Source organism: Mytilus californianus, unplaced genomic scaffold, assembly GCF_021869535.1.
Source record: "Mytilus californianus isolate M0D057914Y unplaced genomic scaffold, xbMytCali1.0.p SCAF_9, whole genome shotgun sequence".
Lineage (NCBI taxonomy): Eukaryota > Metazoa > Mollusca > Bivalvia > Mytilida > Mytilidae > Mytilus > Mytilus californianus.
The window spans coordinates 15,045,709-15,113,035 of record NW_026262745.1 but is presented as its reverse complement, the minus strand read 5'-3'; the positions used below and the strand labels follow the sequence as shown (position 1 = coordinate 15,113,035).

At 32.6% G+C, this 67,327-nt stretch overlaps 1 protein-coding gene across 2 annotated transcripts; it reads right to left on the bottom strand.

Annotated features, from left to right (window-relative positions):
- Positions 1 to 8,394: 8,394 nt before the first annotated feature.
- LOC127714855 (uncharacterized) lies at positions 8,395 to 58,128 on the bottom strand. Of its 2 annotated transcripts, none has more exons than XM_052220887.1 (14): positions 58,005 to 58,128; positions 49,181 to 49,358; positions 47,533 to 47,642; positions 43,715 to 43,852; positions 42,476 to 42,733; positions 36,465 to 36,642; positions 34,907 to 35,016; positions 31,067 to 31,204; positions 29,827 to 30,084; positions 23,257 to 23,434; positions 21,694 to 21,803; positions 18,055 to 18,192; positions 16,640 to 17,245; positions 8,395 to 9,015 (listed from the first exon to the last, which is right to left on the bottom strand). In XM_052220887.1, exons 1-14 carry the CDS (start codon positions 58,081 to 58,083, stop codon positions 8,807 to 8,809), a joined length of 2,688 nt encoding a protein of 895 aa, XP_052076847.1. In that variant the 5' UTR covers positions 58,084 to 58,128; the 3' UTR covers positions 8,395 to 8,806. The 2 variants fall into 2 exon arrangements, with proteins under 2 accessions (XP_052076847.1, XP_052076848.1); XM_052220888.1 differs by lacking the exon at positions 58,005 to 58,128 and adding an exon at positions 56,861 to 57,033.
- Positions 58,129 to 67,327: the final 9,199 nt, after the last annotated feature.

The window sequence follows — 67,327 nt, the reverse complement described above, 5'->3', positions numbered from 1 at the left end:
GATGCACACTTTCTATACATTTTCGTTCTCGTTAACCTTTTCATAATATCCAATAATGAATTAGGGCATCAAATCGCTGACAATGTTAGTTTCTATTTCTAAGGGACATTACTCCTGTACAAATAGTTTATCGGTGATGATTTTAAAACTCTATCAAGATCTTGCAGGTATAAATTATTGATGTGCATGTTATAAAAATCAAAAAAGGAAAATAGGTGCGAAAGTGCTTACTATGCAAAGGTCAATATGAATTACATATGAAACGGACATAGTGTAACAGTAAATTTGGTCCGGTAGTAAAATTTGTCCGCTGGACTTTTTTTCCTAGGTAATCAAGTCCGTGACCATAATTTTACTAGGAAATTAAGTTCCTAGTAAAATATGTCTGGCACCTTTTATATTTTTATATTTCTGTATTCTCCTCTTTTGTATGAAAAAAAGTCCCTTTAGAAGTTTATTTCTTAAGACATTATTTAAATTAATCAATATCAAAATCAAGAAAGGAACATTTGTGATTATGTACATCATAAAAGTCTATGATATTAATTTTCCTAGGAAAAAAAGTCCGTTTAATTATTAAAAAACACCCATATTTTGATAAAATAGTGAAATATCAATGCACAACTGTTAAACAATTTAAAAACATATAAGTTACAAATTCCATTGTTTACATGTAAATTATTTGTTTCATTACAAAATTTCCTATAAAAATAAAGGACATGGACGTTTTTAGGAATATTAATGGCCTGGGCATGAATTCCTAGGAAAATTAGTCTGGGCAGATAAATTTTATTAAAAGATTAATGCACAACTGTTCAACAGCATTGAAACATAATTAAAAATTCCATTGTTCACATGTAAATGATTTCTCTCATTACAAATTGTCTTATCAAAATAATGAACATGATTGTATTTACTTAGCAATATTAATGGCCTGGACAGGATTTCCTAGGAAATTTAGTCTGGGCACATAAATTTTATTAAAAGATTGATGCACAACTGTTAAACAACATTAAAACATAAGAATTAAAAATTCCATTGTTTACCATTAAATGATTTCTTTTATTACACATTTTCCTATTAGAATAAAGGACATGGACGTTTTTACCTAGGAATATTGATGACATGGACATAAATTCCTAGGAAAATGAGTCTGGGGACGTAAATTACTGACATCGGACTAAATATACTAGTAAATTCTGTAACCATGGACTTTTTATACTAGTAATATTTGTCCGCCCGGACACATTTTACCAGGACTAATTTATCACTTACAATAGTTCCTGTAAAATAGTAGGCACTGATTTGGAACTCGTTTTAGACATTACTGAAATAAAACTGAATATATTTAAAAAAAAAACCTGACAAAGGTTACAAGAGTAAAGGGATTCTTGTACACAGGGTAGCATGACTTTTTCTTTTAGATGCATTCAATATGTGTACTTGCTGGTTAAAAAACAAATCAAATGAAACATAAACTTCTTTTGCTTTATTTGTTTCACCAATTAATCATATAAAATGCTTTGATATTTCTTCAAAATTTGAAAAGATAAAAAAACAAAAATAACAAAAATAACAATTTCAAAGTATTTCAAAGCGTGTATGTAATTATTGAGGGTAGATTACAATTCTCAGAGGAACAGATAAAATCGTTTGAACGCTTTTTAATCTATTGTATCGTCAATATCCATGAAATGAGACCATACAATATTTTGTAGACATTGGCAAGCTACTGTTGTTTTCTGTCAATCATTATTATCAAGAATTAGCCTAAAGATATGTTCCTTCTAAGTACTTGAATTTGTCCACATTTGTACACGTTCTAACTTATAGATTTATCAAAAAACTTGTTTCAGGGAAGTCATTGCTAGAACTGCATGCAGTAATCCCCTTTCTATTCAGTACAGCATTGTCAAATACAAGAGTACACGAGGAACGGATGTCGATTTGTTTTAATAAAATTTCAATATGTTTTGCATTGAAACAACAAAAGTGTACATAATCATTAATATAACACTAGATTTTTCATGGAAATCAAAATTAATGCTTAATTAAAAAAAAAACACAAACCAAGTGAGCATAGACTGCAGTCCTTTGATATTCTAAATTTTCAGTATCAAAGACTTTCAAATCAAGTTTCAATTATTTACTATCTTTTTCAAATATACGAAAGAATGAATGTTCGCTAGGCTTTATAATTTGTTTAATTAACTAAAGTTTGTTTTGTATCATATTTTGAGTATCTGTTAAGCATGTGCAAATCCTAAACTGAGATAGTAAAAAATATTCTGCAACAAATGTGTATAGAGTTTGAGGTAATTCGGAACTGGTTACTTGTCAAAAGCAAAATAACAAAAATACCGAATACCGAATACGATACGGAAAGTCCCTTATCAAATGACAAAAGCAAAAGCTCAAACACATCATACGAATGGAAAACAACTGTCATATTCCTGACTTGGTACCGGGCTCTTTTACAACCATTTATAAATTTATGATTTGAACATTGACTTTAAAGTGAATTATTTTCACTGATACGTTTCTGAATTAATTGAAATCACCAAATTAACTCGACGAATGTACAATAGTTTTCCTCTAGCAAAAAACAGTTTTGCTCTGGCGTAATTGTAGTATAGAGTAGTTAAGGTTTTACAAGTTTACGTAGCGTCCCCAAGGGGATCACCAAGCCAGGTAGTCAGCACTTTGAATTATTCGAAACATTTAGGATGTTTCTACCCGAGGCATAGATAGCCTCAACCGTTTTTGGCACAATGTTTCGGAAATTTTGTGTTCTAAAGGATTTCACCATCGTATTAGATTTGGCCTCGCAATGGTTTTGGTTTTAGCCTCACAGATGTTTTAATCTCGTTTTGAATATAGGTTATTATGCTTTGCGTCACAATAAACAGCTTGTCTTTGCAGCTTATTCTGCAATTAATATCAAACAGTTTTATACTTTTAGAGACTGAGAAGCAAACAACTTACTTACTAAACCAAAATATGTGCTCAAATAATGGAAGATTATTTGTCATACTTTTCAAGTTTAAGCTCTTCATCGTTCCACTTCTGTCATACTTTGCATTAAAATTAAACCTCGATAGCCTAAGATCACTTTATAAAAAAGATAGACTTTATTATAGTATATTCATGTACATACTAAGACAACCAACAATAGGGATTTGCCTTTCCAAAAAGAAGCACTTTAATATGAGAGTTTATAGTTCGTATTGCTTATAACTTTTAATTTTAAGTGTTCACTATTTTGAGGCGTATTGCCTGTTGAACTAAAATTAAGAAGATGTGATATGATAAAGTGAATGTAGGCAATTATAGACAACCGCACGGCCTTCAACAATGAGAAAAACCCATACCATATAGTCGGCTATAAAAGTCCCCGACATGAAAAATATGAAAGAATTCAATTAAGAAATATAACGGCCTAATTTATAAAAAACAGTTAACGAGAAACAATATCAGAGACATGAAAAAACGACAACCATTGAACCACAGGCTCCTGACTTAGGACAGGCACATAAAGAATGTGGCGGGGTTTAACATTTTCGTGAGCACTCAACCCTCCCCTAACCTGGGACAGTGGTGTTACAGCACAACATAAGAACAAACTAGAAAAACCAGATCGATGCGAAGCAGAAAAAACATCTACACAGACCGGACGTGGCAGGGTATCTATACATCCCTAGCAACAAAAAAGACACAAAGTACAGATATGAGAGTACTCGCAGTTACTGACAGCTAATTAAAAAAAAATATGTATCTTAGACTAAAATTTCAATCAATACACATCCAACATCCAATGGATTTAGTGTTAAGATGTCATTAAAAGTCAGAGAAAAAACATGACATTGTGCAATGCCAAAATATAGGTATCGACAGCTTGTAGTACCGTGAAAGTGCATATGTGTATAACAATTATATTTATTGTGATTTTAATTACTGTTAACAAAATCAATATTTATACCAATAAAACAAAAGTTTTAACACCAAGTGTTAATCGACTGTCATCATAAACACGTTGATGTTAAAGTGTACAAGTTTATTGACTAAGTAGTGACTTCTTAACTCTGTCATAGGTGTTTCTTGTCTACTAGTGTTTACGTGAAATTTTTACCGATGATTTAAATCCTGGCTTTGACACTTACTACATCATTTGATAGGTGAAACAAGTGTACATTATCAGGTGATGCTTGCTTATTCGACGAATGTAGTTTCATGCGATTCAGAATAGTTTCACTACAATTCTTGTCTTTTTTTACCATGGCAATTGAAATTGAAATTAAACTTTTATCTACTAAAGTCTATGACCAACCCATATAAAATTATATACAACCCATACCACACACAAATATGTCAGTACATCTCAAACGTGAATAAATGAGAAACAGAAGACTCAAACGGAATAATCACATTCAAAAGTCATAGAAATAATGCCATGTCAAAACCAACGACGGAAATAATGCCATGTCAAAACCAACGACGGAAATAATGCCATGTCAAAACCAACGACGGAAAGGCAATCAGAAGGCAACAAAACACTACAAAGAAAATTAAATTGAGCAAGATGAAACGTACTAAAACAGGGATGATCACTCAGGATCTCATGAAAGGTATGCAAATCCTGTTCGTTCGTTGCACCTGTCTAATTGCTCATCGCAGGTTCACATTTTGTGATAAGTCCCATACGGGGATGGCACAATCCAGAATAGAGGAAGGATTTGTGGCTACCGCAATAATTTCAACATACCGTGGTCATATGTGACACAGATGTTCAATAACGACCAACCAAACATGATGGCGTCCGTAAAACTTTCTGAAGGAAGACGTCATCTGTACCCTTAGGAACCCTCGGTTGATACATGACATAAAAGTCGTCTCATTTCTTCATTTGCATCATTCAGTGTTAGCTTACTCCCCAAAATACACATTTGCACACGTTGAGAATAGTTACAGTTACAAAGATATGAACTCGGACGTTATATGAACAAAATTCAATGAAGTAGGACATGATATTCATAGTGACCTGATATTGCCTGCATGCTGGCATACTTCTCCAAATGCACTTTTAGACGCACCGTACTAGCTCCTTCTGGAGTTGATGCGATCACATCAGTAATTTTTGCTACCTTGATTTGTTTCTTTCCAATCCATTGAAAAAAGATCTGAACGTCGATTAAATACTATCGCATTAATTTACTTGTACGACTTTGCCCCCAGCAGAGCTATAGAAAAACAGTACATTAACGGGTGTTACACGGACACTTTTTAGATGATACACGGACACTTTTTAGTTGTTACACGGACACTTTTTATGAATAGAATCACTCGTGCATGGGCACTTTAAATTTCAATTAGATTTGAACTTTTTGTTTCACCGACATATTTCCTGTCTTTTTTATTAAAATATTTACGTTGGCATCAATAACTATATTTTTTTCAAACAATTGCAGTATATTACTATTCATGTCAGTACACTAAGGGATTGACCATTTAACTTCAAAAGGGGGGTTATGGTTTTTTTCTAAAAAATATTCTGATCCCCAATTTTAGGATAAAAATAATATTGTGGTCAAGCAGATGACAAAATAATATTCTGATTCCTGATTTTCTGATTTTTTTTCAATATATGGACATGAATAGTATTCTGGACAATGCTAAAAGTAAAGAAATGCTGTTACCGACGTTTATATTTCAATAAAAAGGACAGGAAATATATATACAAAAATCAAATCTAATCGAAAGATAAAATCCCTATCAACTCACCAATGCACGATTGATCCTATAGATAAAAAGTATCCGTGTAATACATGTTCAAATAGGCAGCAAATCTTGAAGAAAATCATTCAACTTATGTCACTAATTTTGGACGGTAAGCTGCGATTGGATCATATTGTGACACGTGTTTAATCCTGACCAACACTATTAGAGACATAAATAAAAACCAGCAAGCATGACATTTTTAAAACAAATCCAAAATATATGCCTATATATATCTAATAACAAGACAAAATCCATTTTTTCATAACATTTCATTCACTAATGAAATAGGAAATTCATTCTTTTTATACATTTATATTGTTATTGAATTCATATATATTGAATTCATGTATTTGGAAGCAAATGTACGATTTTTATTTATTTTAAGGGGGAATGGAATAGCACATCCTGCATTTTTTTCGACAAAAAAAGGATCAAGCCTGTTTATTTTATATTTATTTACCCTCCCCCTTTCCGTTTCCCCCCAAATAAAAATTAAATGTTAGCTTGCTTACATCTGAAATCTTTTTCATGCATAACTTACTTGCAAATTTGCATTTTAAAAAGTCTCAAATGTTTACGATATTTGTCTTTTTGGTCCTTTTTATAAAATTATTAGATTCTTGAATTTCTTGAGAAAAAAACTCTCGGCTGGGAAATGAAAAAAAAAGTTTATTTTAACTATAACTTACATTAACTGGTATATGGCCAACTACGTTTCTAATCTGTTTAATTTTACTACCTCTTCAAAATGCTAAATGTACTACTTCTTTCTTGAAACGTCGTACAAGTCAGATACAAAACAAAGGTAACAAAAAAAAAAACAGGCGGCAAACAAACTGACGTATAGTTTTTCTGCACTTGTAGTCAGATCAAAGTCCTCGGCTATCGCCTCGGACCTTGACCTGACTACTCGTGCAGAAAAACTATCCGGCAACGGTTGTTACCGGCCTGTTTCTTTGTTACCTTTATATTGTATCTAATACATAATTACATAATTTGATGATTATAAAAGGTTTTTGCGCACTTAAATTTGGTTTAAATCCATCTCATTTTGTGCTTAGATCAAGTAAGGGTTTTGAACCGTGTGTTTTTCTTTGTTCAACATGTACAGAGTTTGAATGCCTGTTATTTTTTCGGAGGAGTCATGTGTCGGTCGTTAAATTAGGTAAATGTACTGTCCTGTATTTTTTGTGCTATCTATAACTACTAGTACTTTTTTTTTATAGATGAAACATCGTCGAAATCAACATTGTCGTGAACTAAACTAATTGAGGACTGAAATACAGGCCACATGATTTCCTTCTTGGATTAAATTTTCGTACATTGAAAGTTACATGTTATTTATTATTGGTTACTAAAATCTGACTAAGAACGAATAAAAACACTTGCATATTGACACCAAAACCTTTCTCGTTGAGATTGAATACATATCTTTATCTAAAACAACGGAAGACACCAATAGATTTAGAGCAATGATAAATTGCACATCTAAATGATTCAACCGTTTGTGTTTTTGATATATACAATGTTTCAAAACTTTAAATAATTCTTAAAATATTCGTTTGATCAGATATAAAAGGAGACAACATGCATTGACGTGCACAAACAAAATGCGAGCACCACCACTTTAATGAAAGGAAATAACTAGAAAAAATATTATGCTAGCACCATATACCACAAACTTGAATGATAAAAATGTTTTCACAGTGGCAAACATTGGAAAAAGAACAAAAAATTATAAACTGAGCAAACTTTTGTTATATCTAGTAAAAAATTCAAAAATATTTCCGTTCCGATAACAACATATAAACACTATATTCATGTGAATGTGGATATGCTTGTTAGAAAAAAACAGTTTTAACATAATTTTTTTTTAATCCAATAAAAACAACAAAGGGCTCATAAGATCGTGATTCGCTCAACTCTCAAAAGGTATCTACAAATGTAAGTTTACGAAATAACAAACAAAGAAGATTTAACTCCTAAAAGGGTCAATGTTGACTTTCTGTAGATTTAATTTTGCTAAATATTTCTACTATTTACAATTTTTCTCTACTTTTAGTTTCTACAAAATAACATAATAAAGGATTAAAGTCGTCTTCCGAAGGTAATAGCTGCTATATGTGGTCAATTGAGATTTCGGCTATGTTGACTTATTGGTACATTTTTTGTACTTCTTATTTTACAAATAATTTTTACCACTGAAAGATTCTCTCTATCTTCTATAGTTTCGGAAAAAGGTAATCCTTAAAAGGCAGTAACTCCAACATGTATAAAAGTAGTGGTTCCCAATAAACTGACCTAATCACAAACTAATGCATTGTTGACACCGCCAACGCTGCTGCCGACGGGAACTGAACGCCTAAGTCTCGGAGCGCGACAAAAACTGCAATTTTTATCACTTTGTTCTATTTTCAGCAATAGCATCCATGTTTGTTGATTTTTTATCACATCCCCGAATACAATTTTAAACTACAATTTCTTATTAACATTAAGTTAATTTTGGTAATATTTTGCGCCGTATCGTAAGAGATCTAAAAAAAATGTTTACGACGATGGACAGACGACAATAACGGAAACCAAGTGATGGCAATCGCTCACGTGACTTTTTAGGCTAGATGATCTAAAATGTATATTGATAACAAAGAATAACAATTATAATTAAACATATTTGGCACAAGTGAAATTCTGATATATCGTTGTATATAAATATTAAATATTTTCGACTCATGTCGTACTCATTTATCATTTCTGTTATTCCTATCATCATATTTTATTGTTTGACCAATTCAAACAATTGAAATAATTGTTGATTAAATCAAGGTGATAACATTTACATTCAAAACGCCATTTTAGAATTATTTTCCTCGTTACAAGTTTATTTGTACACAGGCACTGCTGCGCATTTGATTTGTCATTCTATTCATGACGTCTTTTTTTAAAGCTTACAATCCTCTTCTTTTTCAAAAAAAAAGTCTTCAATCAAGATTGTCAATGCAATTGGTCTGTAAATTCTTCACGATGTTCGTACTCAAAGTGGATTGAAATAATCTCTGTCTCTTTGATGATGCAGACGTCGTTGAGCCGTATGGCCTTTAACTATGTTCGTTTTATGGCGAATTAAACATAAACATAGTGTTATTATAGCCAGACCTAACAAAACACCAGATATACTGCTTGCTGTAATTAGTAAAATGCTGGATTCGGTTAGTCCTTCAGTATTGTTGTCAACTATAGATCCTGCAATACAAATATGATGGGACTGCATTTATTTGGTGAATTTGATTTTGTGTCTAAGAACATGTACATTGTAACGAAGTTTATTGCTGTTCCCTCTGAAGTCATATGCATCATGAATATCTGTGAGAAAACGAATCATTAGGGTCCGTATAACACTTAACAATCTAAAATTCAAAAAGTGTTACATGGACCAATTATCCGCAATTATGTCACGTTTTGTCACTGGAAACAAGAACAAATCAAAGAGTAAAGAAATTGTTCCCTATTTTCAAAACTTGCAGTTACAGGTAAATGTTAACAGGAAAAATGTTGTATCTAATGGGAACATTTAACAATTCAAAATTTTAAAAAGTTTTCAAATTTTATTTTTTTGGATTTTTGATCAAAAGTTTTAAATTATTAACATTCCAAATTTTTGAATTTTTTTGGAATTTTGAAAATTTCACCAAATAATTAAAATTCTAAAATTCTTTTTAATATTCAATAGTTTAGATATGTATCCAAACTTTAAAAATACTAAACTTTAATCATTTCACTTTTTGAAAGTTTGATTTTGATTATGAAAACGGACGAAAAGAGAACATCTGTATCATTATCGCGTTTGGGGTACCTGTAAAGTGTGAAACGGTGCGAAACAAAACAAAACCAAACGAAATTTGTCAAAACTAAACGAAACAAAACAAAACGAAATACATGTATGACGAAACGAAACGAAATGAACATTTTTAATTAAAAATCAATTTAGAAAATAAAACAAGTCAGACGGGGATCAAACCGGAGAAAAATTGAATAAAAAGATATATATTTCTCAAAAGCAGAGAAGTAAGTTAAAAAAATTCGTAAGGGTTCCGCGGAACCCAGTGTCTCGCCTACTTTTTCTGTTGATCGCAGGCTCAACAAAAATGAGGAAGTAAATCAATAAAAATATTCCTCTTGATACTATCTTTTGATTGTAAGAAGCTTCTGTCCAAGTTTGGTAAAAATCCAGGATAGTTTATGAATCTAATAAATATTTAAAAACTTTAACTGCAGACTGAATTTAATGTTAACTGGCAGAAAACAAAATTTCCTTCTAGATACTAGCATTTGATCATAAACAAGCTTCTGTCCAAGTTTGGTACAAATCCAAAATAGTATAAGAAAGTTATTAAAATTTTAAAAACTTTAACCACAGAGTGAATGTGTTGTTTCCTTGCAGAAAATCTAAGTCCATTTAAAAGTAAAATACGGAAAAAATGGATTTATTTTTTTACAAAATTTCCTTCTAGATACTAGCTTTTGATCATAAACAAGCTTCTGTCCAAGTTTGGTACAAATCCAAAATAGTATAAGAAAGTTATTAAAATTTTAAAAACTTTAACCACAGAGTGAATGTGTTGTTTCCTGGCAGAAAATCTAAGTCCATTTAAAAGTAAAATACGGAAAAAATGGATTTATTTTTTTACAAAATTTCCTTCTAGATACTAGCTTTTGATCATAAACAAGCTTCTGTCCAAGTTTGGTACAAATCCAAAATAGTATAAGAAAGTTATTAAAATTTTAAAAACTTTAACCACAGAGTGAATGTGTTGTTTCCTTGCAGAAAATCTAAGTCCATTTAAAAGTAAAATAAGGAAAAAATGGATTTTTTTTTACAAAATTTACTTCTGGGTACTATCTTATGATCATAAACAAGCTTCTGTCCAAGTTTGGTAGAAATCCAGGATAGTTTAAGAAAGTTATTAAAATTTCAAAAACTTTAACCACAGAGTGAATATTTGTGGACGCCGCCGCCGACAACGACGACGACGACGACGCCGACGGAATGTAGGATCGCTATGTCTCGCTTTTTCGACTAAAGTCGAAGGCTCGACAAAAATGAAGCACTTTGACTATGATCATTCTTAAGTAGGAATAAGAAGAAAAAACGAATTGAATAATTTTGATGTGCAAACAAAAATATTTAAAGAAGAGGCTGTATTTCTATGAACAAATCGGACATCACATGAGATATATTTGGGCCAGGTGATATAAAAAAACACACAATTTCCGAACATATTTAAAGCTGCATTAAACAGATTAATTTTACTTACAATAAAAAATCTCAAACAGAAGATAAGCGTTTCAGATAATTTATTCAGAACTATTTGGGTTTCATAATTAATCATAAGATAACAACGAATTTCGAATTTGTTGGTCGTAATGGACAAAAGGAATTCTTTGCTGGATAGTCTACTCCCATTTTACAATTGTGTTTGTTCTACACTTTTGCCCAAACGTCACTGGCTTGATAAAGCGCCCATCATTTAGGAGAACAGTAACAACTGACCAACTTGCAGTAAGCCGAATAATGTGATAAGATTGAGTATGCAAATATTTGCTTTTATTATACATCAGTTATCATTTTCTATATAAAATAAGTACACAATATTTTCACTATTTTTTAAATTGTAAGCGTTGAACTATTTGCCCTGAATGAAACTATTTAACCGCAAGAGTCATTATATTTCGCGGAATTTCAACTGCAGCTACGGGATTGGAGGATGTTGAGAATACCGTAGGAGTTACGACGTCGCGTTTTACCTATTGTATCTAGGGTTGGCGTCAGTGCGGGACGTAGCCTAAGCATTCAGCATATCACATAAACATTTTTTCAGCCTGAATATCCATGTAATAGTTGCCACTGTACATTAAGCGCCCTTCTATCCATGTGTAGCTGTGGTGATTTTGATTAATGCGTGCCATCAGTTTTAATTAACTGAGCAATACCATGTCAATTATTTTAACGATTCAGTTGTAAGGTAGTTTTGATAATGAAATATTTGTTTGTGTGTTTTTTTTTCTCTCTTGGAGAGGCTTGCAGATGCTTAGCCTGCTGCCCATTCTAATTTAATATATTTTGAAGAAGAAAAACACAGTGTTAAACAAAACCGTAATTTAATTGATATAAGGTTTTAAAAGTTCACATTATCGCTATACATTTTAGCAAATTGAAGTGACCAATCTTAATGGTAAACTATATTGGCTGCTTTTTTTCATATTTATTTCTGGTTTACTAGTATTGTTTTAGCATAATTTAGGTCCTTTGTTGTCTCATATTATCATGTCATGTAACACGGTAGGTACAGTGTCCGGCTTAGATTTTTTCGATTGATATTAAATTAATATTTTCTGTACTGAAAACATTTCACAATAATCTTGTATTACGATCTTTAAGAATTCGCTTGGTGTATTTTAAAACAGACTGTATGGGCTTTGCTCATTGTTGAAGGCCGTACGGTGACCTATAGTTGTTAATTTCTGTGTCATTTGGACTCTTGTGGAGAGTTGTCTCATTGGCAATCATGCCACATCTACTTATTTTTATACTGAGATGGATGTTGCTATTTTTTATGTCCTTTTTGGTCATATAGCTCAGTCAGCTATAAAATGCCCCGAAATGACAAAATGTAATTTTTTTTTTAACAATTCAAACGATAAAACTAACGGCCTAATTTATGTACAAAATAATGAATAAAAAAAAACAAATATGTTACAAAGCAACAAACGACAACCACTGAATCACAGGCTCCTGACTTGGGACAGGCACATACAGAATGTGGCAGGGCTAAACATGTTTGAAGGCGCCAACCCTCTCTTTAACCTAGGACAGTGGTGTAACAGTACAACAAACTATGAAAATCAGTTGAAAAAGGCTTAACTCATCAGATGCATACAAATAGAAGCACATCTAACAAAAACACAGAGTGGACGTGGCAGGGTACTTATACATCCCCACAACGTAAAGGCACTAACTACAGATCTGAGAGTACTCGCAGTTACAAACAGCTTGTTCAAAGTCAATAACAACCAATAAAAAAAAAATCATGAATCTAAGACTAAAATATCAATCAGTACACATCCAACATCCAATGGGTTTAGTGTAAATGTAAATGCTCTTTTGTTCCGACGTTGGAAAGTTCCGGGCGGAAAAAACTAACTAGCCGAAAAGTTCCGGAGGAACTTATTAACTAGTTACTTTGTTCCTCCTATGGTTGAAAAGTTCCACCGGAACAAAGTGACTAGTTGAAAAGTTCCAACGGAACATATCAACTAGTTAGAAAGTTCCTTTTTGCCAACTTACTCAAAACCGGAACTAACAAACTAGCCCAAAAGTTCCAACGGAACTTATCAACCAGTCACAAAGTTCCATTTGGAGAATTGATGCAAAGTAAATGCGCAACATATTATCTTTGAACCTTTTCAAAGGGGAACATAGATACAAGCCACAAAAGTCAAACGGAACTTATCAACTAGTCACAAAGTTCCTCTTTGTCAAATAAATCTATAACGGAACTAACAAACAAGTCAAAATTACCAACGGAAAATATCAAATAGTCAGACATCTACATTCAGAGAATTATCTAAAAAAGGGAAGAACATATCATCATTGAACTTTTAAAAAACGGAACCAAGTGACTACAAGACACTAGCCACAAATGCCAAACGGAACTTATCAAATAGCTACATAGTTCCTCCTTCATCGGCGAATTATCCCAAACTGGAAATAGCAAACTAGCTTAAAAGTTCAAACGGAACTTATCAACTAGCTACTTTTTTCCGGAACTTTTCAACTGCACTCGGAATAAAACAACTAGTTGGAAAGTTCCGTCGGAACAAAATAACTAGTTGAAAAGTTCCGCCGGAACAAAGTAACTGCCGGAACATAGTGGCTGTTACATAAAGACGTCATAAACAGTCAGAGAAAAACATGACATTGTGCAATGGTCCAAGATACAAGTATCGACAGATTGTAGAGCCATGAATGTTCATATGTATATAAAAGTAATATTTAGTTTAATTTTAATTTACTGATAACAAAATCAATATAAATGCCAATAAAAACAATATTTAAAGATCTAATTACAGTGTTGAATTGGTAACCTTCTATAGGATCGATAAGTTTACCCGGATCGTTTTTGAATTTCCGGGCTCGGTAAACATCAAACTTCAAAACCAAATCTTTATATCTATGGAAGAATTTAGTAAAGGTTTTAAATAATTTGTGGTAACGAAACTCCCGACTTAATAATTTACCAGTAATACATAGATTACGTTCATTGAAATCCAAAACGTCACAACAGATACGGGCATAGCGAACAGGATGTGATATATAAACACCGTAAGATGTTGCCAAAGGAACATCACCGTCCAACAAAAGAAAATTAACAATAGGGAACGACAAATCGTCCCTTTTGTCGTAAATTTTTGTGTAGAGATTCCCGTGTAAAACTGAAATATCTAAATCTAGGAAAGGATAGTTATTACTGTTAATATTTGATTTATTTAAAGTTATTTCCTTTGGGTAAATTTCGGCAGTATATTTAGGAAATTCTTGATTATTTAACGAAAAATATCATCAAGATATGGTAAATGTTTTGAATTCATCAATTAAATGCAATTTAGACGGGTCTTTACTGAGTTTGGTCATACACTGTGACTCATAACAGTACATTAACAAGTCTGCTATTAAAGGTGCGCAATTGGTGCCCATAGGAATACCTACAATCTGTCGATAAACTTTATTACCGAAACGTACATAAATATTATCAAGGAGAAAATTGAACAGCTTCAATCATCTCATCACACCTCCAGTAAGTATATCTAGCATATTTACCTTTCTCATTAGAGAAGAAGGCTTTAAATGAGTTGCATCAAATATATTTGCATCCAGATTTAACAAACGACCATTTAATTAAATAGGAAAACTTTTGTTTGATTAGATTGTGTGGAAGTGTAGTGTAAGGAGTTTGAAAGTCAAAACTGTCAACAGAATCAAAAGGACAATCAAAAGTATGTAATTTATCTAAAACATCTAAAGACTTTTTTACACTCTAAAAATGATTAATTCCACTATTTTCATATATTTTATAACAAAAGTTAATGATGAGTTCTTTGATAGTAGTTAAGGAACTAGTTAAAAGCACTGAAAGATTAGTTGTAGAACACTTACTAGAGACCGAGATGAAACGATATTTTTTTTTTTTTTTGTGTAGTTTAGGTAACCAATACAGGGACCTTCAAATGTTCAGAAGAGGCCTTAAGCTGTGATGTGGTTATGATATGATTGTTTATTATATGACGTTCTGTGCAGCGCACAGACTTGAATGTAGAAGAATTAAAAATTTCATTCTTAAGAACGTCCGTGTAGTATTTACGCCATACCACCACCACATTGTTGGCTGCTTTGTCGGCCGGTACAAACACAAACCGCTTTGAAAGTACTTGAAGTTTGTTTCGTATTCTAGAAATATGCGTATTATGTACTCTTTTATTTATTTCTGAATTATTTCAAAATGTGATATTCGAATATCCACAACATTCATACATTTATTTAAATAAGAATCAAGAGATTTTTTATCAGATTTTCCCCGTCTACACCAATTTTTACAATACGATGAAAAAGCGTCTTTTGTGACCTGACGACACTGTGTCCAATCTATTATAGATGGAGGACGATATTTTGTCATTTTTTCAAAATGTTTTTAACATCTCGGTCTTGAACGATATTGAGGTTCCCCGTAATAACATGGCCATAGAGATCATATCTAAAATTCGACGATTCACAGTCTCAAGTTAGAGGAGTATCATTTTCTACATTGAAGTTTGATGTTACTGAGGGTCAACTTTGCCTGAGGGAGTGGGAACCTTAGTTTCTTCATAACTTTTATATTTATAAACGGCCATTTTTAGATGATTGAGTGTTGGTTGCTTTACGTCCAGTGGCAAATATTTCATGCATGTCCAGGACGAGAACAAATTAACAATAAATACAATATGAAGGTCCTGTAATAGAGGTCGTTCGGGATGCAGGTTCGGAAATTTAGACTGCCACTGGAAAATGAGGGTATATTGGCAACCAACGAACCCTTAATTAGTTGTTGCACGGGTTCTTAACGTGCAGAGAGTGTGGCACTTTCTCTAAACGCCCCATTCTGACCGGACGTGACCGCGTACTTGTACTTTGCTCAAAGTTTATTGTCGTATGATAACTTACAAAAGTGCAAATAACAAATACTGAACTATCCCTGAATACAAAAAGTGAATATCCCGTTTATTTTTAGTCGCTATTATATTCGCTATTAAATATTGTACCATTATTGAAGCCCCCCGTGGAGGTATCTAAGTCAAATATACATATATATATATACTATTAATAACCACATTTAGAACAGTAAACACAAAGACGACAAGTAATTTCTGCATATGGTTCATTTATTTCGAGAATCAAAGTGTCGATTTAAAGAAACATATTTCTCATTTTCACCCTGTAGATCAAAAAAGTTAGCCTCTTGTTTTATATTATATTTTATTTTTTTGTTTTAAATATTCTTTCCGTTTTGTTTCTTTTTGGTAAATTTCGTTTCGTTTCATTGGATTGTCACTTTGACATATATTAACAGTTCCTTTTTGCATGGTAAATTTACGAAAAAAAGTTTATACCTTCTTTAATTTTGACCCAGTATGTTTCCAAATACATATAGTAGAATTCGTTCTCAGACTATTCCATATTTTTTATTCATTTCAGCATTCTTGGTATATTTCTTACAAAAACGAATAAAAAACAAGAATTACAAACTATTAATAATCTCCGAATTATTCCTACCTGTTCCCGACGGTCTGGCCGTAGTTTTAAATATTTCTTGTTGTGTTGTCAATATAGATCCATCAGTTGTTGTTAAGGCGTCTTTTGATGTAGTTACAACTTTATCTGGTGTTGTTACAAGTTCCGATGTAGTTACAGTTGTAAAGTATGTTGACATGGTTTCTGTTGTTGTAGCGTCTGATCTATCAATGTTTGTTGTGGATTTTGAGCTTTCTTGTGATGTTTTCTCCTTTGTAACTGATGCTTTTGGTGTTGATTTAATTGTTGTCGAAGCCTCTGTCGTTCTGACCTTTGTCGTCGTACCTGTTTGTAATTTTGAATCCATTGTTGCCGGTTGTGAAGGATTTTTTTCAATTGTTAATGATGACGCTTTTTCTGTTGTAGACTCTGTTGTTATGTCTGATGTGAAAGACAGTGATGTTGTAGGAGTTGATAGTTCCGATGTTGTTTGTAGTAGTGACGAAGGCTTTGTCGTGACTTCTTCTGTCGTTGTGATAGGCGAGGAAGATGGTATCATTGTTGTTTTTTGTGAAGTGGTAGTCTTTTCGCACGTCGCTTCACATGGCAAACAAAAGACTGGGGTAGAAGTTAATGTTTCAGTTGTACCTTGAAAAAAGTATATAAAAGGTAATACTATGCAGAAATGAATAAAACCTGGAATAAATAAATAAATTAATTCTTACCTTGGTTCTATAGTATATTTGTAATTTGAAAGTAAGGTTCTAGTACTATCACGTGTTTCTCCTTTCCGTTTTCCACACTTTTTCGTCATAAGTTGGAAAAAAAAGTAAAATCACAAAAATACTGAACTCGATACACCTCTGACTATCTCTTATATCTCTGATGTTTCACAACTTTTCTAGACTAGGGGATTTTGAGATTGACATCCTTCCTTTATGCATAATTGTCTTTTTTTCGACACGGTAGTCTTTGTTTCATTCTACTGATTAATAAGAAAGTTGTAGATACACGTGTTTTTTTAAAGAATATATTTCGTGAATTCGATATTGATTATATATGTAAAATGTCCAACCTTTCGCAGATCATCCTGATTTTTTTTCCGTTCCTTATAGATCTCAATTTTTAATAAGTAACTTCAAAAACTATTTTAATTGAATAGGAATTCCACTAGAAATCAAGCTTATCTGCAACTCATTTTATAAAAAATCTTATTATTAAGTTAAGAAATATTCGTAAGTCATGACTATTTCAGTATAACTATTTTGTGAAAAGAGCCACTGGAACGCAATATGCGTTCTCTATATAAATACTGTCTGTTTAAAAAAATGTGACATTCAAAATGATGAATCATGATTATGAAAACAATGCGATTTCAAGTCATCTTTTCTCTCAACATTACTAATTTGTAAGTTCAGCATCAATTTCTTATATATCATTTAAATGGTAGGCAATACCAGTTTTTCTAAGTTCCCGGAAATCGTTGTCAGGTATTGTCTGGGTAAACTGACAATAATTGCATGTCGGAGTAGTGCTGACATCTGGTGCTGGGTGTGGTGTGTAAATTCTTTCTCTATCTGCCTCAGAATTTTTATCTAAAAATCAAAATTATAACAAATGAAATAGTAATTTCGTGGAATAGTTGTTATGCTTCTAGAACTCACATACTGATTAATCGTATTACTATTATTATCGAAATGGTTTGTCTAATGTGTGTGACTAAGAAGCTTACATTTCATTGAATAATTGGATCCTACCTCACTCTACTGGATACTAGATGCTAGGTCAATCAAAATTCTTAAATCAACTTCTTTCCATATTACTTGCACGTATTCTATCAAAGCCGGGCCTCAGGTTAACTGTGAAAGTGCCTATTCCGAGATCGACATGTATCAAGTTTGGATACAAAAAGTTGAAGAGATATATCTACCTACAGAAATATATGCATTAATTACATTCAAGACCAAATATTTGGAAATCCAAGCACATAAAATGTTCCTATCATTAAACCAAAAAGGGACTAGAATATAAAAATAAGAAGATATGGTATGTTGCCAATGAGACAAGTCTCCACTAGAGAACAAATGACATAGAAGTTAACAACTAAAATTAAAACAATTCAAACGAGAAATCTATCGGCCTGAATTTTTAGTGCATAAAGAATTTAGGTGAGAAGGAGAGATCGATTACGGCGAGATTTAACTTTTGATTTAAATACAGAATAACATGATTTGTGCTACTTCCGGATTCAAGATGCCTTTTTCAGTTTCATATGATAAGTAAATTCCAACTGATTTAAATAAAAATGTATGGTTCTAGGTACTTTTATATGTTATTAGTGCAAACAGTGCTACTTCTGATTTAATCAAAGGCTGTTCCGGTTCACCTTTTTCAAAATCATTTAAATTCCATTCTAAAACAAAGACCTCATCGCTTTATTATTCACGTACGTACCAATATGACGTTATAGCAAAGATAAAAATTTAGAACGTGAAATTGACATTTGACCTTGATTTCAAAGACATATGTCTTTATTATGCATGGTTTATGAATGCTATCATCATACAAATAATTTGAAACACATTGGGAGAGAAAATCTCCTATAACATTTTTATCGTTCTATTTTTGATAAATTAAAGTATTTTCCATGTAACAGTTTTTCAAAATTTAGAACATGTGAACTTGACATATGACCTTGACCTTAAATTCCTTTGATAGACCAAGGATTTAAATTACCGAAGGTCTCTATCACTTGGGCTTGATGTGTTACACTTATAAATCATTTTTTCAAATACTGAAAACGAAATAATTCTCATAAGGAGACATCGGATCGCTTCGGTTAAAATTATAAGGGAAAAACAATGTTCTGTAGGGAAATGATATTTACAAAGAGAAGTGTTCAGTGAAACAGTGTGTTTTTCAAAAGAGCAACAACTGTTGTAATAATATATATCATACATCTTATCGACATAATGTGAAACCAAAATACTACACAAGTAAGTAATAAAAATGGCAGAAGGAAAAAAGTAATCGGAACGATTTCTAAAGGTTTTTCCACAGAAGGATGGAAAGACCGAATAAAACTCCCATATTACCCATTGCTCTGTTTACACGGTTTACATTTATCACCATAATACGTTAAAACAATTACCGTAAAAGAGTCAACAAAGGAAACAATATCATGCATGAAAGGAATTATTTCCTCTGTATCAAAAGGTTGAAATTCTTAGAAAAGACAATGCAGGGAAATAATCATAGGAAAGGCAAGCTCTGGAATATGGTATCAACTTAAAGATATATTCTACAAAAATGTTTTATTTAGATCATCATGTACACGTGGTTTGCTTCTGTGTAGACCAAAAGTCGTATGAATCCCCAATTTTTTTTTATACTTGTAACAAAATAGCTTTGTTTGTAACAAAACGTCAACTAGCAACTAGAGCATGAAGATGGTTGATTTTTTATTGACAAAATATTGTTTATGCATTATTGGGAGTGATTTCAAACATGGATTGGGCTTCTCTTAGCAGCTTATTATTTATATATCGTTCCTTTATTTGTAAAAGGCGAAATTCTAACAGTAGCCTCTCACGACAAAATAAAAAGAAACTAGTATTATTCTTTGACTTCAAGATCCTCCATATAGAGTTAATGTCCTCAAAACATAATAATGCGTCGTTTGATGATTATGTTGATAACGTCTCATTTGGTGCTTTAAATACGGATTCAATAAATACAGTTAGGACTGCTTCATATCTAGACGTACACTTAGAAATTGATACTCATATGATAACTAAACATTTGTACAAAAAGACTACCATTATAATTTATCTTTTCTATGAAGCTGCATTCAAGCGCACGCCAATGAATCTATATAGTAAACTTGACCTCTTTGGTCTGCTAGAGATGACCACGGATATTTTTCATTTGTCTTTGTTGCCCTTTTTATCTGTCCTTGAATGTCTGAAGGCTGCGTCTAATAAGTTTAAACAAAGAACGTACAGGATGTATGGATTGAGTAGACTTGCTTAACTTACTAAACAAGTATGCGTTCAACAGGTTTTGGCGGATTCAAATTACATGTTGTTTTTTTCTTTGCCTTATTTATAATGGTGCTTAGCGTTCATCTTGTCCGACTTTCTTCGACTTACGATTTTTGATAATCTAATTCGTTTGGTCTTACTTTTTTTTTAGTAATTTGAAGTTGATTTATTCGTCGACCGATTTCAACATCTGTTCAGATTTTGTTTTTTATGAAAACCTATATTTCTCGTGTTTTTAAATTTTTATTCTCTATTTCAAAAATATGTTGTCAGGAACGAGGTAAAATGTGATAAGTATTTGTTTACTCATAAAAAGCATTAATAACTTTTTTTGTTTTGTTTCAAAGTGTGAATGATTAAACTAAACAGAATATTGAAATATGCCGTTGGCAAAGTTACTCACATAGATGCTCATTTTAGCATTGTATACTTACCTTAACGTACTTTGGATTTATTATCTTGGTTCGATTTTGAGTATATATATATGATATATATGATATATGATATAGACACTAAAAGATCGAATGTGGACCTTTAGAGTGCTATGGTGTTGCATGGTTATTTGTGTATGTTATTTTTCATAATTATGTAATACATAGAGAATATCTTATGGCTTTTTCAATATCACATCCGTATCAACCCGAGACACCAATATAATCCCAAGAGCTCTGCTCGAGGGATTATATTGGTTGAGGGTTGATACGGTGTGTGATATTAAAAAAGTAATATCATATACACTTTATTATATACATATACCTCACGAAGATGTTTTTTATGTGACATGACGTCATACAGGTAGGGAGGTTTGAAATGATGTCATACAGATTATAGGTTTGGCATGACGTCATACAGATTAGGGGTTTGATAAAACCTTTGCAACAGTGACTGCAATCGATGACGTGACGTCATACAGATTAAAGGTGTGATAAAGCCTTTGCAACCGTGCTGATTTCGATATCATCACGGGTAGTTGATACAGCACGCTTGCCAATGATTGTATTACACATACAGTTTACCTGTATTTACTACTAAGCATATAATAAATAGTCTTACCTGCCAGGAGGTAATAATATAGAACATCATTAGATATCTTTGTAATCTTCATACACATATAGTACTTTCTGATTCCGTTAACAAATGGGTCGAAAAAGGTATCGTCTCCTCTAGAAATTTAAACAATGCAATATAATATACACATATATTTTAAGTAGAATAAACGAAAGGATAATCGGTTTTCTACTTATAAATTTTATGGAAACGGAGTATCATTATTGAGTCTGTAATAGTCTGAATTATTGTTGTTGATTGGATGGCGATATGCAGGCAGAAATCAATAGCATTAAAAGTTCTAAATATTATGATATATTGATTTCTTTGCCACAAATAAATTATAATTTGTAGATTTTAACACACAGCTGTCTTGTTCAAGTAATAATGTAGCATGGAAAACTTCTAGCAAAGAAATGTGCTGTCTAGAACTTACAATGAAGTGAGAGGTTTTGTTTCTTGGTAAATTAGCAATATAAGCGCTGTTCTTTTTCTTTTGTTATTTGGCAAGTAGTAGTAGTTAGTGTTTTTGTGTCATGAGTTGAAACACAATATACACAATAAAACTTTAGGACATATAGTCTCACGGTAGCAGCATCAAAAAGGTGTCAAAATGCACAATCGACTAAAAACTTTAAACGTCCCATAACACCATCAAAAGTAGCCACACAAATCTTGCAGTGTAGTAACTACATTTATTGACATACAATTCTACATATTGAAGACGATTTCAGGCAAACAGTCAATAATGAAAAGTGTTCACAAAGCTTCATGATCATGAACCGACGGACGATACGGCCTGGAGAAAAAAATAAATACCTAATATAGTGTGTAATTCCCCCCTCCCCCCCCAAAAAAAAAAAAGAACTGTGTGTGTGCCTAGTCGTAAAAAGTGTTGTTTAAACTCTTCCTTATAAACGGAATTGTCTTTTAGTGAAGGAGTTTTTTTTTATAAGACAGAGTTTAGTTTTATACCGTTAAGGACTTTAGAGTAAAAAATAGTGCGAGTCGAAGTCGCAAAACCTGCAATTGTTATGCCTATCAGGTTCATTAGAATTAAGTGGATTCATACAAAGAACAGAATTCTCTTATGCACAAATCTTTTTTTCTCCAAAATATTAAAGGTTAATAACATTGATCAGATAAAAAATTGGGGAAATGTCATGAACATCTGAAAACTAAACGTGTTTGTCACTTTCAGATCGTGACAAAGAGAGCAAAACTGTAAAAATGCGCCTTTAAGTTAATAACATTAAACTGATTTGAAATGTATCAACGTTGTATTGCAATTATCATTCATTGATGCAATTAAGCATTATACAGCCAGTTCTTTAATACTTGGCAAGGAACACAAACAGGTAAGCCTCGATCAGTCGAACATTTCATGCCTTGGTCTTTGATGGATAGTGTTTGTCTCATTGGTAATCATACCATATCGTCTTGTTTTTATAAAGCAGCTTTTAAAAAGTATTTCCAGATTTCAGTTCAAGAACTACATTAATAAAAACTGTAAAGTAAAATCTACTTTTTTCAGAAATGTATTGAGAAATGGTTGATAGATATGCTTACTCAAAAACATAGACATTGCCAGTGTTGTGGATACATGTTTGACCGTCATAGTTTACACCCGTAACTTTAACTTTCCAATCTGTTAACTTTGAAGGTGTTGTCTGGAATGTTATGTTTCCACCTTTGGTCACATCAGTCCATTGACCAATTAAATATGATGGAAACGTACATGCATTTTCTAAAAAATATAATATTAGTAACAGGTGATTCAGTAATAAAGATATATAGTAGAAAGGCAAATAGTTTTAAATCATATTTTAATGAAGAAGTTTGTTTTTATGTTCTGGAATGAAAATAACAAACACTTCATGCTAGAAAAAAAAAACCGTTAACTGTAAATTTGTCAACTCATAAATCTAAAAAAAGAAAAAAAAGAAACATAACGAAGGAGAAAAAATAACAAAAATGACAACGCATGATAAGTTCGACAAGTGTTTTTGGTTTCACCTGTCATCTTTAGTTAATTTTTGTAATTCTCAACAAAACATTCAATTAACAAAAAATCTTTTCAAAAGAATTGACTAAACACAAAAATAAAACGTTGGTAATATGCCTAGTGTTAAATTAGATTAAGCAGGACAATTGAAATACTATGAAAACAAAAGTATGTTGAATATTCGCCTTGTAACAGGCTACTAACGAACCCCTACAAAGAATCATTATATAAATAACACATAGCTGAGAGGGTGATAGAGCAGATTGTTACCCCGAGAAAACATTGTCAACTGAGGCGAAGCCAAGGTTGACAAAGTCTTTTCGAGGGGTAACAATCTTCTCTATCACCCTCTCAGATATGTGTTATTTAATTTATTATACTGAATGTTCTGTCTTTAAATTTCAAATGCAAAGTAATAAACTGTGTCGTATTATACATAACAATCATCCATTTTTATTAAAGCGCACACTTGAGCAAGCGTCTCCGTGAAGGGTAATAGAGTATTTGCCATGGGATAGAGTAAATTGTCTCCCTCGTATTAACAAATCAAAATCTGGCATTTTGACATGAATTATAATAATACAAGATATCTTTAACTTCCAATAATTCCGTTGGATCATTTTTGTGTAAGGAGCACACCCCTGATAATGAAGTTCGTATAGTGTAAACATGCATGTTAGTAACGTGTGAATTGAGATTTGTAAAAACCATACGAGGGTACAAATGTATGTTACTGCTAAGAAATGGGAAGTTGAAAATTGGAAAGTTGAAATCACCACTTTTGTAATAGATTCTAGTTTGAAGTTGTCCATCTGTGTCTATAGATATTATACGAACTACATTTAATGTTACTTGTACGAACTTTAATGACATATACTTTTATTGATTCGTATCTGAAAGTAAATTCTTAAGATATAAAATTTCAAATAATTTAAAAATCCACACATTGGAAAAATTATAATCATATCTTGTTTGATCAAAAGGATGCAAGTCGTAAAAAATGTAATATGATATATTTGGAATTCATTGAAATACACTTCAGATTATTCTTTATAGAGCAATCGATGTGATTTATCTCAAATTGAAATAATGTACTTAAAAAAATTGCAATGAATAAATATATATTTTCTTTTTAAACATGTCATGCCAATAAATTATACAAGATAAAGAGAAATTCAAATTTTTACTATAATAATTACGATACGGTTAAATTTTTCGTTAACGAAATTTATCCATTTGCCAAAATGATTGATGTGTTTCTTGTGCTGATAGTATATACGAAATTTACATGGTTTTATCCCAACAAAGAATACAAATAGTCAGTAAGGCTCATCGACTATACTAATGATTGGTAAATGATTTTCATTTAAAATGAAATGACACCAAGAGTTGACTATGTCAGTCCTGGACTTCTGCCGACCGGCAGTAAAACCCTTAATTGTAGAGTGTCTACTTGGTTCTACAGAGTGTATAATTGCCCAATCACGTCCGGTAGTAATTATAAGTGTATCGTAAAATCCAATGCCCCTCGACCAGTACTCTACCAACTATTCCATAAGCGGTCCGTAAGTGGCCTTGTAATACAAAATTACTGTCCCTTCACAATCTGGTCATTTTCCAGTGGCAGCCTTAATTGTCAGTCCCTTATCTAGACCGACAAACTTTAGTCTTAGATACATGATTTTTTATTAGTTGTTTTTGGCTTTGAATTGGCTGTCAGTTACTGCGAGTACACTCAGAACTGTACTTTGTGTCTTTCTTGTTGTGAAGAACGTATAAGTTTCCTGTCACGTCCGGTCTGTGTGTTTTTTTAAAAATGTTTTTCTGCTTTGTATCGATCTGATGAGCTAAGCTCTTTTCGCCCTTTTCAGATGTTTTCAATAGTTTGTTATCATGTTGTACTGTAACAGCACTGTCCCAGGTTAGGGGGAGGGTTTGGCGCCAGCAAACATGTTTTAGTCCGCCACATTCGTTAAATGCCTGTCCCAAGTCAGGAGCCTGTAGTTCAGTGGTTGTCGTTGGTTCATCCTGACAAAATTGTTTTTCGTATATTGTTTTGTTATGAATTATGCCGTTAGTTTTCTCCATTGAATTGTTTCATATTTTTCACATTGGGGCCGTTTATAGCCGACTATACAGTACGGGGTTTTTCATTGTTGAAGGCCGTACGGTTGCCTCTAACTGCTGACATCCACTTCATTTGAATTTTGATTGATAGTTGTCTCATAGTCAATCATACCACATTTCCTTATTTCTACATATCTGTAAGAACCAACCTAGTGTATGAAATTGTTAATTTATTCTAATCTTGAACATGCTTGACATAATTACCGCTGATAAACAAGCAATAATCAATCAAATTGGAATTTCAATTTTGATTGAAGTAAAGAGAAAAATATAAACAACAAATGTAATGTTACAGTAGACAAACGCATGAAATAGAAATTGGGATTCAAGGCAATGAAGCAGCAATCCAACAACAATAATAAAAAAAAAGTATCTAGAGGTCGACATACAGTCATGCACGACGGAAACGCCCTTGTATTATTTCCCAAGCACATGTCAAGATTATCCATTGCAGACAATAGAGACAAGGACAAACAATTATAAACAATATACAGCAAACTTTACATATGCAAATAAACAGAAAGCGACAATAACCGTTAATGAATTAGTTTATTTATAAAATTAAAAAGAGATAAAATAATCACTGACCGCTTATCCAGTGGCACATCTATCAGTAATTATTGTTAAGAAGCGTAAGATTAAGCATTTCTACCTATACATGTAACGAATAATGATATAGAAATACAGAAACGAAATATTGTGCTAGCCATTGAATGTTGTTAGTATCTGTTAATGTTTTGGTATGAAATGGTATATTGTCAATTTAAATTAATTCAAAATACAATGTTACAAAAGATAATACTAGATAAACCACGAACTAAGTAAAATTCACCGGTAAATATAAGTTAACAAAATATCAAATTCAATTTAAATGCCACCTTAACTAAAACGATACTTGTTTTTGACACTTTTCTATTGTTTTACAATTAAAAGCCCAAGAACTTTGACCTATACATACTAACAAAAAGGATGATAATATGTTTTATTTAAATGGTTTACTTTACAGATGATATCGGATATGTTCCTGATGTCGTTTCACAGATGATATCGGATATGTTCCTTATGTCGTTACTACAATACCCTTCCCTTATTAAGAATGTGACCTACCGAATTAGACTATTTACCGGATTTGTAATAACATAAGCAACACGACGGGTGCCACATGCGGAGCAGGATCTGCTTACCCTTTCGGAGCACCTGAGATCACCCCCAGTTTTTGGTGGGGTTCGTGTTGCTTAGTCTTTAGTTTTCTATGATGTGTCATCTGTACTATTATTTGTCTTTTTGTCTTTTTATTTTTGGCCATGGCGTTGTCAGTTTGTTTTCGATCTGTGAGTTTGACTGTCCCTCTGGTATCTTTCGTCCCTCTTTTACACTGATCAGTTTTGCTATTACCTCAGAAAGAACATATTAAGCAAGTTAATAATTATTTTTCCACGTCATAAGATAACAAGATTACATGTAATTTTCTAAATATGTCGTTCATTGTAAAATAAACACAATAGGTGTAGCATGAGTAAAGAATTTAGACAGATAGATGACCAAATATGATCAGGGTGCAACCGAACGAATATCATACATGTACCTGATTTACAGTTCTAAGGATTGAAAGGTTAACAATCATGACGTAAATTTCAAAAATTAAACAGAACGCATTTTTTATTTGTTTGAAAGATTTTATGTGTATACTATATAGATATACGAAGATGTGGTATGAGTGCCAATGAGACAACTCTCCACCCAAGTCACAATTTATAAAAGTAAACGATTATAGGTCAAAGTACGGTCTTCAAAACGGAGACTTGGCTCACACCGCACAGCAAGCTATAAAGGGCCCCAAAAATTACTAGCGTAAAACCATTCAAACGGGAAAACCAACGGTCTAATCTATATAAAAAACGAGAAACGAGAAACACTTATGAACCACATCCACAAACGACAACTACTGAACATCAGATATAGCTTGCTTTGCGGTATGTGTTTCGCTCATTGTTGGTAAACTATTATTGCTAATATCTATGCAATTGGTCTAATTGGCAATAATGCAACTTCTCCTTATTTTTCATTTGGGTAAGACTTTAAGCTGTAGATGATCAATCATTGATATTTTGAATATGCGACTTAAATGGGGTTTTCATTTAAAGTATCAGTGAACTCGGTATGAATTCAACAGAAAAAAAACGGGCGTAACCAACACATGGAATAAAATAGATCTGACTCGTTTACTTTTCATAAAGTTTTGGCAAAATATTTACTTTGACCTGTTCACAAAAATACGAAAATTTCAAGAAATTTGAACCACACAATTTAAAGGAATAATTTCATTGGATATATAGCAGTTTGACAAACAATAATTTTGAACTTCGAGAAGTTTGATTCCTCTTACTAATAGTATGTGATAAAAACGTTGAGCTGAATTTTAAAGAGTCAATTCCCTTAGGCGTTCTGTACCCCCTTAAACTTGCAATATACACAAAAAACACCTTTAATAGACAAACATATAAAGAAGCTCGGAAGGCCATAAATGACGATAATAAACTCTAAGCGGAGAACAACATATATGTCAAAGAGGTATGAAATGTGTTTAGCAACATTTGGGTCGAGGACGATAGATACGAGTGCTCACACATTTCACTCTTTTGTTAGTATTAACAACTTCAATCAGTGTTCAAACTGAATTACTCTATCTGATGGATCGATTGCTTACGAATAAGTATATACAGTCAAACAGATTGAAAACAAAATCACTCACGAGCGTAATATAAATTAGACTGGCAATCTTTTGAATACTTAAAATTGATGGCACATAATGTGAGTATATATTATTCACGGAGAAATCTATAGTAATAGTAATCTAAGGACCATCAGGCAGTAGCCTCGTAATGATAAACTAACAATGATAAATTTTATAGCTGACTATTCCATATTGGTGTTGTTAAAGCCCATTGTTGGTGACCTATAAATTCATTTTGGACTGTTGTCAAAAGTTGTCTCATTGGCAATAATACCATACCCACTTATTCTAATACTTATTCCCTAATTTCCTTAATTATGTCTTATTAATTTAGAGTGATAATTCTTAATGCACTGATAACACTCGTACGCTTTTGACTGACTTTTCTTTGATATATTATAAAAGAAAGGCGAAGGATACCAAAGGGACATTCAAACTCACAAGTCGAAAATAAACTGACAACGCCATGACTAAAAAGAAAAAGACAAACAACAGTACACAAAACATAACATAGAAAACCAAAGACTGAGCAACACGAACCCCAACAAAAACTTGAGGTAATCTCAGGTGCTCCGGAAGGGTAAGCAAATCCTGCTCTACATGTGGCACCCGTGTGTTGCTCATGTTAGTACAAACCCGGTAATAAGTCTTATTCGTAGGTCACATTCGGGGAAAAGGGGACGGGATTGTAGTTACAACAATTGGAACTAATCCGTTGTCATCTGTGAAACGGATATTAGATAACGGTCAACCAACTTGTGATGGCGTCCGTAAAATTTACAATGGGACGATTTCAACTTCACCACCTGGAACTCTTGGTTTCATAGCTTCCTTGTGAGCAGCAACACTCTATTAAGGAAATCATGATAGGAAATACAAGCCCTGGAATATCGTATCAACCGGGAAATATATACTCCGTAAGCAGGTGCTGCTGGAATGTTGCTACATAGAAATGGGAATTTCACAATTGGGAAGCTGAAATCATCTCTTTTCTCGTAAAGTTGTTTTTTCAACCGACCGTCCTTGTAAATTTCTATATGTAAGTCAAGATATGAGGCAGACTCAATTGTATTTGTTGTATCCTTTATCTCAAGTTCGATGGGATAGATGCGTTCAACACCAAATTTTGAATGATTTAGTGAGAGAACATAATCTATATAGCTTATAAGTATAAGCTGTGTAAAAGGAGTTGACATATATTTGTTTGGTTTTCGTGTAGTTAAATCGCTGTCTAATGACTCTTAACACACATTTTTTAAAATTTTTGAATTACCTGCTCCGTTTGTTGTTGCCTGTTTTAAATATTCAGGTGTTACTTTTGTTGTTGTTAAAATTTCTGTTGTAGAAGATTGTGATATTGAAGGAGTTGATATTTCTGGTGTTGTTTGAATGGTTGAGGAAGGCATTGTTGTCACTACTGCAAGTGGAGAGGACGGTCCCAGTGTTGAGGCTTTTAAAGTGGTAGTCTCTTCGCACGTTGCTTCACATGGCAGACAGAGAGAAGGGGTCGAGGTCAACGTTTCACTTGTACCTTAAAAAGATTTTATAAAGAGATAATATCTTTCAAAATAGCATAGACTCTGAAATAAATAACATAATCGTGAACTTGTTTGTATAATATCATCTTAATTTAAAAATGAAAAAGCATGTCAATCGCTTGCACTAGCCAACTTAATATCTTTTTTTTTCGCAATTTCATATCGCTAAAATACAACTTACGATTGATTTCTTAAACAAAATTGTCTGCATAAAATTTTGTTCATCAGTCATATTTTTTGTAATTTACAGCTTTTCTTCATTCTAGTCGATTAAAAACTTGTTATTTTGTATGAATACTTTATAATTGTATCTTTTGTCGTTGAGTTACTGTGCTATTGGTGTATACCCCACATCTAATTTTAATCTTATTTATAAGAAATTAGAGGTTTACTATCTAGTAAAAGTTTTATTATATTAAGCAAATGTGAGATTTCGTGAATTGGTAAAAAATGAATAAAAGTCTTTAAAAAGTAGAAATACAACTAAAACTTTTGTATTGATCTATGGCCTACATAAACCATGGTTTATACAATGAAAATTATCGATACTATTGGTTTGTTGATAATTAAAAACATTTTGTTTTAGAAGAATTCGTGATTTTGTAAAACATTTTCTTAAATGATTATTTCGCATTTCGTTAAAACCACCATGTAAGATATCTCAGAACACATTTATACTGACTGTACACATAACTGATTGAATTTTCCCCCTCATAGATCGTAGTTTTAAGCAGTAAGTATATACATGTACATATATCTTCGAAAAATCTTTTGAAGTTTTCTTTAATTGTCCTTAGTAGGAATAGTATGACGGATCTAAAATGGATGTTAAGAAGCTTACCTCGAACATACCGCTATATAACGTTCTGTAAATGACCATTTTTTAATCTACAAACTGTGACACACAAAGAGTATGAAGTTAAGTAGCAATTTCTGATACAAACTTTTAAATATAACTATATTATAAGGCCATACCTAGTTTTCTTAGTTCCCGAAAATCGCTGTCAGGTATTGTTTCGGTAAATTGACAGTAATCGCACGTCGGAGTAGTGCTGATATCTGGTGCTGGGTGTGGTGTGTAAATTCTTTCTCTATCTGCTTCAGAATTTTTATCTAAAATCAAAATTCTAACAAATTGAATAGTTATTTTGTGGATTAGATTTTATGTTTCTAGACCACACATAATGATCAGAAGTGAAAATATTATTACCGAAATGTTTTGTTCAGTTAGTGGTTTCAACGGTGTGTGACTTAAAAGCTATGATTTCAATGAATGAGTAATTGGATCCTACTTCACTCTACTGGATACTAGATGATAGGTCAATCAAAATTCTTATATGACCTTCTTTCTTAATTACTTAAAATTGAGTATGGAAATGGGGAATATGTCAAAGAGACAACAACCCGACCACAGAGCAGAAAACAGCCCAAGGCCACCAATGGGACTTCAACACAGCGAGAAAATCCCGCACCCGGAAGTGGCCCTTAAATAAAAATGTGTGCTAGTTCAGTGAAAATGGACGTCATACTAAACTCCAAAACATATAAATGAACTAAAATTAAAAAACATACAAGACTAACAAAGGCCAGAGGCTCCTAACTTGGGACAGGCGCAAAAATGCGGCGGGGTTAAACATGTTTTGTGAGATCTCAACCCTCCCCCTATACCTTTAGCCAATGTAGAATAAAGAAACACACAGCAATACGCACAGTAAAACTTCGTTTAAAAGAAGTCGGAGTCCGATGTCAGAATGGGTAACAAAAGAAACTAAGCAAAATGACAATGAAACATAAATTAATCAAACGAAAATATTATCCGCCTGCATTTTTAGTGCATAACAAATTTAGACCCTGGTAAGTAGGAGAAATCGATTACGGCGAGGGTTAAATTTTGATTGAAATACAGGATAACATGACTTGTGCTACTGCCGGATTCAAAATGTCTTTTTCGGTTTCATATGATAAGTGAATTCCCACTGATTTAAAAAAAAATGTATGGTTCTAGGTTCTTTTATATGTTATTAGTGCAAACAGTGCTACCTCCGATTTAATCAAAGGCTGTTCCGGTTCACCTTTTTCAAAATCATTTAAATTCCAACCTAATACAAAGACCTCTTGGCTTTATCATTCACAAATGTACCAATATGACGTTATAGCAAAGATGAAAATTTAGAACGTCAAATTGACAGTTGACCTTGATTTCAAGGTCTGAAAGCAAACATCTGACATCAATAGACCTAGGTCTTTATTATGCATGGTTTTTGAATACTATCATCATACAACTAATTTGAAACACATAGGGAGAGAAAACCTCCTATAAAAATTTTATCGTTCTATTTTGATAAAAGAATTTTCCATTTTACAGTTTTTGTGGAGGGGCGAAAACGAGCTTAATTCAAAATTAAGAACATGTGACTTTGACATATGACCTTGACCTTAAATTCCTTTGATAGACCAAGGGTATAAATTACCGAAGGTCTCTATCACTTGGGCTTGATGTGTTACACTTATAAATCAGTTTTTCAAATAATGAAAAGGAAATGATTCTCATAAGGAGACACCGTATTGCTGCGGTTAAAATTGTTCTAATTATTATAAGGAAAAAACAGGCTTCAGGGAAATGACATTTGCAAAGAAAAGTGTTCAGTGAAACAGTGTGAGTTTCAAAAGAGCAACAACTGTTGTCATAATATACCATATATCTTATCGACATAATGTGAAACCAAAATACTACACAAGTCAATCACAAGTCATAAAAATTGCTGAAGGAAAAAATAATCGGAACGATTTTTAAAGGTTTTTCCACATGCATGTTACCCATTGCTCTATTTACACGGTTTACATTTATCACCGTAATACGTTATAACAATAACAGTAAAAGAGTCAACAAAGGAAACAATATCATGCATGGAAGGAATTATTTCCTCTGTATTAAAAGGTTGAAATTCTTAGAAAAGACAATGCAGGGAAATAATCATAGGAAAGGCAAGCTCTGGAATATGGTATCAACTTAAAGATATATTCTACAAAAATGTTTTATTTAGATCATCATGTACACGTGGTTTGCTTCTGTAGACCAAAAGTCGTATGAATCCCCAATTTTTTTTTATACTTGTAACAAAATAGCTTTGTTTGTAACAAAACGTCAACTAGCAACTAGAGCATGAAGATGGTTGATTTTTTATTGACAACATATTGTTTATGCATTATTGGGAGTGATTTCAAACATGGATTGGGCTTCTCTTAGCAGCTTATTATTTATATATCGTTCCTTTATTTGTAAAAGGCGAAATTCTAACAGTAGCCTCTCACGACAAAATAAAAAGAAACTAGTATTATTCTTTGACTTCAAGATCCTCCATATAGAGTTAATGTCCTCAAAACATAATAATGCGTCGTTTGATGATTATGTTGATAACGTCTCATTTGGTGCTTTAAATACGGATTCAATAAATACAGTTAGGACTGCTTCATATCTAGACGTACACTTAGAAATTGATACTCATATGATAACTAAAAATTTGTACAATAAGACTACCATTATAATTTATCTTTTCTATGAAGCTGCATTCAAGCGCACGCCAATGAATCTATATAGTAAATTTGACCTCTTTGGTCTGCTAGAGATGACCACGGATATTTTTCATTTGTCTTTGTTGTCCTTTTTATCTGTCCTTGAATATCTGAAGGCTGCGTCTAATAAGTTTAAACAAAGAACGTATAGGATGTATGTATTGTAGTAGACTTGCTTAACTTACTAAATAAGTATGCGTTCAACAGGTTTTGGCGGATTCAAATTTCTTGTTTTTTTTTCTTTGCCTTATTTATAATGGTACTGAGCGTTCATCTTGTCCGACTTTCTTCGACTTACGATTTTTGATAATCTAATTCGTTTGGTCTTATTTTTTTTTTAGTAATTTGAAGTTGATTTATTCGTCAACCGATTTCAACATCTGTTCAGATTTTGTTTTTTGTGAAAACCTGTATTTCTCGTGTTTTTAAATTTTTATTCTCTATTTCAAAAATGTGTTGTCAGGAACGAGGTAAAACGTGATAAGTATTTGTTTACTCATAAAAAGCATTAATAACTTTTTTTGTTTTGTTTCAAAGTGTGAATGATTAACTAAACAGAATATTGAAATATGCCGTTGGCAAAGTTACTCACATAGATGCTCATTTTAGCATTGTATACTTACCTTAACGTACTTTGGATTTATTATCTTGGTTCGATTGTGAGTATATATATATGAAATATATGATATATGATATAGACACTAAAAGATCGAATGTGGACCTTTAGAGTGGTATGGTGTTGCATGGTTATTTGTGTATGTTATTTTTCATAATTATGTAATAAATAGAGAAAATCATATGGCTTTTTCAATATCACATCCGTATCAACCCGAGACACCAATATAATCACAAGAGCTCTGCTCGAGGGATTATATTGGTTGAGGGTTGATACGGTGTGTGATATTAAAAAAGTAATATCATATACACTTTATTATATACATATACCTCACGTAGATGTTTTTTATGTGACATGACGTCATACAGGTAGGGAGGTTTGAAATGATGTCATACAGATTATAGGTTTGGCATAACGTCATACAGATTAGGGGTTTAATAAAACCTTTGCAACAGTGACTGCAATCGATGACGTGACGTCATACAGATTAAAGGTGTGATAAAGCCTTTGCAACCGTGCTGATTTCGATATCATCACGGGTAGTTGATACAGCACGCTTGCCAATGATTGTATTACACATACAGTTTATCTGTATTTACTACTAAGCATATAATAAATAGTCTTACCTGCCAGGAGGTAATAATATAGAACATCATTAGATATCTTTGTAATCTTCATACACATATAGTACTTTCTGATTCCGTTAACAAATGGGTCGAAAAAGGTATCGTCTCCTCTAGAAATTTAAACAATGCAATATAATATACACATATACTTTAAGTAAAATAAACGAAAGGATAATCAGTTTTCTACTTATAAATTTTGTGGAAACGGAGTATCATTATTGAGTCTGTAATAGTCTGAATTATTGTTGTTGATTGGATGGCGATATGCAGGTAGAAATCAATAGCATTAAAAGTACTAAATATTATGATATATTAATTTCTTTGCCAAATATAAATTATAATTTGTAGATTTTAACACACAGCTGTCTTGTTCAAGTAATAATGTAGCATGGAAAACTTCTAGCAAAGAAATGTGCTGTCTAGAACTTACAATGAAGTGAGAGGTTTTGTTTCTTTGTAAATTAGCAATATAAGCGCTGTTCTTTTTCTTTAGTTATTTAGCAAGTTGTAATAGTTAGTGTTTTTGTGTCATGAGTTGAAACACAATATACACGATAAAACTTTCGGACATATAGTCTCACGGTAGCAGCGTCCACAAGGTGTCAAAATGCACAATCGACCAAAAACTTTAAACGTCCCATAACACCATCAAAAGTAGCCAGTTTGTAGTGTAGTAACTACATTTATTGACATACAATTCTACATATTGAAGACGATTTCAGGCAAACGGTCAATAAGGAAAAGTGTTCACAAAGCTTCATGATCATGAACCGACGGACGATACGGCCTGGAGAAAAAAATAAATACTTAATATAGTGTGTAATTCCCCCCTCCCCTCCCCCCCAAAAAAAAGAACTGTGTGTGTGCCTAGTCGTAAAACGTGTTGTTTAAACTCTTCCTTATAAACGGAATTGTCTTTTAGTGAAGGAGTTTTGTTTTATAAGACAGAGTTTAGTTTTATACCGTTAAGGACTTTAGAGTAAAAAATAGTGTGAGTCGAAGTCGCAAAACCTGCAATTGGTATGCGTATCAGTTTCATTAGAATTAAGTGGATTCATTCAAAGAACAGAATTCTCTTATGCACAAATCTTTTTTTCTCCAAAATTTTAAAGGTTAATAACATTGATCAGATAAAAAATTGGGGAAATGTCATGAACATCTGAAAACTAAATGTGTTTGTCACTTTGAGATCGTGACAAAGAGAGCAAAACTGTAAAAATGCGCCTTTAAGTTAATAACATTAAACTGATTTGAAATGTATCAACGTTGTATTGAAATTATCATTCATTGATGCAATTAAGCATTATACAGCCAGTTCTTAAATACTTGGCAAGGATCACAAGCAGGTAAGCCTCGATCAGTCGAACATTTCATGCCTTGGTCTTTGATGGATAGTGTTTGTCTCATTGGCAATCATACCATATCGTCTTGTTTTTATAAAGCAGCTTTTAAAAAGTATTTCCTAGATTTCAGTTCAAGAACTACATTAATAAAAACTGTAAAGTAAAATCTACTTTTTTCAGAAATGTATTGAGAAATGATTGATAGATATGCTTACTCAAAAACATAGACATTGCCATTGTTGTGGATACATGTTTGACCGTCATAGTTTACACCCGTAACTTTAACTTTCCAATCTGTTAACTTTGAAGGTGTTGTCTGGAATGTTATGTTTCCACCTTTGGTCACATCAGTCCATTGACCAATTAAATATGATGGAAACGTACATGCATTTTCTGAAAAATATAATATTAGAAACAGGTAATTCAGTAATAAAGATATATAGTAGAAAGGCAAATAGTTTTAAATCATATTTTAATGAAGAAGTTTGTTTTTATGTTCTGGAATGAAAATAACAAACACTTCATGCTAGAAAAAAACCGTTAACTGTAAATTTGTCAAATCATAAATCTAAAAAAAGAAAAAAAGAAACATAACGAAGGAGAGAGTAAATTGTCTCCCTCGTATTATCAAATCAAAATCTGGCATTTTGACATGAAGTATAATAATACAAGATATCTTTCACTTCCAATGATTCCGTTAGATCATTTTTGTGTAAGGACCACACCCCTGCTAATGAAGTTCGTATAGTGTAAACATGCATGTTAGTAACGTGTGAATTGAGATTTGTAAAAACCATACGAGGGTACAAATGTATGTTACTGCTAAGAAATGGGAAGTTGAAAATTGGAAAGTTGAAATCACCACTTTTGTAATAGATTCTAGTTTGAAGTTGTCCATCTGTGTCTATAGATATTATACGAACTACATTTAATGTTACTTGTACGAACTTTAATGACATATACTTTTATTGATTCGTATCTGAAAGTAAATTCTTAAGATATAAATTTCAAATAATTTAAAAATCCACACATTGGAAAAATTATAATCATATCTTGTTTGATCAAAAGGATGCAAGTCGTAAAAAATGTAATATGATATATTTGGAATTCATTGAAATACACTTCAGATTATTCTTTATAGAGCAATCGATGTGATTTATCTCAAATTGAAATAATGTACTTAAAAAAATTGCAATGAATAAATATATATTTTCTTTTTAAACATGTCATGCCAATAAATTATACAAGATAAAGAGAAATTCAAATTTTTACTATTACGATACGGTTAAATTTTTCGTTAACGAAATTTATCCATTTGCCAAAATGATTGATGTGTTTCTTGTGCTGATAGTATATACGAAATTTACATGGTTTTATCCCAACAAAGAATACAAATAGTCAGTAAGGCTCATCGACTATACTAATGATTGGTAAATGATTTTCATTTAAAATGAAATGACACCAAGAGTTGACTATGTCAGTCCTGGACTTCTGCCGACCGGCAGTAAAACCCTTAATTGTAGAGTGTCTACTTGGTTCTACAGGGTGTATAATTGCCCAATCACGCCCGGTAGTAATTATAAGTGTATCGTAAAATCCAATGCCCCTCGACCAGTACTCTACCAACTATTCCATAAGCGGTCCGTAAGTGGCCTTGTAATACAAAATTACTGTCCCTTCACAATCTGGTCATTTTCCAGTGGCAGCCTTAATTGTCAGTCCCTTATCTAGACCGACAAACTTTAGTCTTAGATACATGATTTTTTATTAGTTGTTATTGGCTTTGAATTGGCTGTCAGTAACTGCGAGTACACTCAGAACTGTACTTTGTGTCTTTCTTGTTGTGAAGAACGTATAAGTTTCCTGTCACGTCCGGTCTGTGTGTTTTTTTAAAAATGTTTTCTGCTTTGTATTGATCTGATGAGCTAAGCTCTTTTCGCCCTTTTCAGATGTTTTTAATAGTTTGTTATCATGTTGTACTGTAACACCGCTGTTCCAGGTTAGGGGGAGGGTTTGGCGCCAACAAACATGTTTTAGTCCGCCACATTCGTTAAATGCCTGTCCCAAGTCAGGAGCCTGTAGTTCAGTGGTTGTCGTTGGTTCATCCTGACAAAATTGTTTTTCGTATATTGTTTTGTTATGAATTATGCCGTTAGTTTTCTCCATTGAATTGTTTCATATTTTTCACATTGGGGCCGTTTATAGTCGACTATACAGTACGGGGTTTTTCATTGTTGAAGGCCGTACGGTTGCCTCTAACTGCTGACATCCATTTCATTTGAATTTTGATTGATAGTTGTCTCATAGTTAATCATACCACATTTCCTTATTTCTATATATCTGTAAGAACCAACCTAGTGTATGAAATTGTTAATTTATTCTAATCTTGAACATGCTTGACATAATTACCGCTGATAAACAAGCAATAATCAATCAAACTGGAATTTCAATTTTGATTGAAGTAAAGTGAAAAATATATACAACAAATGTAATGTTACAGTAGACAAACGCATGAAATAGAAATTGGGATTCAGGGCAATGAAGCAGCAATCCAACAACAATAAAAAAAAAAAATATCTAGAGGTCGACATACAGTCATGCACGACGGAAACGCCCTTGTATTATTTCCCAAGCACATGTCAAGATTATCCATTGCAGACAATAGAGACAAGGACAAACAATTATAAACAATATACAGCAAACTTTACATATGCAAATAAACAGAAAGCGACAATAACCGTTAATGAATTAGTTTATTTATAAAATTAAAAAGAGATAAAATAATCACTGACCGCTTCTCCAGTGGCACATCTATCAGTAATTATTGTTAAGAAGCGTAAGATTAAGCATTTCTACCTATACATGTAACGAATAATGATATAGAAATACAGAAACGAAATATTGTGCTAGCCATTGGATGTTGTTAGTATCTGTTAATGTTTTGGTATGAAATGGTATATTGTCAATTTAAATTAATTCAAAATACAATGTTACAAAAGATAATACTAGATAAACCACGAACTAAGTAAAATTCATCGGTAAATATAAATTAACAAAATGTCAAATTCAATTTAAATGCCACCTTAACTAAAACGATACTTGTTTTTGACACTTTTCTATTGTTTTACAATTAAAAGCCCAAGAACTTTGACCCATACATACGAACAAAAAGGATGATAATATGTTTTATTTAAATGGTTTACTTTACAGATGATATCGGATATGTTCCTGATGTCGTTTCACAGATGATATCGGATATGTTCCTTATGTCGTAACTACAATACCCTTCCCTTATCAAGAATGTGACCTACCGAATTAGACTATTTACCGGATTTGTAATAACATGAGCAACACGACGGGTGCCACATGCGGAGCACGATCTGCTTACCCTTTCGGAGCACCTGAGATCACCCCCAGTTTTTGGTGGGGTTCGTGTTGCTTAGTCTTTAGTTTTCTATGATGTGTCATCTGTACTATTATTTGTCTGTTTGTCTTTTTATTTTTGGCCATGGCGTTGTCAGTTTGTTTTCGATCTGTGAGTTTGACTGTCCCTCTGGTATCTTTCGTCCCTCTTTTACACTGATCAGTTTTGCTATTACCTCAGAAAGAACATATTAAGCAAGTTAATAATTATTTTTCCACGTCATAAGATAACAAGATTACATGTAATTTTCTAAATATGTCGTTCATTGTAAAATAAACACAATAGGTGTAGCATCAGTAAAGAATTTAGACAGATAGATGACCAAATATGATCAGGGTGCAACCGAACGAATATCATACATGTACCTGATTTACAGTTCTAAGGATTGAAAGGTTAACAATCATGACGTAAATTGCAAAAATTAACAGAACGCATTTTTTATTTGTTTGAAAGATTTTATGTGTATACTATATAGATATACGAAGATGTGGTATGAGTGCCAATGAGACAACTCTCCACCCAAGTCACAATTTATAAAAGTAAACGATTATAGGTCAAAGTACGGTCTTCAAAACGGAGACTTGGCTCACACCGCACAGCAAGCTATAAAGGGCCCCAAAAATTACTAGCGTAAAACCATTCAAACGGGAAAACCAACGGTCTAATCTATATAAAAAACGAGAAACGAGAAACACTTATGAACCACATCAACAAACGACAACTACTGAACATCAGATATAGCTTGCTTTGCGGTATGTGTTTCGCTCATTGTTGGTAAACTATTATTGCTAATATCTATGCAATTGGTCTAATTGGTTATAATGCAACATCTCCTTATTTTATATTTGGGTAAGACTTTAAGCTGTAGATGATCAATCATTGATATTTTGAATATGCGACTTAAATGGGGTTTTCATTTAAAACATCAGTGAACTCGGTATGAATTCAACAGAAAAAAAAAACGGGCGTAACCAACACATGGAATAAAATAGATCTGACTCGTTTAATTTTCATAAAATTTTGGCAAAATATTTACTTTGACCTGTTCACAAAAATACGAAAATTTCAAGAAATTTGAACCACACAATTTAAAGGAATAATTTCATTGGATATATAACAGTTTGACAAACAATAATTTTGAACTTCGAGAAGTTTGATTCCTCTTTACTAATAGTATGTGATTAAAACGTTGAGGTGAATTTTAAAGAGTCAATTCCCTTAGGCGATCTGTACCCCCTTAAACTTGCAATATACACAAAAAACACTTTTAATAGACAAACATATAAAGAAGCTAGGAAGGCCATAAATGACGATAATAAACTCTAAGCGGAGAACAACATATATGTCAAAGAGGTATGAAATGTGTTTAGCAACATTTGGGTCGAGGACGATAGATACGAGTGCTCACACATTTCACTCTTTTGTTAGTATTAACAACTTTAATCAGTGTTTAAACTGAATTACTCTATCTGATGGATCGATTGCTTACGAATAAGTATATACAGTCAAACAGATTGAAAACAAAATCACTCACGAGCGTAATATAAATTGGACTGGCAATCTTTTGAATACTTAAAATTGCTGGCACATAATGTGAGTATATATTATTCACGGAGAAATCTATAGTAATAGTAATCTAAGGACCATCAGGCAGTAGCTTCGTAATGATAAACTAACAATGAGAAATTTTATAGCTGACTATTCCATATTGGTGTTGTTAAAGCCCATTGATGGTGACCTATAAATAATAAGATTTAATTCATTTTGGACAGTTGTCAAAAGTTGTCTCATTGGCAATAATACCATACCCACTTATTCTAATACTTATTCCCTAATTTCCTTAATTATGTCTTATTTATTTAGAGTGATAATTCTTAATGCACTGATAACACTCGTACGCTTTTGATTGACTTTTCTTTGATATATTATAAAAGAGAGGCGAAGGATACCAAAGGGACATTCAAACTCACAAGTCGAAAATAAACTGACAACGCCATGGCTAAAAAGAAAAAGACAAACAACAGTACACAAAACATAACATAGAAAACCAAAGACTGAGCAACACGAACCCCAACAAAAACTTGAGGTAATCTCAGGTGCTCCGGAAGGGTAAGCAAATCCTGCTCTACATGTGGCACCCGTGTGTTGCTCAAGTTAGTACAAACCCGGTAATAAGTCTTACTCGTAGGTCACACTCGGGGAAATGGGAACGGGATTGTAATTACAACAATTGGAACTGATCCGTTGTCATCTGTGAAACGGATATTAGATAACGGTCAACCAACTTGTGATGGCGTCCGTAAAATTTACGAAGGGACGATTTCAACTTCACCACCTGGAACTCTTGGTTTCATAGCTTCCTTGTGAGCAGCAACACTCTATTAAGGAAATCATGATAGGAAATACAAGCCCTGGAATAACGTATCAACCGGGAAATATATACTCCGTGAGTAGGTGCTGCTTGAATGTTGCTACATAGAAATGGGAATTTCACAATTGGGAAGCTGAAATCATCTCTTTTCTCGTAAAGTTGTTTTTTCAACCGACCGTCCTTGTAAATTTCTATATGTAAGTCAAGATATGAGGCAGACTCAATTGTATTTGTTGTATCCTTTATCTCAAGTTCGATGGGATAGATGCGTTCAACACCAAATTTTGAATGATTTAGTGAGAGAACATAATCTATATAGCTTATAAGTATAAGCTGTGTAAAAGGAGTTGACATATATTTGTTTGGTTTTCGTGTAGTTAAATTGCTGTCTAATGACTCTTAACACACATTTTTTAAAATTTTTTAATTACCTGCTCCGTTTGTTGTTGCCTGTTTTAAAGATTCATGTGTTACTTTTGTTGTTGTTAACATTTCTGTTGTAGAAGATTGTAATATTGAAGGAGTTGATACTTCTGGTGTTGTTTGAATGGTTGAGGAAGGCATTGTTGTCACTACTGCAAGTGGAGAGGACGGTCCCAGTGTTGAGGCTTTTAAAGTGGTATTCTCTTCGCACGTTACTTCACATGGCAGACAGAGAGAAGGGGTCGAGGTCAACGTTTCACTTGTACCTTAAAAAGATTTTATAAAGAGATAATATCTTTCAAAATAGCATAGACTCTGAAATAAATAACATAATCGTGAACTTGTTTGTAGAATATCATCTTAATTTAAAAATGAAAAAGCATGTCAATCGCTTGCACTAGCCAACTTAATATCTTTTTGTTCGCAATTTCATAACGCTAAAATACAACTTACGCTAGATTTCTTAAACAAAATTGTCTGCATAAAATTTTGTTCATCAGTCATATTTTTTGTAATTTACAGCTTTTCTTCATTCTAGTCGATTAAAAACTTGTTATTTAGTATGAATACTTTATAATTGTATCTTTTGTCGTTGAGTTACTGTGCTATTGGTGTATACCCCACATCTAATTTTAATCTTATTTATAAGAAATTAGAGGTTTACTATCTAGTAAAAGTTTTATTATATTAAGCAAATGTGAGATTTCGTGAAATGGTAAAAAATGAATAAAAGTCTTTAAAAAGTAGAAATACAACTAAAACTTTTATATTGATCTATGGCCTACATAAACCATGGTTTATACAATGAAAATTATCGATACTATTGGTTTGTTGATAATTAAAAACATTTTGTTTTAGAAGAATTCGTGATTTTGTAAAACATTTTCTTAAATGATTATTTCGCATTTCGTTAAAACCACCATGTAAGATATCTCAGAACACATTTATACTGACTGTACACATAACTGATTAAATTTTCCCCCGCATAGATCGTAGTTTGAAGCAGTAAGTATATACATGTACATATATCTTCGAAAAATCTTTAGAAGTTTTCTTTAATTGTCCTTAGTAGGAAACTTATGACGGATCTATTATGGATGTTAAGAAGCTTACCTCTAACATATCGCTATATAACGTTCTGTAAATGACCATTTGTTAATCTACAAACTGTGACACACAAAGAGTATGAAGTTAAGTAAAAATTTCTGATATAAACTTTTAAATATAACTATATTATAAGGCCATACCTAGTTTTCTTAGTTCCCGAAAATCGCTGTCAGGTATTGTTTCGGTAAATTGACAGTAATCGCACGTCGGAGTAGTGCTGACATCTGGTGCTGGGTGTGGTGTGTAAATTCTTTCTCTATCTGCTTCAGAATTTGTATCTAAAATCAAAATTCTAACAAATTGAATAGTTATTTCGTGGATTAGATTTTATGTTTCTAGACAACACATAATGATTAGTAGTGAAAATATTATTACCGAAATGTTTTGTTTAGTTAGTGGTTTCAACGGTGTGTGACTTAAAAGCTGTGATTTCAATGAATGAGTAATTGGATCCTACTTCACTCTACTGGATACTAGATGATAGGTCAATCAAAATTCTTATATGACCTTCTTTCTTTATTACTTAAAATTGAGAATGGAAATGGGGAATATGTCAAAGAGACAACAACCCGACCAAAGAGCAGAAAACAGCCCAAGGCCACCAATGGGACTTCAACACAGCGAGAAAATCCCGCACCCGGAAGTGGCCCTTAAATAAAAATGTGTACTAGTTCAGTGAAAATGGACGTCATACTAAACTCCAAAACATATAAATGAACTAAAATTAAAAAAACATACAAAATTAACAAAGGCCAGAGGCTCCTAACTTGGGACAGGCGCAAAAATGCAGCGGGGTTAAACTTGTTTTGCGAGATCTCAACCCTCCCCCTATACCTCTAGCCTATGTAGAATAAAGAAACACACAGCAATACGCACAGTAAAACTCAGTTTAAAAGAAGTCTGAGTCCGATGTCAGAATGGGTAACAAAAGAAACTACGCAAAATGACAATGATATATAAATAAACATAGGACTACTAGCAGTTACTGACATGCCAGCTCCAGACCTCAATTAAACTGATTAAAAGATTATGTCTTCATCATATAAAAATCAAGCACAATCCCTTACTTGCATGTATTCTATCAAAGCCGGACCTCAGATTTACTGTGAAAGTGCCTATTCCGTATGTATCAAGTTTGGTTAAAAAGTTGAAGAGATTATCAACCTATAGAAATATATGCAATAGTTACATTCAAGACCAAATATTTGGAAATCCAAACATATAAAATGTCCATAGCAATAAACCCAAAAGTGGCTAGAATATGAAAATAAGAAGATGTGGTATGTTGCCAATAAGACAACTCTCCACTAGAGACCAAATGACATAGAAGTTAACAACTAAAAGTAAAACAATTCAAACGAAAATATTATCGGCCTGCATTTTTAGTGCATAAAAAATTTAGACCCTGGTAAGTAGGAGAGATCGATTACGGCGAGGGTTAACTTTTGATTGAAATACAGGATAACATGACTTGTGCTACTGCCGGATTCAAAATGTCTTTTTCGGTTTCATATGATAAGTGAATTCCCACTGATTTAAAAAAAATGTATGGTTCTAGGTACTTTTACATGTTATTAGTGCAAACAGTGCTACCTCCGATTTAATCAAAGGCTGTTCCGGTTCAACTTTTTCAAAATCATTTAAATTCAAACCTTATACAAAGACCTCTTGGTTTTATCATTCACAAATGTACCAATATGACGTTATAGCAAAGATGAAAATTTAGAACGTCAAATTGACAGTTGACCTTGATTTCAAGGTCTGAAAGCAAACATCTGACATCAATAGACCTAGGTCTTTATTATGCATGGTTTTTGAATACTATCATCATACAACTAATTTGACACACATAGGGAGAGAAAACCGCCTATAAAAATTTTATCGTTCTATTTTGATAAAAGTATTTTCCATGTTACAGTTTTTGTGTTGGAGCGAAAACAAGCTTAATTCAAAATTAAGAACATGTGACTTTTGACATATGACCTTGACCTTAAATTCCTTTGATAGACCAAGGGTATAAATTACCGAAGGTCTCTATCACTTGGGCTTGATGTGTTACACTTATAAATCAGTTTTTTCAAATAATGAAAAGGAAATGATTCTCATAAGGAGACACCGTATTGCTGCGGTTAAAATTGTTCTAATTATTATTATAAGGGAAAAACAGGCTTCAGGGAAATGACATTTGCAAAGAAAAGTGTTCAGTGAAAGTGTGAGTTTCAAAAGAGCAACAACTGTTGTCATAATATACCATATATCTTATCGACATAATGTGAAAAACAAAATACTACACAAGTCAATCACAAGTCATAAAAATTGCTGAAGGAAAAAAAAAAAATTCGGAACGATTTATAAAGGTTTTTCCACATGCATGTTACCCATTGCTCTGATTACACGGTTTACATTTATCACCGTAATACGTTATAACAATAACAGTAAAAGAGTCAGCAAAGGAAACAATATCATGCATGGAAGGAATTATTTCCTCTGTATTAAAAGGTTGAAATTCTTAGAAAAGACAATGCAGGAAAATAATCATAGGAAAGGCAAGCTCAGGAATATGGTATCAACTTAAAGATATATTCTACAAAAATGTTTTATTTAGATCATCATGTACACGTGGTTTGCTTCTGTGTAGACCAAAAGTTGCATGAGTCCCCAAATTTTTTTTATACTTGTAAAAAAAATAGCTTTGATTGTAACAAAACGTCAATTAACACCTAGAGCATCAAGATGGTTGATTTTTTATTGACAACATATTGTTTATGCATTATTGGGAGTGATTTCAAACATAGATTGGGCTTCTCTTAGCAGCTTATTATTTAGTCTATATATCGTTCCTTTATTTGTAAAGACGAAATTCTAACAGTAGCCTCTCACGACAAAATAAAAAGAAACAAGTATTATTATTTGACTTCAAGATCCTCCATAGTTAATGTTCTCAAACATAATAATGTGTCGTTTGATGATTATGTTGATAACGTCTGACTTGGTGCTTTAAATACGGATTCAATAAATACAGTTAGGACTGCTTCATATCTAGACGTACACTTAGAAATTGATACTCATATGATAACTAATCATTTGTACAAAAAGACTACCATTATAATTTATCTTTTCTATGAAGCTGCATTCAAGCGCAGGGCTTATGGTGCTGCAAAATACGCCAATGAATCTATATGGTAAATTTGACCTCTTTGGTCTGCTAGTGATGACCACGGATATTTTTCATTTGTCTTTGTTGCCCTTTTTATCTGTCTTTAAATCTCTGAAGGCTACGTCTAACGAGTTTAAAGAAAGAATGTACAGGATGTATGCATTGCAGTAGACTTGCTTAACTTACCAAATAAGTATGCGTTCAACAGGTTTTGGCAGATTCAAATTACATGTTCGTATTTTTCTTTGCCTTATCTATAATGGTGCTGAGCGTTCATCTTGTCCGACTTTCTTCGATTTACGATTTTTGATAAACTCATTCGTTTGGTCATACTTTTTTTTAGTAATTTCAAGTTGATTTATTCGTCGACCGATTTCAACATCTGTTCAGATTTTTTTTTGTGAAAACCTATATTTCTCGTATTTTTAAATTTTTATTCTCTATTTCAAATATGTGTTGTCAGGAACGAGGTAAAACGTGTTAAGCATTTGTTTACCCATTATAGCATTAATAACTTTTTTTGTTTTGTTTCAAAGTGTTAAAAGCGGCGACTAAATAATACGACAAATGTATGATTAACTAAACAGAATATTGCAATATGCCGTTGGCAAAGTTACTCACATAGATGCTCATTTTAGCAGTGTATACTTACCTTAACGTACTTGGAATTTATTATCTTGGTTCGATTTTAAGAATATATATGATATAGACAGTAAAAAATCGAATGTGGACCTTTAGAGTGCTATGGTGTTGCATGGTTATTTGTGTATGTTATTTTTCATATGTAATAAATAGTCTTACCTGCCAAGAGGTAATAATATAGAACATCATTAGATATCTTTGTAATCTTCATACACATATAGTACTTTCTGATTCCGTTAACAAATGGGTCGAAAAAGGTATCGTCTCCTCTAGAAATTTAAACAATGCAATATAACATACACATATATTTCAAGTAGAAAACAAAAGGAACATCGGGTTTCTTCTTATAAATATTGTGGAAATGGAAAGATTATTTTGCCAATTAATGTTTTTAGTTGCTAATATAGATAATATAGATGTTAAAATCTGTTTACAAGTATCAATATTGAGTCCGTAATAGTTTGAATTATTGTTGTTGATTGGATGGCAATGTGCTGGCAGAAATCAATAGCATTAAAAGTACTAAATATTATGATAAATTAATTTCTTTGCCTCATATAAATTATAATTTGTAGATTTTAGCACACAGCTGTGTTGTTCGGGTAATAATGTAGCATGGAAGACTTTTAGCAAAGAAATGTGCTGTCTAGAACTTACAATGAAGTGAGAGGTTTTGTTTCTTATTAAACGTCTTATAAATTAGCAATATAAGCGCTGTTCTTTTTCTTTTGTTATTTTTCATGTTGTAGAAGTTAGTGTTTTTGTGTCATGAGTTGAAACACAATATATACAATAAAACTTTCGGACATAAAGTCTCACGGTAGCAGCGTCCACAAGGTGTCAAAATGCACAATTGACCAAAAACTTTCAACGTCCCATAACACCATCAAAAGTAACCACATAAATCTTGCAGTGTAGTAACTACATTTATTGACATACAATTCTACATATTGAAGACGATTTCAGGCAAACGATCAATGAGGAAAAGTGTTCACAAAGCTTCATGATTATGGACAGACGGATGAGGGCCGGGAGAAAAAACAAATGCTTTATATAGTGTGTAATTCCCCCCCCCCCCAACCCCCACCCAAAAAAAGAATTGTGTATGTGCCTAGTCGTATAACTTTTTGTTTAAACTCTTCCTTATAAACGGAATTGTCTTTTAGTGAAGGAGTTTTTTTTATTAGATAGGGTTTAGTTTTATACCGTTAAGGACTTTACAGTAAAAAATAGTGTGAGTCGAAGTCGCAAAACCTGCAATTGTTATGCGTATCAGTTTCATTAGAATTAAGTGGATTCATTCAAAGAACAGAATTCTCTTATGCACAAATCTTTTTTTCTCCAAAATATTAAAGGTTAATAACATTGATCAGATAAAAAATTGAGGAAATGTCATGAACATCTGAAGACTAAATGTGTTTGTCACTTTGAGATCGCGACAAAGAGAGCAAAACTGTAATAATGTGCCTTTAAGTTAATAACATTAAACTGATTTGAAATGTATCGACGTTGTATTGAAATTATCATTTATTGATGAAATCAAGCATTATACAGCCAGTCCTAGACCTCTAATACTTGGCATGGAACACAAGCAGATAAGCCTCAATCAGTCGAACAATTCATGTCTTGGTCTTTGGTGGAAAGTGTTTGTCTCATTGGCAATCATACCATATCTTCTTGTTTTTATAAAGCAGCTTTTAAAAAGTATTTCCTACATGTCAATTCAAGAACTACATTAATAAAAACTGTAAAGTAAAATCTACATTTTTCAGAAATGTATTGAGAAATGGTTGATAGATATGCTTACTCAAAAACATAGACGTTTCCAGTGTTGTGGATACATGTTTGACCGTCATAGTTTACACCCGTAACTTTAACTTTCCAATCTGTTAACTTTGAAGGTGTTGTCTGGAATGTTATGTTTGCACCTTTGGTCACATCTGTCCATTGACCAATTAAATATGATGGAAACGTACATGCACTTTCTAAAAAATATAATATTAGTAACAGGGGATTCAGTAATAAAAATATATAGTAAAAAGGCAAATAGTTTTAAATCATATTTTTATGAAGAAGTTTGTTTTTATGTTCTGGAATGAAAATAACAAACACTTCATGCTAGAAAAAAACGTTAACTATAAATTTGTCAACTTAGAAATCTTGAAAAAGAAAAAAAGAAACATAACGAAGGAGAAAAAATAACAAAAATGACAACGTATGACAAGTTCGATGGGTGTTTTTGGTTTCACCTGTCATCTTTAGTCAATTTAGTAATTCTCAACAAAACATTCAATTAACAAAAAATCTTTTCAAAAGAATTGACTAAACACAAAAAAAAAAAAACGTTGGTAATATGCCTAGTGTTAAATTATATTAAGCAGGACAATTGAAATACTATGAAAACAAAAGTATGTTGGATATTCGCCTTGTAACAGGCTACTTACGAACCCCTACAATGAATCATTACAAGATATCTGTAACGTCCAATAATTCCGTTGGATCATTTTTGTGTAAGGAGCACACCCCTGCTAATGAAGTTCGTATAGTGTAAACATGCACGTTGGTAACGTGTGAATTGAGATATGTAAACACCATACGATGGGACAGAGGGTACAAATGTATGTTACTGCTAAGAAATGGGAAGTTGACAATTGGAAAGTTGAAATCATCACGTTTGTAATATATTCTAGTTTGAAGTTGTCCATCTGTGTCTATAGATATCATACGAACTACATTTAATGTTACTTGCACAAATTTTAATGACATATACTTTTATTGATTCATATCAATGATCAAAGATTACAGTTTATACTGAAAGTAAATTCTTAAGATATAAAATTTCAAATAATTTAAAAATCCACACATTGGAAAAATTATAATCATATCTTTTTTGATTAAAAGGATGCAAGTTGTAAAAAATGTAATATGATATATTTGGAATTCATTGAAATACACTTCAGATTATTCTTCATAGAGCAATCGATGTGATTTATCTCAAATTGAAATAATGTACTTTAAAAAATTGCAATGAATTAATATATATTTTCTTTTTAAACATGTCATGCCAATAAATCATGCAAGATAAAGAGAAATTTAAATTTATACTATTACGATACGGTTAAATTTTGGTTAACGAAATTTGTACATTTTCCAAAATGATTGATGTTTTTATTTGTGCTGATAGCAAATGCAAAATGTACACGATATTAACACAGTAAACAGAAAGTCAGTAAGGCTCATCGAATATACTAATCCAGCAAAAAATATTAAAATTTTGGATTGACGAATGATAAAGAATTAATTCTTTTTTGATAAACCTTGGTAAATGATTTTCATTTAAACTGAAATGACACCAAAGGTTGACTAGGTCAGCCCTGGACTTTTCCCGTCAGGCTGTGGATCCCTAGCTAAGGGAGCTTCCACTTGACTGTATAAATGCCCAACCACGTCCGGTTGAAATACGAATAGTAACGTAAAATATAATGCCTTGTGAAGGGAGAGGGTCACGCGTTTCCACATTTAAGTACTGTACAGACAACTCTGAGCGGTCCGTAAGTGGCCTTGTAATGCAAATTTTCTGTCCCTTTACAATCTGGTCCTTTTCCAGTTGCAGCCTTGATTACAATCCCTCATCTTTACCGATATATTTTAGTCTTAGATACATGATTTTTTTATTAGTTGTTATTTGCTTTGATCTAGCTGTCAGAAACAGCGAGTACTGTCAGATAGGTACTTTGTGTCTTTTTTGTTGTGAGGGATGTATAAAATGTATAAATGTTTTCCTGCTATGTATTGATCTGATGAGTTAAGTCCTTGTCAACTGTTTTTTACAGTTTATTCTTATGTTGTAATGTTACTACGCTGTCCCAGGTTAGGGAGAGGGTTTGGAGCCAGCAAACATGTTTAACCCCGCCACATTCTTTATGTGTCTATCCCAAGTCAGGAGCCTGTAGTTCAGTGGTTGTCGTTGGTTCATGTCTGTCATATTTTTTTTTCGTAAATTGTTTTGTTACAAATTTAGTCGTTCTTTTTCTAAATTGAATTGTTTCATATTTTTCATGTCCAGGCTTTTTATAGCCGACTATACGGTATGGCTTTTTCTCATTGTTGCCTTTATCGCTAAAATCCACTGCATTTAAACTTTGGTGGATAGTTGTCTTATTGACAGTCATACCACATCTCCTTCTTTTTATACTTCTGTCAGAACTAATCTATTGTATAATTTGTTCTCATTCTGAACATGCTTGAAATAATTGCCACTGATAAACAAGCAACAATCAATCAAACTGGAATTTCAATTTTGATTGGAGTAAAATGAAAAATATTAACAACAAACATATATTTTAGTAATGTTACATTAGAGAAACACATGAAATAGAGATTTGGCTTCAAGGCAAAGAAGTAGCAATCAAACAAAAATGATTGAAAAAAGTATCTAGAGGTCGACATACAGTCAGGAATCTAATGTTGAGTGGTTGTCGTTTGTTGATGTGGCTCATAAGTGTTTCTCGTTTTTTATATAGATTAGACCGTTGGTTTTCCTGTTTGAATTGTTTTACACTAGTAATTGTTGGGGCCCTTTATAACTTGCTGTTCGGTGTGAGCCAAGGCTCCGTGTTGAAGGCCGTACTTTGACCTATAATGGTTTACTTTTACAAATTGTGACTTGGATGGAGAGTTGTCTCATTGGCACTCATACCACATCTTCTAATATCTATGAACGACGGAAACGCCCATGCATCATTTCACAAGCCCCAGATTACTCATTACAGACAATAGAGACAAAGACAAACAACAATATATGTACAGCAGTCTTATACATTTGTACATAAACAGTAAGCGACAACAACCATACATGGATTAGTTTCATTCATAAAATTAAAAGGAGATAGAATAATCACAGCCACACATGTATTAATAACTATTGTTTAGAACTGGAAGTCAAAAGCTACCGATACATGTAACGAATTATGATATAGAAATACAGAAACGAAATATTGTGCTAACCATTGGATGTTGTTAGTATCTGTTAATGTTGTGGTATGAAATGGTATATTGTCGATTTAAATTAATTCAAAATACAATGTTACAAAAGAAAATAGATAAACCACGAACTAAGTAAAATTCACCGGTAAATATAAGTTAACAAAATATCAAATTCAATTTAAATGCCACCTTAACTAAAACGATACTTGTTTTTGACACATTTTATTGTGTTACAATTAAAAGCCCAAGAACGTTGATCTATACATACGAACAAAAAGGATGATAATTATGTTTTATTTAAATGGCTTACTTTACACTGATCAATTTTGCTATTACCTCAGTTAATAATTATTTGTCCCCGTCATACGTTAACCAGATTACATGTAATTCTCTAAATATGTCGTTTATTGTAAAATGAACACAATAGGTGTAGCATGAGTAAAGAATTTAGACAGATAGATGACCAAATATGATCAGGGTGCAACATACATATCATACATGTATCTGATTTACAGTTCTAAAGGAGTGAAAGGTTAACAATCATGACGTACATTGCAAAAAATAAACAGAACGCATTTTTTATTTGTTTGAAAAAGTTTTTATGTGTATACTATAGCTTGCTTTGCGGTATGTGTTTCGCTCATTATTGGTAAACTATTATTGCTAATATCTATGCAATTGGTCTAATTGGCAATAATGCAACATCTCCTTATTTTATATTTGAATAAGACTTTAAGCTGTAGATGATCAATCATTGATATTTGGAATATGCGACTTAAATGGGGTCTTCATTTAAAGTTTCAGTGAACTCGGTATGAATTCAACAGAAAAAAAAACCGGGCGTAACCAACACTTTGAATAAAATAGATCTGACTCGTTTAATTTTCATAAAATTTTGACAAAATATTTACTTTGACATGTTCACAAAAATATAAAAATTTAAAGAAATTTAAACCACACAATTTACAGGAATAATTTCATTGGATATATAGCAGTTTGACAAACAATAATTTTGATCATCGAGAAGCTTATCAGTGCACGAGTAACCAATTCATTACTGCAATACTTAATTGATAGGGGTGCCGCTGGGGTTCTGTTACCCCACCCTTTACATATAATTTAGATTGTAGAAATGTATACCTTTTCATATGTTGCGTACGTTAAATGTAACATTTTCCCTTATTGGTTTGGTTTCGTGTGGTGTTTTGGAAAAGTGGAATACCATGATCGGGAAAATATCACCTTTGCTCGGAGCTCAAATCTGAGGCTTAGATTCCTTATGTAATCTTTTCTTACGGTGAGACTTTCGGCTGTGAAAAAATAACAGGGCTTTTCATATAACAAATAATGGGAACTTTATTGACCTTTTCATATATTTCTAATAGTTTTCCGAACTATGCACATATTTTCAAGCTGAAAAATGTTACCTTTTCCAGCGACACGTTGAACATCCATAAATTTGAAATGTAGTATATTCATATTTTTGGTCGAAAGAGAAAGTTACTTACGGATATGGAAGTTTTTTTCAGCCTTTAAAAAACTCCTCAAACATTGTCAAAGATACCAGGTTTGCAATCTTGTTCGCCATACACGCGTTTTGTCTACAAAAGACTCATCAGTGACGCTCGAATAAAAAAAGTTAAAAGACAAAAAAAAAGTACGAAGTTGAAGAGCACTGAGGACCAAAAGCTTCACAGATTTTACCATATACAGCTAATGTAATCTATTCTTCAGGTAGAAAATCCTCAGTATTTCGAAAAGTTCAAAAGTTATATATAAAAGGGACATGGGTTGAAAAAACGACCTGATTTGTAACGTCATTCGGGCACGAAGTAACAAACTAAACTCATAGACGCGGTACCTACCATTTTAATAGTGACAATACATCCATGATGCATGATCACAGTTTTTATGCATCTAAAGAAGACACAGGGAGAAAATCAACTCAAAATTTCAAACATGCTTTGGAAACCCCGATTTGTGTTTACAACTTCCTCAAATTATCTATGCTAACGGGAAAAGTCGGACTGACTTAATGAGCTCGACACTATTTGCGTTTTTTAATATCAATGTGACGTCAATGAGACGTTCGCGTTAAAAAAAGAATACATATGAAAAGTAAAAAATTCAGCACGAACACGTTATAAACGGAAAGAGAATGCAAAATCACATGCTATAGGCTAAGGACTAATCTACTAGTCATGGGCATTGGCGTTACTCTGCCGAGCACGAATGGAAAAATAATATTCACTGGTGAACATAAACTGATTAAAAATTTTTTCAAAATTGAACAAAAAGTGCATCAGATACGGTATGTGGAACGGTCTGAATTATCTTTATAGACGGCCATAGTTGTCTTGGGTCCAGTTGTTTCGTACCTCTCGTGATTGTCTCCTTAATGGAAAAAACTAAATTTCCGGAAGCAACACATTTTTCGTGTCGATTTCACTAGATCGTGTTTCGGGTTTTTTTTCCACGATCTTGACCGTTGAAGAATCTTGTGGTGCGTTCTTTCTATATTTAAAAAAGGTGTGAGAAGACCACTTTGAAATCAATGCGCATAGGTGCAGTTTTATTGTGTATTTATTGAGAATTTTCTAGCTGTTTGAATTTACTTTTGTTCGTTCAAATTCGATTAAGTGCAAATTACACCTAAAAAGTTGGTGGTTGATGATTAAAATGGTTGCATAAATTATAAATACACGCAATTTGGACTCCAATAGGTAGTTGTCTCATAGGCATTCATACAACATCTCCTGATTCTATATTTTAAACCGTATTCAAGTCACTTACACGTCTATATATTTTATATGCCTCAAATTCTGACTATGCTTTCTTAAATTCTTTAGTACTACCTTAAGACAGCATTGGCTGCCTTAAATCATAATTTGAAGAATCATGGCCAATAAAAGAACGACGAATAGAAAAACAACAATCCACAAAATACTACTCAGAAAACATTTACCTTCGGAACAGAGGTGAACTCAGGGCCTTCGGAACAGAGGTGAACTCATGGCCTTCGGAACAGAGGTAAACTCATGGCCTTCGGAACAGAGGTAAACTCAGGGCCTTCGGAACAGAGATGAACTCAGGGCCTTCGGAACAGAGGTGAATTCAGGGCCTTCGAAACAGAGGTGAAATCAGGGCCTTCGGAACAGAGGTGAACTCAGGGCCTTCGGAACAGAGGTGAACTCATGGCCTGCGGGACAGAGGTGAACTCAGGGCCTTCGGAACAGAGGTAAACTCAGGGCCTTCGGAACAGAGGTGTACTCAGGGCCTTCGGAACAGAGGTGAACTTAGGGCTTTCGGAACAGAGGTGAACTCAGGGCCTTCGGGACAGAGGTGAACTCAGGGCCTTCGGAACAGAGATCAACTCAGGGCCTTCGGAACAGAGATGAACTCAGGGCCTTCGAAACAGAGGTGAACTCAGGGACTTCGAAACAGAGGTGAATCAGGGCCTACGGAACAGAGGTGAACTCAGGGCCTTCGGAACAGAGGTGATCTCAGGGCCTTCGGAACAGAGGTAAACTCAGGGCCTTCGGAACAGAAGTGAACTCAAGGCCTTCGGAACAGAGGTGAACTCAGGGCCTTTGGAACAGAGGTGAACTCAGGGCCTTCGGAACAGAGGTGAACTCAGGGCCTTTGGAACAGAGGTGAACTCAGATGATCCGGAAGGGTAAGAACTGATATGATCGCTACAAGGTAGCTGAACTTCGAATAACTCTTACAATCAAAAACAATTTGAAACAAAAGTGATCAATTCTATTGAAAGTAACTTGATGAAATGTAAGACTTAGTATCAATGATGCTATATAATAAATATATTTGATCTTGTGTACCACGTACCACAATTATCTAAAATAATACGAAATTCAGCTTAAATGGAAGAAACTGGAGAATTCGGAGTAAACAAACAATAATCGCAGTGTATCTGAATAACTCAATCAGATACAAATGTCGTTATATATCGAGTACAAATTATTAAGAAACGAAGGTTTCAACTCCCTCAGGCAAAGTTGACCGTAGATGGATTTGGCTATTTTTTTTTAGGTCTTTTTACATAGTTCTTCAACTGTTTCTGTTGCACATCATAGACTTTCAAATATTCGACTTTGAGCGTTCCTGATGAACGTACAGCCAGAAAAGCGCTTTGGACGCATGAAATTTATAAAGTGTTGTTTTCAATTGTTTGCCGCTTTAGAAAATTTAAATTCCTATCGTTGTTGCGGCTGAAAAATTAATGCCATCAGGTACCCAGTCTATTGTGTCGTCGATGCCCTTGGTAGGCACTAAGTCAATTGAGTAGGAAAATCAACCGGAAGGACTTCTAGATAACATTCCCGTGTTAAACTACGAAGCATAACTTAAGATTGTTTACACGTGTAACATCCGATATACTTGGATTACCAATCTTATGTGATGATTTATAAAGCTATTACACAATTTGTCATTCCATCCTTCTTAATAATTTACGTAAGTGTATTACACGAACAAGTCCTACCTGAATATATAGTAAATCAATGTACATTCCAACAAATACCACATCAATCAAGAAGATCTGTCACGTGGAGCATGTAGTTATACAAATGTACAAATGCTTTTGAAAAATACTTGTAATCAGTTTTCAGCAACCATTTAAAAGACTTTAAACACGAAATATATTAACACGCATATTGTCAAAATATGGTATGAATAAAAGGAGATTTCGAGTGTAGATAAATAAGATAGGAATTCGAGTGATTAACACTTGCAACAGGAAAGACGCCTATATGTCAAATTAACCCATCTCGCTGGATGACTTTATCAATTTTAGCTATTATAGGTATACCATTACACGATAAAACTAGACTCTTATTCTAGATGAGTCTAATGAAGACGACACACGCGTATGGATTATATTTAAAGTTATCCCCTGTACCCCGTCCCCCATTGCCAGCTTCAGACATCGTTAAATAACGACCTAATTGTTAAAATCGAAATGTATATATTTAAAAAATACCAACACTAAAAGAGTAAACGATCACTATAACTTTCATTAGTAAAAGTCATCTATAAGAAATTGGTTCAAAGAATAATTAACTCCAGATTAAGGTATTTTGCATTTTTTACGGCAAATAAACAGTGATCTTACAACAGCAACACTCACAAACAAAGAAAAAACACAAACATATGTCATATGTTCGTACCTCTTCTTTTCTTTATAGAGGGGTATCTTTTAATTTGTGAATAGAATTGTTATGCTGTTTTACATGTATATGTGCGTTTTATGGTATAGATATAATAAGATGTGATTTAAACTGTATAAAATAAATAATAATTTTATGATAAATATCAAAATGAGACAAAAATACTTTTGAAATATAAGTAAACAGTCGAAAGAAAAAAATGGGGATGTTGTTTATCTAAATCACGTTTACAAGTTTATTTTGAATTCGATCGTATTTAATCATGTTTATTTTATACAAGTAGTCCCGTCCCTTATATTACCCTGAAATAACGAATAATGTTCCTTCTGCCCGTTTGGTGCTTGTGATTTTTTAATAGTTTTAAGTTCTTTATATCAATACATAAAACAAAGAAACAATCAAGTCTATTGCTATGATATTCAAAATGACGAAATAAGTACTTGTCCATATTAGTCTTACCTGTCTTACAGTTGAACGAGGTCCATACAATGACTTGGAAAAACAATCTTGTAAGTTGATAACAATTATATACATCCATTTTACAAGATACTTGTGCATACAAATATTGTCCTGTTATAGTAAACATCCGTCATGGTTCAATGAAGATAGTAACTTTTTAAATATTTCGTCTATTATTAATTCTTTTTGTATAGAATAAATCTAACCTAACCAAAAGGGGTTAAAACATTATTTAAACATATTATACGAGCTAGTAATGTTTTTTTTAATAATAGACAAATTTCGATTAAAAACACATCAACATAAAATGTTTCACACTTTTGGACAGGGAAATAATTGATTGAATGTCAGTTTTTATTACATTTAAACTGTTCACTCTATTACTGTTTATCATTACGGCATACACATTAAAATATGTTCCCGATTGCCATTGTTTTGAATAGCAATTTGGAACATATTCTAATGTTTTTAGTTTTTACTATCTTGTACAGCAGATTTTTGTTTGTGTGACTGATTGTCGTTGCTATACAATGAGTTTTCGATTGTGTACAGTAGATTTTTGTTTGTGTGTCTGATTGTCATTGCTATACAATGAATTTTCGATTGTGTACAATAGATTTTGATTTGTGTTACCTGTTACATCTGCAGTGCCGACTGTTGGTAATAGGATGGGTACCTGGTTGCGCCACATATATGGTAATGAGGAAATAGTATGTAAAACTCATAGCTGATCTTTTTAATTGATTTAGACATGTCTAAAGATCCGAAAGGTAAGCGAAATTGATAACTAACAAAATCAACATTGATGTAAAAATCGACTTTAAAAATAACACTTAGATTCAGGTTGCTATGAATATTACACACAGGTCGCAACGAACATTAAACTTTGATTCAGGTCGCTACGAACATTACACTTTGATTCAGGTTGCTATGAAAAATTACACTTTGATTCAGGTCGCTACGAACATTGCACTTTGATTCAGGTCGCTACGAGCATTATACGTTGATTCAGGTCGCTACGAACATTACACTTTGATTCACATCGATACGAAAATAACACTTTGATTCAGGTCTCTACGAATATCACATGCTGATTCAGGTCACTACGAACATTACATTTTGATTCAGGTCTCTACGACATTACATTTTGATTCAGGTCGCTACGAACATTACGTTTGATTCATGTCGCTACAAGTCGAAATAGATTCCATACAAAAACGTCATGAACAAAGTGAAAATTACGAAATGCTAAAGTGGTGACATTGCTTTGTACAAAACCAGCATGAAAAAAGAAAAACAAATCTAGCAAGGAATATAATAAGGACCATCTTGTACCACACACTTTAGTTGGATAGTTTTTCTCATTGAAAATCATACTACGTCTCCTTAGTTTATATTGAAATAATTCAATTTTGGATGTAACACGTCTTCTGATTGGTTAAACGTATTTTGTCTATCAGCTCATAGACATAATTTTGTCATATGACCGTGACGTCATTAACGTTTTTTCATGATTTACTCCTTCAAAAAAAATTTGAATTTAGAATCAAATTATAAGGACTGACTATAATATTTGTTCTGTCTATTCGAAATAACCTCAAAAATGTGGTGCACACTTTTAAATAACCCGCTACACGGGTTATTCAGTGTGCACCACATTTTTGATGATATTTCTTCATAGACCGAAAAAAATATTACAGTCCTTCCTTAAATAAAAAATAAACAGTTTGCATTGATATTCTTTACAAATTTACTCTAGGCTTCCCATATTATGTTTTTGACGTTGCTGCATAAAATGTACTCTTATTTCAGTCACCGGTATAAGAGTGCAACACATTTATCAGCAGATGCAGATATTTGAGCTTGCTTTGAGTTAGTTCAAACAATATTTTACATGTAAATGGTTATTATTTTTGTGTGTATTAACTGTTTTGTTATTCATCATACCAGTATTATAGAGATAAGAGTTTTTCTGTCCTTATTTGTATTGCATTTACTATGGCCTTATTTTTATTTATGTTTTCCCATCAGGAACTACTTCGATAAAAACTCAACAAAGATACCAGGCTTATAATTTGGTACGCAAGACTAGCGTTTAGTCTATAAAAGACTCATCAGCGGTCAGTTAGAACAGTCAAAACAGTCAAAACAGTAGGAAGGCCAAATCAAATACGAAGTTAAATATATAGCATTAAAAAACCGAAATTTCGAAAAGCCGTGCGAAAAAATTATATTAGTTTACAAATGAGGGACAACAAATGACTATAAATGTCAGGACTTTTATGTCAACAGATATGCGACTGATGGGTTTGATTTTTCACAATCCTTTTAACCTGACAACCAGAGGGTTTATCTGACAAATGCTAAAAGGACTGTCGAGCGACCGAACAACACAAACCCAACAAAGACCTTGGATCCAACTTAGATGTTCCGGAAGTTAAGCAGTGGCACACACCCTATTGTTCATGACTTATAATAATCAGAAGATAGGCCACGTATGGTGATCTCATCAACGAGGAGACGAAGCCGAAATGGTGGCTACCAAAAGTTGAATATATCTCTGGTCGTCTGTTTGATATTCTATAATGTTAAACCAAATCGTAATGCCAGTTGTATAACTTTTCGAAGAGATGATTTCACTGTCGCCATAAAGCCTTGAGTTCAAAAGTTTCATAGTAAGCAACAGTCGTCTGTTAAAGACTCTATATACAATCCAAATCGCTAGTTTAAAAAATTTGAAAATTGCAATGAAATTGTATGTTGTAGTTACATTTGTTAAATATTACAATACTCAATGTAAATTTAATTTTATCAGTAATGTAAGGGTATTATATTAAACAAGCATGTCAAACGAGAATTTCATAGGTGTCAAATTTTCTAAAATCGATTAATATATAAAAAAACACTTTTTATACGTCAAAATTGTGCCACTAATAATGCCTAACCAGTGGGTATGGTCCCCCGTTGGCATTTTAATTATCATTTTTGAACATAATCACAAACTTGAACGATTGCGAATATTGATGGTTATTCAGAATATTTCATTCTCATTTAAGAAAAGTTACACCCATTGCTAGAATTAATTTAATTTTAACGGTCCTATAAGCATAAACAGATAAATATAAAACTACATTTGATCTAGGGTCAAATTTCATATATGGAACATTAATATATAATTCAAAATCACTTATTTAGTCTATTACATTTGTGATTAAGAACTCGTTAAAATAAGATATAGAAATATGCATTTTCTCTAGAGACGCTTCTTCGAATATCCCTAATTCTATGTTTACCTTCTCAAGATTTTAGTTGGTATCTTTGTCAAGAAATGCTCATCGAATGATTAAGTATGATTTTGATACCTAATAGTCTTTTCATCAACAGAAATGCAGCGCTCACCACCAATATCATTGCTTTTATATAAAAGCCAAAATATATATTAAAAAATCCGATAGTAAATAGATAAATAATAATAATAATTAAGAGAGATTTAAGGTACAGCTTATCATCAATGTGTTGTTAATACTTGTACACTACAAATACTAAAAGTATTAAGTGATAACTTTAAAATATGCAGTGTAAACGATATGCCCTTTTCCCCTGCTTGAAGCAATATTTCTCTAAAAGATGAACTGCATTTGAATGTCAAAAAAGGACATTTTGTTGAAATAGTTATTTCAAATAAACAAACAAACATATTCCTAGTACGGTGTCTTAATGTGTGCCTTGTAAAGAATTTCTAAAGATCTTCTGAATCATAAAATAACAGATTCAGTTGGGGACGGGTAGGGAGGGTCAAGCTGGACTTTTCAATCTCTCTTTAGGAAAAACTATTCGGCGCTCATCCACCTTTTGGAAAATGTTTGATCCGCCTTGTGTATAGTTGTAATGGTATATAAGCCTGGTTTGCTCTAACTGTTTAAATTTTTGAGATACATGCCAAAACTGGTTTTTACCAATTTGTTCTATTTTCAGCTATCGCGGCCATGTTTGTTTAATGACCAGAATAAAAACAATTTTTTTTTTACTAGATACCATAAGAATCATTCACCCCAAGTTTGATTGAAATTGGTTCAGTAGTTTAAGAGATGGATCTTTGAAAATAACTACGACGACGACGGACACCAAGTGATAGCAATAGCTCACCTGGCCCTGTGAGCAATTTTTAAATGGGTTTCATCTTATTTAAATCATTACCAACGAATATGTTTGTATTATTATATTTTAGTTAGTATAGCAATTACCTGTTCATATTGAAAGAATACATATCACATAATTCGTAACGTACCCTTTCATCATCCAAGGTAACACGTACATCGTTTCACTATACAAGAAAGGATAATAAGTATCCATTAAATATAATTATAAAATCAGACTGTTAAATCCGTTAGATTTCTCCTTTGAAGTTTTTGTTTTTTTCACAAGATTTTTAAACCCAAAGTGAAAAGTAGGACCTTTCGTAGGTTTAAAAAAACACATCGTAGGCGTTGTCAATAAAAAACAATTCTAAAATAAAGCGCAACCCTTGTGTATCATATCATCGGGAGATATATACCCCATATGCTTAATTTATCCTGCTTAAAAGAAATGAAACATAATTGGACTTAATCTCTCAATCTGTCTTTACGTTTAGAACGAGAAATATTTGCTTAACAAGCAATATCTAAATATAATATTGGAACAGTATGCACTATATTTAGTTTTGTTCTTCTTCTGTTTTGTAAAACATTCTGCTTACATTGAGTACAATGATACAAATTGGTTAGTAGGAATACATTCCTCTATTTTCTCAAGGGGTTTTGTAGTTATCACCCGGAAACAAAATAAATCCATATTTTAAAGATAACTATAATGGGGTATAAATTGGTCATTTCAAAATAAAGTACAATTCGGAATCTGAAGTTAAAAAAAAAGAAATTGATTTGAATCCAAATTAATTCAAAGAACTAATAACGCTTTGCTTTGTAAACATTTGTTCAAAGTATGCAATCTTATCGACACCGGAGAATGATTTTATTTCATATGTTGTGCCAGCTGGTGTTCGATTTTTTCCATCCTGTTACTTTTTTTACTGTGACTTGACTGTTAGTGTTGCTAGACACCCATTGCAACTTATTCAAAATTCTGACCAAATTGCAATTTGTTTTATAAAACCAAACTGTTCAACTGGTCAGAAATTTGAACAAACTGCTGTAGAAAACCACAGTCAAGTCGTGAAAGTGCAAGGTGATAAAATAAAGCATACTTACAATCCTATAAGACTTTAATTCCACTTCAATGTTATTATGAAAAATCAGTCTAACAGTTTGTATAGAAATTTTATTGTTATTGTCATGCTAAAGGTGATGGATAAAGTTTTGAATTGCTATAAAAATGTCCAAACTAATTAGCTTTCATACAATTTTTCTTTCGAAAAGTCTTCTATATTCATAAGAATCAGACATCATTTTAATTAAAACATTTTATATATTCAGTAAAACATGTGTGAAATTACAATACGTTGTTAGTAAGTTTCCATGGGAGATAATCAATTTTTCTTTCGAAAAGTCTTCTATATTCAAAAGAATAATGTTTTAGGTTATCTCCCATGGAAACTTATTAACAACATATTGTAATTTTACATATATTTTACTGAATATAAGATGTTTTAATTCAAACGATGTCTGATTCTTATGAATATAGAAGACTTTTCGAAAGAAAAATTGTATGAAAGCTTAGTTTGGACATTTTTATAGCAATTCAAAATTTCTATCCGTCACCTTTAGCATGACAATAACAATAAAATTTCTATACAAACTGTTAGACTGATTTTTCATAATAACATTGAAGTGAAATTAAAGTCTTATAGGATTGTAAGTATGCTTTATTTTATCACCTTGCACTTTCACGACTTGACTGTGGTTTTCTACAGCAGTTTGTTCAAATTTCTGACCAGTTGAACAGTTTGGTTTTATAAAACAAATTGCAATTTGGTCAGAATTTTTAATAAGTTGCAATAGGTGGAGAGCAACACTAACAGTCAAGTCACAGTAAATGACAGCAAGAGTGATGAGAATAGAGAAAATATCTAATCAAAAGTGTGGATCATACTTTAATAACAGTGCACATTCTAAATCACATTAACATTTATCATTTATTAGATAACACAAAAAAAAAAACATAATCTGCAAATAGTCTGTACATTCAGAAAAATCATCACATTTCTAATTTTTCAAACGCTCTTAAAAACAAATTGTTGAGACAGTTGCAGCAAAAATTAACTATCATGTCCCTATTCAATGACATTGACTAGGAACTTAGCCAATAGATCAGTTATGTTCATGGTCAAAATTATTTTACACATTTTTGGCGTAACAGGAACAAACAATGACAGTAACAGGAAAAACAATGTAGTAACAGTAGAGACAAAGAAACACTTTTGATAACAAATATCAATAAAAAAAACCGTTTTGGAATTTCCTAGGGATACAATACCAGACATATAAGTATTGTAACAATATAAACGAACTATTCATACATGTATCATCCCCGTCGGTCCAAAAAAAAAAACAAAAAAACAAACAACAAAAAAATAACTGGGAACTTGGTGAAGATAAGGTGACAAGTCTTTCTGTAAACTAGCGCTTTTAAGATCGAGCTCAGCATGTTGGTCTTTATCTCGTTATCATAATTCTCGTCCTGTATATGCGTTCAAGTTGCCACTGGAGGCATACCAGTCACCCACCAAACCATCCGTCGGACCATCTTAGAGAAGGTTATAGTTGTAGGAGTAAAAAGCAAAACTAATTTTATATGTTTAAACTTTAAAGTGAAACATGTTAAAAAAATACAACAAAATACAACTGAACAAAAAGTCAAATGTCAATGATTCTGATATATCTAGTTTCTGACACTTTTTAACAATGTAATCTTACCATGGTTTTTGACCATATTTCTGGATCCGCTTCATAATTACAAGAAGAGCTTTTGATTTTGTTTGGCTTCGGAATGACAGCCAATATTCTTGAGTGGCTGAACCAGCACTTGTCTTTCACTGTTTTTGGCCAAAAAAAGATATTTTTCTTTACATCTTTAATTTATGAGTTCTTTACATGCACACTACATATAAATCTGAGAGTCTTCCACATATCCTGGATATGGAGTGGACTCATAGTCTACAACGACGTACTTGTGAAGACAATTTTCAGCTTCAGGAATGTATTCAAACTCTATATCAGGTTCTCGGTTGTTGTCATTTATTTCAACAGGCTCATTTATTTCTAATTAGGGCACACAGTGGTTTGGAACCCAGTAGGCGTTGTTCATATAAAGGCGAGTAGATGTCCACATTATGTACAACGGATTCTCAGATATTTTTTTTATTAGATCGATTCTCCGATGAAGATCTTTCCGTACATTATGATTCCCTTTTTTTGGATACACCGACACTACTCTACTGGCCTTCTGATAACACTTGTCAGGCAAAATCTGACATATGCCCATGTATGTTTTTGAATTTCTTATCGGCATTATTTTTTTCTTAAAAAATATCTTAATTGATCTTTCTGTCAATTCAACGCCATGGGTGTATTCATCCGAATACATTGCAAAACTTTTCAAAGGGTTTTTGTTCTGGTTATTGGTCTCAAGATCCTTTTACAAGTAGTCTTTATATAAATAAAACTTTTTATTTAGAGCTAGTTCCTTTATAATATGACCTTGGATTTAATCTGCGTAAGAATCGTTTCCAAAAACAAGAACGCTTCCACATGCAGGAAGGCAGTTTCCATCGGCTCTTACCTGGACTGGAAATAAAATTTTATCGGTGTGGACATCATTCGGGAATAAATCCAGGAGTTTATTGTCAATAGCAAAATTATCTAATTCAATGAACCTGTATTTTCCGTTCAAAGTTTCTGTGATATATTCCAAACAAGTAATTTGCAATTGTTCGAAAGATCCACAGTGTTGCAATGTTTGCAAAAACTTGAATTCTTGTTTTAGCCAGTTTTGTCTTTTTCCATTTTGCTCTGTGATACATCTCTTGTATACGAATTCTTAACTTTAAGATTTAAATCTTCATAACTTGTTGATGTAGGTATCAATTCATCAGATTTGTCAATCAATGTTGTTTGATCTGTTCCTTCACATGCAGAAAATTTAAATAAATCACAAAGATGGTCAGAGCAATGAATATCAATTGTCAAAAAGATTTGAAAGTGTTACGGTAAGGAATCTGATTTGTTTTTTCCTTCTGTTCACAGTTTTTATCTCCTTCTTATCTGTGGTAAATCTGGAGTTGCCATCTCTCTCTCTTGATAAGGCCTTTACTGTTCCTAAGGCTGTCTGATATTGTTTGTCTTGACTTTCTTTTCCTTTCACTTTAGTTTGTCACCTGAATTTGACTATGGGCAAACGTAGTCAGTTTGTACTTTCGAAATAACTTGCCCCTGAGAATTTCTAAAATTCACTTCTTCATCCATTTTTTCCCCTCACAACTGTTCTGCATTTCATTTATAAGAACATGGTGAAAGTCTAAAGTTTTGCAAACAGACTTGAAGTTACTCGATGCATGCTTAAAAAACCGTTTGGTCCTGCTTCTTGGAGTTTCTATTTTTTTTAATTTTCCATTGACTTCATCTTATTTTGTTCCCTATTTAACCTCTTTAACCTCATTCTGTACATTTGGACTCTTCTGTCTGACTCTTCAAGTTTTCATATCAACAATTTGTATGTTCTGTAAACTTTAGCTTTTGTCTTTTTCTATTCCTCTTACTTGCAATATTCTGTCTTGACGGTCCTGGACTAATTTCTTGTCAGACAACTGGTACAGTCTCTTCTTGTACGGCTTGTTGATCGTTAGTCAGAGGAAAGCCAGGAGGGGTTAATATATTCTTCATATTGGTTTGTCTCTGTCGTAGACCCCTTTTGTAACTTCTCCAATATTTTCTCTTGTAACGAAGTTCTCGTTTAGTCATTTCATCTCTGTTTTTTTTTTCTTTGGTACATCCTTGAGCATCTTGTACCATTCTCTTTCCATTCGTAAGTATTGATCGCGTCTTGCAGAGTCTGTATTTCTTTTTTGCCTGTAACGACGCTGTTTACCGGCCTGAGAAAGTCTCATGTCTGCAAGAAAGCAAAACAAGAGTTGGCTGTTCAAAATCAATTAACACGAAGAAGAAAAAACAAGCGAACAAAAACAATTGATCAAGGAAACAATTGAACCAATTTAGGTTCAGATAATAAAATAAACAACTAAGTCTTAATTACAAATGGTGAAACATATTTAAAGAGTATTGAAAAAACAATGCATATTTTATATTACACGCAAAATAGTTGTACGG

Bases quoted from the DNA above. Each gene is read 5' to 3' on its own strand.
- LOC127714855 (XM_052220887.1), bottom strand. From the start codon at position 58,083: ATGGATGTATATAATTGTTATCAACTTACAAGATTGTTTTTCCAAGTC. The intron at 47,643-49,180 runs GTAAGCATATCT...TTAAATTTCTAG, and splicing joins GGAAACGTCTATGTTTTTGA to AGGAGACGATACCTTTTTCG. The intron at 17,246-18,054 runs GTATTGCCTACC...ACTTTTTTCAAG, and splicing joins CCGGGAACTTAGAAAAACTG to GTACAACTGAAACATTAACT.